This window comes from Quercus lobata, chromosome 10 (assembly GCF_001633185.2).
Source record: "Quercus lobata isolate SW786 chromosome 10, ValleyOak3.0 Primary Assembly, whole genome shotgun sequence".
Taxonomy (NCBI): Eukaryota; Viridiplantae; Streptophyta; class Magnoliopsida; order Fagales; family Fagaceae; genus Quercus; species Quercus lobata.
The window spans coordinates 1,364,475-1,436,563 of NC_044913.1; the positions used below are offsets into that span (position 1 = coordinate 1,364,475).

The following is a 72,089-nucleotide window of genomic DNA, read 5'->3' on the forward strand; positions in this document are numbered from 1 at the left end:
TGTGGGTAATGAGGGTATATATAGTATGGGTGAAGGGTAAAAAAGTTACACTTAAAATCTTTCAGGCAGAAAGTTTCACGGGTACCTCGTGGGTTGGTCCCATTCACGAGACAGTCGTGAAATTGACAACCTAGCATGACTCTTCAGCTTCCAGCATGTGCTTCTCACATGGCCTTTTCGAGAGAACCTTTACTCATGAGCTTCTTGCAAGTTAGTAGCAAAATTGCACTGATTCTTTATTTCATGCTCGATTCTTCACCAACTTAATACTAAACCCAATACAATAAAATTCCACAAAATACAAGGAAATAATTTAACGTACTTACAACACTTTTTGTCATGGAATAAAGCCAACACAAAACATAGTTGTAAATTACAACTTTACATAACTCATCCCCCTCCCCCCCACCCCCCCACCCAAAAAAAAGGAAAAAAGAAGAAGTTATGATGCTATTTATGTTAGCAAACCTAAATAGTGCTATGTCATTGTTTGTTAATGTTTCAAAGAAAGTCTAGGACATAACAAAATATCATAACATTTTCACAACACTCTTGTTTTTAGTTATTGTGCAGGTTCGGATAAAATCTTATTATATTTTGACCTGATTAGATTCAATGCATAAGCTTGTTGTGAAAATGTAGTGAATTTTTTTGTGCCCATAGAAGACCTCAATGTTTAAACAGTTGACTTTAGTAACCTTTGTTTAATTTTTGAGTAAAAGGAGGAAATTAACACTCAATATGACTAACCTATGTGTTTGTATCATAGCATTCTAATTAATTGACATGATTTTTGTTCCTAATGTTGTAATACGCTTTTATAATGTTGAATTTTGGTTGACAGAATGCTGAAGATAATGATTACTCAGATGGGGTTGATCCATTCCTTGAGTTTGTCATAACTACTGAGGACATTACATACACAAGGGCTCCAGCAAAATTGCTGATTTTCAACAATGAGAAAGGCTTCTCATAAAAAAATATAGACTCTATTTGCAGTGTTGGTCGGTCCACCAAGAAAGGCAACAAAAAACGTGGTTATATTGGAGATAAAGGTACTTCACAAAGTCCGGTAGTAGTTTATATTATGCACTCTCGTTATCCATTGTTTACTAAATTTTATATTTTTTTACTCAAAATGATAGTCTGTCAATAGAAAAATTAATTTTTGGGTTGATTTGGAAAGAAGTTAGAACAAGCATAGAATTGTTGAGTTATAAGTTTAAGTTGCACAAAAGGAACGACCTGATATATCCTTATAATTATAAATGCTTACTTGAAAGTTAGTATGTTTTGAAAATAGTAATGTTCACTTGAAAGTCATATTAAAGATAGATTATTGATAGTTTTTAGACCCCTTAAAACCACAATCGGATTAACTTAGGTAATTAGCCAAGTTGTTACTTAGTCCAACTTCCAAATCTAGGTTATCATAAACAAACAATCATATCATGTAAAGCAGCGGAAAGATAAATAACATAATGATATGATTACCTAGGAAACCAAACTGGTAAAAATCTAGGGAGGATTTAACCTAGCTATCCTCAAGGTAAACCTGAATCCACTATGAAAGAATCGAAGTTGTTCAACAGGACTTAGACCACTAACATCCTATTGTTGCCCACTAGTAGAAACTTATTGACACGACCACATGCAAGCTCCGAGACTACAGACTCCTTCTTTCTTGGATTCTCCAGCAAGTACAAGCACACCCACTTGTGTTTCTTTAAGTTCTTATGGCAACAACTGAATGATCATCAAGCTCTTGAAGAAATCTCTTTCTTGATAATCCTAGGCTTGTGTAAAGGAAAGCTCCTCACAGATCTCACAAGAGATTTACACAAACAGCAATATGAACCACACTAAAATGTGGCTAGGGTTTGCCTTATATACCTAGGGCAAAAACACAAAACCTTAAACGTTTTAAATAAACTAGGGCTGAGTTGGAATTCTGCAGAAAACACATTCTGCCCGAATTTCGATCGATTGAGCTAAGCTTCGATAGATTGAACTAGGCCGAGAAGCAATATTAATTTCCGCATCAACTTGTTCCAACTTTACATAAATGAACTAACTTTGAGCAAGTCTAAACACGACCAAAAATCTTGTTTTGATCATGGTTTGCCAACAATACACATTAGAGTTCTAAATACATAAGATCCTAAATCTTTAGAACCTAACAATTATGATAGTTTCTTAAATAAACAATGGAATACCTTTGCAAAACACAAGTTGTAACAAAATTATTGAAAGTGTAGATTAATAGTTATGATTTGAATTAATAGGAAACAAACTTTTATTTTAATCTCTATTTATTTGTTTGAGAAAGCTTGAAAATTTCTTGATTGTAAGATAGGGATTCTAAAAAATTTCTCAAGTTGGAAAACCCATGGTGTTCTTTTAGAAATAACCATGAAAAGATGTAGAAATAAGTTGAACTTCTTTTTTCCTTTTAGATTACAACTTAGTAATACAATCAACGTTCCATAAGAGCTCTCTCCCTCTCTAAATGCTTGTGAAATCACTTCTATGCCAACCTTACCATGGCTATATGCTCAATTTTAATGATGATAAAAGTTAATAATACTCAAGTAAAGCTGTCGGAAGTTTATGAACCTATTAAAATTTAGATAAAGCTGATCCTTTTGTTTTCCTTTATGCTATTGGTTTGGCAGGATAATTTATGTGTGATGTTGTTGCTCTAATTAGATTATTTTACACTTTATATAGGAATTGGATTCAAGAGTGTTTTTTTGGTTAGTGCTCAACCATGCATATTCAATAATGGATATTAAATAAGGTTTAATGAAGAGCCCTGCCCACACTACAATCTTGGGTACGTAGTTCCTAAATAGGTTAAGGAGAACTCAACTCTTTTAGGCATAAAAGAAATATATGGTTCTGGAACTAATCTTCCAATGACAATAATAGTCTTACCTTTGAAGCTTGATAAGGTTAATCCCGTGAAGTAGCAACTCTCAACTGTTCATCTTGAACTTCTTTTGTTCCTATCAAAGATTAAGCAGCTTTCAGTTAGGGAACATAATAAGGTTCCTGGGCTCAATGTTGTAAGTGCAATAGCTATTACAAGTGAGACTAACTTGGAGGTGAGGAAGAACATTGATGCTATGTCCTACACAATTCATCTCTCTGCCGATGAAGAGGGTAAGGCATCTAATGGACAATGCAACTACTATATGTGGAAGCAAAAGTTTCCTGTCAGGTAGGAAAACAAACTGGAAAGGAAAATGGAAGTTGAAGAGTGGGTGATCACGTTGGCTTTTCCGTTTGAAGAGCACATCAACAGGGGGATGAGCTCGCCTGGGATCTATGCATTTCTTCCCACAGAGATGATTACCAACTTTCCCTTCATAATTCTGGCAGATTTTCTTCTTGCCTCATTAATGGAAACAATTCTTATGGACAATAAGTGGAACAAAGGGATTCTTGAATGTGTGTCCTCTGCTTTTATCAATGCTTTTGTCCCACTAGTTAAATATTGTAAAAGTGCACCAGTGTCTAGTTTGGCTCCCATGTTCAGGTTCATTCCCATCAACAGCTCTTTTTATCAAGAGTTGAATGTTGTCAGAGAGTCCATCAAATCAAGGCTTCTTGAAGAAAATATTCTTCCAAGTTCCCAGTGAGTCTTACACATGGTAGAAGATCTTTCATCAACCTAGTGAAGTTGGTAGGCTTATGCCTGCTTTCTAGACCATTCTGGAAAAGACAAGGGGGCAAGAGGTGAGCTTGTTTCATTTGTTATCACATGGAAAGTACATTTTGGATATCAATAAGGTAGTACATTTTGGATATCAATAAGTACATTTTGTGTCATCTTTCATTACATGGAAAGTACACTAGTAACTAATAAGGTATATTTGATTCGCAGCCACCAAGCTGAGCTGTGCAATTCAAAAGCAGAGACTGATCTTTTGGATATTATCCCCACAAAGGTATGCTTTTGTTTTTGGGAAAAATGTCAGTTCTTTGATTTGTTTTTGTTTTGTGTAAATATTTAATATATTGATTCTAGGCATAACATGAGTGATCTGAGATTTTGGAATCTCGCTTCTCAATTAAAAAAAATGTTGGCCATGGCATATGGGTTGCATCAAATGTTGTATTTCCTTTTAGTATCATGTACATTGCAAGTACAATATCTAATTCTTGTCTATATCTATATATTAATAAAAGCTAAAGCGTAGCATTTATTGTTGTTACACTCCAGTTAAGCCACATTAGCGTCACATCATCAATTATTTTCTTTTTTTATTTTTTACTTTTAGATTTACCAGTTGACATTTATTAAGCATATCCTTAAATTCGGATGTTACTCTTATCTTCAACTTTATCATGTGTCCCTCCATTAATCAAGACTCTTCAAATGCCACTATTATATGGAATTCTGACAGTCACCAATAGGTTACAACCTCCTCACATCCTTTATTTGTTGTAACTTCTTCCATTTATTGGGTATGATATGACAATTCTATATATATATACACACACACACAAATTTCAGCCAAGTGGCTATATAAATTTCAGCCATGTTAACATTTAAAAACACCAAACATTATGACTTTTTAGGATTTTACTTTTTTAACTAACCATTTAATTCAATACTTTTTAAATACACCTTTTAAAAATTAACTATAAACAGGTGCCTTTTCGTTTGGTTGTTGATGTGAAACGTTTTGATTTCTAAATTCTACAAATAATATCACGACTAAAAAAAAATTAGCAAACTAACGTAACATTTATCCTGGCTCTTGATAGTTTTAATTTTTACAGGTTTCATAGCAGTTCTTCTTTCCAAAAAAAACCACAAACACTTCTCTCGTCCCTATCTTTGTACGTACATCTCCTTTTCTCCGCCTCCCGTTGTACTTTATTTCCTACAATAATTTTGAGACTATAACTTCATAAAAGTTTTGCTCATTTTGTAGAAATCCTCAAAATCAAGCAAATTGTCAAAGCAAGCCCAAAAACCAAAGGTCAAATCCTTTCTCTCATTCTATAATTTAGTAATCTAATTTTACCTATCTTAAACCAAAACCAATAGATACAATGAATGGATAGAACTGCTTTTAGCCTTCTTACCTTTCTGATTCTTTGAATGACACAATAAGTTTTTCCAATTCATCTTACACGCATGTGAAGGATATGGGAGAGTAAGTGGTTGATGAGGAAAACAAAGAGTCAAAGTCGAAGTTTCCATTCTTTCTAAACTTTGAAGTCCTCAGTCTCCACTCCACTCTCTTCCTCAACAACGAAATTGCTCAAAACACCAACTCCTTCAAGATGGTCACTCTCTTTCTCTCTCTCTGGCTAAATCCATTTTAGTACGAATGATATCAAATATCTGTGAACTATTTTAATTTTTATTTAGTTTTACTAATTCATGAATGTGTGAATTGCTTTTAGTTTGAGTATTGTTGGTTTCAAAAGCAAATTTGGATTATAAGAGTCTATTATAAACCTAAGAATTTTTTAAATCGATTGGGTTTCTTAGTTCGTTTACTCATTAATTTTTTAATGTAATTCCTTACTATGATTTTGTAGCCAATAAAGCACATCTCAAGGTCCATAAAAATTGAAACTTCTATTGCAGTTCTTGTGAATTAAATCTGAGTTTTTGGAAAAAAGTTTGATTTCTTGACTAAATATTACTTAGTATTGGATTTGCATTTTAAATTTATGTATGGTAGTTATTTTTATAGGTTGGTAGAATGGTAGGCGAGTAAGTGAAATCAAAATTAGAGCCATTACAGAGGAGGTTGCACCTTTGGATTTCACAAAGCATGGGTATGTGCCATTTAATATGCGGATTCTCTTTGGTTTCTTTTATTTTTCTTTTAATTTTGTTCGTTAGCCCACCATGAAGCTTAAATATAATTCAAATTATTGATATTGAACCATACTTTTATTTTGTTGTTTTGTTGTGATTGTTTAATACCTAGAACATGCTGCTTCTTTTTTGACTGCTATCCCATTTGGTTATACAAGTTGAACATCTGATATCTATGTTTTGATTATATCATATAGATACAAATCAGTGGAAACAAAAGATGATATCATATCCTTTTTATGTTTTGCTAATACAATGCATGCATATTCTTCAAAAAATTAGGTTCCAGTCTTCTCTTTACAAGCCATGACCTACCAGTTTAAAGTCTTTGTTGTGTGTTATTGTGATTAACTCAGGTGAGCAACGATGAAATGAAGACATTATGGTTGTTGATTGTAATATCTATTGTAAGGTTGAATTTAATCAACCATGTGTTGGCTTTATTCCATGACAAATTTGCTTGTAATATAGCACTTAGAAACCTTGTATTTAGGTGAGAATCATGTAAGGGTAGCGTGTGAGAGAGTGTGAAGAAATGCTCAAGACAGTGCAGTGAAGCAGAGACTCGCGGCTAGGGCTCGCAGGTGGCTCGCGGCTTGCAAGCCGCCAAAAGTTGCTCACGTGCAGAGCATGCAGGGGAGCTGAACAGTCACGCCACCTGGAGCACTACACGACAAAAATCCAGACTGGCCATTAAGTTAGCTCGCGACTTAAACTCGCGACTCAGTCAAGTCGCGAGGTCAAGTCGCCAGCCAGCCCTGTTTTTGGAAAAACTGACTCTTCGTATTTCATTCTCACACCAGTATAAATACCCCTCATTCCCACAAGATATGTGTGGCTATTCAGAAAGAAAAACCCTAAGAGAGGTTTCTTCAAAACACCCACCCAATTAGAGAGAGCTACTCATTCTTAGAGAGAAATCTTTGTAGTCTCTTCTCATTCCCTCTCTCATTGTCATATGTATTGAGAGGAGATTTCTATCCAAACACTACCCACACCCATTTAGAGTGTTGAGTGTTCTTGGAGTTTTGGGAAGCATTGGAAGATGCCAAGGATGGCGGATGCTATGGTTTAGTAGCGGAATCCGGTAAGCTAGAAAAGAAAAAGGTTCGGCGCAACCTCGTTGGAGCAAGAAGCTTGGAGGGCTTAGGTGCACTGGGTAGATTAGGCTTGGAGGGTCTATTGCTGTCCTTGTATCCCAACTATATTTTCTAGTGGATTGATTACCGCTTGGAGGGCGGCGGAGAGGTTTTTCGCCGAGGACTTCGGTTTCCTCTTCGATAACACATCGCGTGTTGTCTTTGTGCTTGCATCTTCCTTCCTCTATCTTTGCCTTTAAATTATCTGCTGTGGATTTTATTTTGTTATGGCTTAGATAGTATTTAATCAATTTCGTATGATAGCATATGTTAAGTTTCCGCACACTAGTTGTTTGACATATTGCTTGAATTGATTAAGTTGTTATTTGGGGGTCTAAACGTTCAAAGGTGTTTTTACACATTTTTGAACTTTCATCTATTTATTTTCCTTTTCAAGTGTTATGGAAACTAAGAATTAATTTTGCCAATGAAGCTTACAATTGTTTACCATAAACAATCCATCTTGGCAAAGCTAATAACTTCCAAGTAATAAGGTCTAGCTTTGATTGCTATTGGACTCACATTGAAATTCTCTCAACCTGTTCTTTTTAATTATGTGGAATCACAAAAACAACAGAGCTTATACATTGATTGTTTAATCTATTGAGTTTTTTGTATGCTTTTTGGTCAAAACTTAGTTTACTTTTGCCTTTTTTAAATGCATCAATATATGCATGACTTCCAGAATCTTTATTGCTTTATCCTAGAATTTGTTCTAGGTTATAGAGCCTGGATATGACTTTTTATTTCTATATTGCATTTTGATTTACTAGATATGCCTGTTGTGGGGAAATAACTTTTTGAAAAGATTTAAACAGAGAGAAATTCTCGTGTCATCGACGATGGAACTTATATAGTAATTGATTTTTTTGAAGGTAAAGATTGCAATATCTATGTTATTTAGGAAAGAAAAAAAAAGGATTATAATATCTATGATTTGAATTTAAAAAAAACCTGCGGCTACTCATTCCATCATTGGTACTTTATTCTTAGTCTTTTTACATTCATAAATGTGGTATTTACAAATTATTTGATTCCAAATAAATTTGTTAGTGACAAACATTTAATAATCGACAGTTAATGACTGTTAGCTTATTTGGTTATTTGCATATGTACAACTTTGAACAATTTTTAAGACTCACTCACAACTGTACTTTTGTCAACTTTCAACAAATAAAATTTTCTTAATTAAATTCATTAAAACCATTGTTCAAATTTTCTTTATATGTTTGTATGGTGTTTTCTATCAGAGTGCGGCTTGGGTTTTGAAAAAGGTTTTCAAATTGGTTTTTTTATTGAAATGGTAGAATTCAAATTGGTTTTTAGTGAGTGAATAGTTTTGTATTACTAAAATAATTTCATTTTCTATTTAATCATAGATTTTTTTTTTTTGGAGGTTTGTTCAATGAATTGTATTTCTTCCTAATGTATCATATAATATTATGTATTGTGGTACATGTTATATACTCAGTAGCTTCCCTATGCATTGCATGCGTTAGCGACTAGTTATTTATAAATTTGAAATCAATTCGCAGAAGGCTTATATTAGTTGTATATAAGAAGTTAACAGATGAGAAAATGAACTCTTGTCCAATGTGCAATATGGATTTAGGCTGTGGCTCACTAGAGAAAATAAGGTATTTAATCATCATTACTATTGCTTTATGAATATATTAACTCTTTGCATGCCAAGGTGATACTTCTTTTTCATTCCAACATATTATATATGCAATACACGTCAAAGGTTCAATTTGGGGAGTAATTGCATCCTACGTAGGAAGCTCAAAAGAACCAAAAGACTGATAATTTATCATGGTTTTAGGCTCACAAACAATTTCAAAACTTTTTCTGTCACAATTCTTACGTGATAAGTTGAGTAGTTGCCTACTAAATACACATAAACTTACAATTTTTTCTCCACGATTTACGTTCTGCACCATCACAATTGGGATAAAGAAATAGTAAAATATTTCAAGGTTCTGTATTTTTTTCTAAGACAATATTATGGAAAAAGTGAAAAGGAGACCAATTGAAGTCCAAAAGTCTTGGTCGTCCACTATGATTCCACACTCTCTACTCTCTAGTCAAAGTCACCTTAGGAAAAATGAAAAAGAGAACAACGGTCTCTAAACATTTTGGCCCAAGAGGTCGAATCAGTATGTAAAGCTCCACTTTCAGTACGACCCTTAACTTTTCTCTCTCAGCTTTGTTATTTCCTCAAGAAGTAAGCTAAACTAATAAGTAAACTTCGTCACCACCTTCTATATATAGAGTTCTATATATGTGTTTACATTTCATACTCGCTCACTCTGCTCTTTGTGTGTGTGTGTGTAAGCAAAAGCAGAAATCTCTGGTTTTTCAGTTTTCTGTGTTTGTGTTTTGTTAGTTACTGATATGGAGGCTGCAGCAAGAGAACACATTGAAGAGATACGTAGAACAAAATTCTCCATTGGAGAGGAACGACAGAACCCATTAACGGAGGATCTTCATCAGGCTGTCAAGAACCTCTCTGCTGAGCTTTATGCCGAGGATGCACATTTTCTCACGGAACTCATTCAGGTTACTTTCTCAACTTCATTCATTCTTTTTTAGTAGTATATGTTTGTGTGTGTGTGTGTGTGTGTTTTTTCTTTTTTTTCTTTTTTTGGTTATTGGTTCTCAATGATGTTTACGTTTGTGAATATCAAAATGCCGATGTCATGGTTCTTCAAATTATATTTTTAAATGTTTGAGTAATGATTACCACATGCTTACTGTTGCAATAGTGTTTTTTAAAAATACTATTTCTCTTCTTCCAAATTAACATCCAAGCAAAGTGGAGTACTCTTTTACTTAATTTTTGAAACATTTAAATGAGGGAAAATGCATTCACCTGGCCTTTTTCTCTCCTTCACCTCTATGAAAAAAAAGAGTTTTGTAAATGAACTTAAGGTCCATTTGGTAGGGGTGAAACAAAGAGTATAGAAAATAAAGGAGAGAAAATGGATTTTGGAGTTGTTTGGTCGGAGTTGAGAAGTTGGAAGGATTTTGGTGAGACCCAAATATTTTTCTCCGATCCCACCAAAATATTCTCTCCAATTTAAGAGAAGACATAGGTAAAAAATCTGAGTTGAGTGTGTAACATATTTGCCCCTCTTTTCTAACGTTGGACAACGTCATCTCTCTCTTTATTTATTCTTTTTCTCTTGTTTTTTGTCACTTTCTTTTCTTCTTTTTGTTCATTTCCAGTTTCATTGTTCTCTCTCTTCTTTTCTTTTTCTAATGCTTTTTTATTGTGTCTTTTTTTGTTATGTTGTAGCCTTTTTTTTTTTTTTTTTTTTTTTCCATTTTTTAATAAAAAATGTAATAAATATAAGAGAAAAAAATATTTAATTTTTTTAATTCTTATAAAATTTTAATATATTAAAATTGATAAATAAGTAATATTTTATTACAAAGAAAAGTATTTCTTATATATATAATGAAATAAGGACATATGAGTAAATTTAGACAAACTATATTTTCTATTCTCCCATTTCCCTCCACTCGTTCACCCCAACCAAACAAAAATGAAGGAAAGTAAAATCTCTTCTATCCTCCATTTTTTTAATCCCCTTTCAATTTTCTATCTTTCTACTTTTCTATCCTCAACCAAACAAACCCACCCTTAGGCTTCGTTTTGGAGTTCATAAGGGAATGGAATGAAATAAAATGTATTTAAGTAAGGGAAAGGAATGTAAAAAGAAATGAATGGAATGGAATTTAGTAACTTTGTTTAGATGTTTTAAAATAAAAGAATGCAAATGAATGAAATGTAACTAATCTTGTTTGGGAGTAACATAGAGGGGAAGGAATGAAATCATTTTATAACGATATTACTATTAGATCTTTATTTTAAAATAAAGGGTTGAATATATAGGGGTATTTTGGGAGTTTTCGTAAAAAGAAATTCATTAAATCTAATTCCATTCCCTCCAATCCTCCCAATTTTAGGGGGAGTGAAAATTTGAGATTTTAAGAGAATAAAGAAGAATGCATGTTCCTTCCTACCAATTCCATTCCCTCTCACTTAAACTCCCAAACAAGGGAATAGACTTTCCATTTTCTCCATTAAAACTCCCAAATAAGGGATGGGAAAAATATTCTAAAATTATTCTCTTCATTAATTTCTATTCCATTCCATTCTCTCCTCCCAAGTGAGGGCTTAGACTTTGATTAAGAGTTCATAAGGGAATATAATGTAATGGAATAAAATGATTATAAGGAAATGGAAAGGAATGAAATAGAATGAAATGTAGTTAAGCAATGAAAAGGAATGGAATTAAGTAACCTTGATTGGATGTTTTAAAATAAAGGAATGAAAATGAATAGAATGTAAGTAATCTTGTTTGGAAATAACAAAGTTGGAAATGGAATAGAATCATTTTATGACAATATACTATTAGACTCCTATTTTAAAATGAAGGGTTGAATATATAAGGGTATTTTGGGAGTTTTAGTAAAAAAATTCATTAAATCTAATTCTATTCCTCCCAATTTCGGGGGGAATAAAAATTTGAGGTTTTAAGGGAATAGAGAGAAATGAGTGTTCCCTCCTACCTATTTCATTCCCTCCCACTTAAAATCTCAAATAAGGGAACAAGCTTCCATTCTCTCCATTAAAACTCCCAAACAAGGGAATGGAAGAATATTATAAAATTATTCATTTACATTTCATTCCATTCCCTCCTCCCAAATGAGGGCTTAGTGTTAGATGTATTTATGGAGTAGAAGAATAGGGTTGACTTTTATTGACTATTGAATATGTTGAATTTTATTTTTTGGTTAGAATGCTGAAGATAATGATTACTTGGAGGCAGTGGATCCATCTCTTGAGTTTGTCATAACTTCTGAGGACATTGCAAACACAGGGGCTCCAGCAACGTTGCTGATATTCAACAATGAGAAAGGTTTCTCATCGAAAAACAAATTGACTCTATTTGCAGTGTTGGTCAGTCCACCAAGAAAGGCAACAGGATATGTGGTTATATTGGAGAGAAAGATACTTTATTGAGTTTCCTAGAATTATAGCTTATACTAGCCACTATACTGTTGGTATTGTTATGAGAACTAGTAACGCCAAATTTTCTTATATATGGTTTACTCAAAATGCTATTTTGTCAAGAAAACTATTAATAATATTAATTGGGTTGACTTGGAAAGAAGTTAGAACAAGCATGATATTGTTGACTTATTTGTTTAAGTCAAACATCAAAATTCCTTGATCCACAAAAGGAGCAACTTTCACATATTATTCTCTAAAGTGATAAATGCTAACTTAAGAGTTTTGAAAGTTAGTAATGCTCACTTAAAAGTCATATGTAACATAGGTTACAATAGTTGCTTGAATCAGGAATGAAATATTGTTGCCTTGGAAAGAGAGTTCAAAGCATAAAATCTATAAATAAATCTTCTTGCATGATGAAATTTTGTAGCGTCAAAGTACAGCTTATAAAAAACATTAACAAACAAGTCAAGGTATGAGGGAATGTTAATATTTGACAATCAATTTTGATAAAGATAAGCCAATGTATATTCTTAGTCACCAATAACCTCTAGTTCAATCCTCTTGTAAAATTGGGTGAAAGATAGTATCTAGGTTTAAACAACCCCCCCCCCCCCCCCCCCCCCCCCCCCCTCCAGTAGCCACCCCCAAAAAAAAAAAAATTGTGTTATTAAGTTAGGCTCTATTCATTTCCGCACAAAATGTTTTTATCTAAAACTATTTTGGCTAAATTACAAATTGCACCTTCTAAATGCTTAAAATTCAATTCGGTCCTCTAACTTTTAACTTTGTTTAATTTAGACTTTTTGTTAGTCTTTTTTAGAATTTAGCTATTAAGGATTCCCCAAAACAACCTAATTTTGTATTAAACAAAGTTTTATTTATTTATTTTTTTTAGAAACTAACAAAGTTGAAAGTTAATGGCACAATTTGGACAAAGATTAACTGGAGGACTATATTGAATTGAACATAAGTGAAGTTAGATGATTAAATTGAATTTTAGGCAAAGTTAGAGGGTGCAATTTGTAATTTAGCCAATTATTTTCAAGGAAAATTGTTTGTTTTTCAGTGTTTGGCTGTGTTTTCGAAAACTCTTTATTATATTTTTATAAAGATATTAAATAAAAACTTTAAATCAATACTTTAAAATATTAACCAGAACAACTAAAATCAAACTAAAAAAAGCATGAACAAAATAAAAATATTGAAAATTACACTAAAAACACTTGAAACCTCCAAACTGACACTTTAAAGTTGATTTTGTACAACTTTTAAATTTTTTTGGCATTTCTCAAAATTTTGAGCCCTATTGTGGTCATTTTGAGGATTCTTGAGATATCTTTGTCATTTCAAAGGTTTAGCGATATTTTTTTTTTTTGTGGTCATTTTGGTGGTTTTAGGGGGTATTTTAGTCACTAAGAGCATTGTAACTTAATTGGAACCCCCTGGTGTTTCTAATGGAGAGGATTAAAATCCTCTCTCCCCCAATTAGATGGTATAAAAAAAAAATAAAAAGTGAAAAAGAGAGAGGGCTTTTTAGTCATAGTGGTTGTTTTAAAGGTATTTGGGTTATTTTGTAGGTATAGGGGTATTTTGGTTATTATGTTAGTTTTGAGAGTAATTTGGTCGTATTGGAAATTTTGAGGTTTTTTCTATCATTTTAGAGGTTAGAGTTTATTTTTATCATTTTATGGTTATCCAGGTTATTTTTGTCATTTTGTAGTTTCCAAGGCATTTTAAAAATTGTGAGGTTTGTTTGGCCATTTTGGAGTTTATGGGTATTTCTATCAATGCAGATGATTCTAAGATGTGTTTTGGCCAAAGAATGTGTTTTTCCTGTTTAACAAAAAAATTATTTTAGTTTGACCAATTTTTTCAGTTGTCCCAAACCCTTGAAAATGAGGAAAACATTTTTTGAGAAATGTTTTATGTCAGAACAAACAAGGTGTTAGCCAAGGACATACAGACAAAGTAAAATGATTAGAGCCAAAATTTGTTATAATTAAATGCAAATCCTTGAGACCATAAATGATTCTTCGAATCTAAAATGAAAATCCAGGGCTGTTTGGTCTACCATTTTTAAAATATGTATTCAAAATGGCTAAAAACAGGTTTTGAAAATATTTTCCAGACATGTTTTTGTATATGTTTTAAATGTAGAAGAAGAAATAAATAATATATATATATAGGGAAATTATTGTGTACTCCCGGAGTACCATAAATGCGTATTCTCTCCTCTCACATGAATGGTGAATCTCACTAATTAAATTCATGGTGAGACCCACCATTCATGTGAGAGGAGGGAGTACGCATTTATGGTACTCCGGGAGTATCTAATAATTTTCCATATATATATATATATATATATATCTGTTTGCCATCTTTATTTTGATTTTTTTACTCATTTCTTTACTCTTTTGATTGAAAAATCCCCACTTAATGGCTTAAGTATAAGATATGCGTTCCAAAACATTGCTGTACTGTACTGGTGATGTTCTTGTAGAAACTACAATGAACAAATGTCGTCAAAAGTTGGAACCTTTTTTAAAAAATAAATTTAAAAAACCAAAGGAATTGACAGCCCCTATGCTCTTTCTCTCTCTCTCTCTCTCTCTCTCTCTCTCTCTCTCTCTCTCTCAATGCTTATGAATTGACTTCTTTTCTAATCTTAAGATGTCAATGCAAAGTATTGTGTGTTATATACTCAATTATAGTGAAAGAAAAGGATAAAACCATAATGATATTGATAATTACCGGACATGATAATTTAGTTGTTCTCTTATTGCTCTAATTAGCTTATTCTATGGTTAACAGGCAGGAATTGGATTTAAGAGTATCTTTCTGGTTAGTTCTCAGCCATACATATTCAGCAATGGATATCAGATACTATTTAAAGAAGAGCCTTTCCCACATTGCAATCTCGGGTACATAGTTCCTGAATGGGTCAAAGAGAACCCAACTCTTTCTAACATCAAAAAAATATATGGTTTTGGGACTACTCTTCCAACAACAACAATAGCCTTACCTCTGACGTTTGATAAGGTCACACCTGTGAAGCAGCAGCTCTCAAATGTTCATCCTGAAGTTCTATTGTTCCTATCAAAGATTAGGTGGCTTTCAGTCAAGGAACATAAAAAGGATCCTAGGCTCAATACTGTAAGTGCAATAGCTATTACAAGAGAGACTGGATTGATGGTGAGGAAGAACAAGAACATCGATGCTGTGTCCTACACACTCCATCTCTCTGCCGATGAAAAGGATAAGGGGTACAAGGGAGAATGCAGCTACTTTATGTGGAAGCAAAATTTTCCTGTTAAGCAGGAAAACAAAGTGGAAAGGAGAATGGAAGTTGAAGAGTTGGAGATCAAATTGGCTTTTCCTTTGAAAGAGCGCCTCCACAGGGGGATGAGCTCACCTGGGATCTATGCATTTCTTCCCACAGAGATGTTTACCAACTTTCCCTTCATAGTTCAGGCAGATTTTCTTCTTGCCTCATCAAGGGAAACAATTCTCTTGGACAACAAGTGGAACCAAGGGATTCTTGACTGCGTGCCCTCTGCTTTTATTAATGCGTTTGTTTCACTAGTTAAAAATTCTGAAAATGCTCCAGTGTCAAGTTTGGTTTCCACGTTCAGGTTCATTCCCATCAACACCTCTTCCTATCAAACGTTGAACATTGTCAGGAAGTCCATCAAATCAAAGTTTCTTGAAAAAAGTATTCTTCCAAGTGAGTCATACACGGAGCAGAAGTCCTTTCATCAACCTCGTGAAGTTGGTAGGCTTATGCCTGATTTCTGGACCATTCTGGAAAAGGCAAGGGAGCAAAAGGTGAGCTTGGTTCATCTTTCATCAAATGGAAAGCACATTTTGAGCTCTTCATTTGATAGAAAGGAATATGATCGCATATTGAATTTCTTGGGTGTGGAACAAGTCAGCAACGAATGGTACGCAAAGTGCATCCAAAGTTCTAAACTTATTGACGAAGTGTCAGAGGACGTGTACTTGGATCTTTTACTGTTTATTTCTTATAACTGGAGGTCCAAATTTGACTCTACCGACATCAAGTACATACCACTAATAAAATATGTGGGTCTTTATGGCAATGTGTCTTTGTGCAGCATAAATGAATCCAAGCAATTAACCAAAAAAGAAAAGAAAAAAAGAATCCAAGCAGTTGAGTCGTGACAGAGTGGTGTCCTTATCCAGTCATCCTGATCATATCTCATGGCTGATTGATTGGAACAAGGAATTCAATTGTCCAGCCAATTACTTTTTTTTGCCGAAAAGCACACAAGAAGCTATTTGGATCTTCTCTGAGAGGGCTATGGTGTTGCAGTGGCTACGAGATCATGTGGAGGTTGATCATATGAACGTCTATGAATATGCACATCACCTAAATAATCATCTCAATACTCATGTTATTGCCCTTGTTCACTTCTTGTACCACTCGCTTCAAAAGTCTTTTCCTTCCCAACAGGAGGTTAGTGATTTATGTCGCTCTATGCCACTTGTGGATAACAATAGAAATATAAAGACTCACAGGAAAGGGGTTCTTGTGCCTGCCAAGGGAAGCAAATGGGTGAGATTGATTGGTTCAAATCCATGGAAAAATGAAGACTACGTTGAGTTAGCAAAAGACTACTTGCAACCACGCTGTTTTGCTAATGAATTTGCTTCTGGAGAAAGACTCTTGGATTTCCTTAAAACTCATGTTGTAGCTTCAGATATATCTCCTCCTGATGCTGCGATTCCTACAGTATCATTATCACTCACCAAGGAAAATGCATTCTTGCTGTTGGGTTGGATTAGAAAGATGAAACGTGAAGAAATTAACATTCCCAAGATGTTCTTGAAATGCATAAGGGAAGGTAGCTGGCTGAAAATTACTACTATTGGCTGTCATGGTTACCGGCCACCTTCAGAGTCAATCATGCTTTCCTCTTCATTGGGATACATTTTGCAGAACGGATCGGTGCCTTTTGATATTCCGTTGCTTGATCTAAGTTTTTATGGTGATGAAATAAATGAGTATGAGGACGAGCTCAAGAAAATTGGTGTCATGTCTGAGTATGGAGAAGCATGTGAATTTATTGGAAAGCGTCTGTACTAAAGTTCATTAGGTTTTTGAGGGAAAATTTTCTTCCTCAGTAAAAGTTCATCAACAGTATCAAGGATAAGAGATGGTTAAAGACATGGTGCGGTGTCAGGTCTCCAGTTGAATCTGTTTTGTTTGATGAGGAATGGAAAATTGCGTCACAAATCAGTAGCATCCCCTTCGTCGATCGAGATTACTTTGGAGAGGAAATTCTTTCTTATAGAGAGGAACTCAAGTCACTTGGTATGGTAATTGGCTTCATTGATCCTTATAAGCTTGTTGTAGACAACTTAAAATTACCTCCAAGCTCATCTCTGACAGCTGAGGCAGGTCTTTTGATACTGGAATGTATGCGACGTCTAGGATCATCTGACAAATCTGACAAACTTGTTCAGGCGTTGAGAGGTGTGAAATGCTTCAAGACGAATCTTGGGTACAAGCCTTCGGGAGAATGTTTCTTGTTTGACCCTCAATGGGTTTGCATTCTATAGGTTTTTGAAGGTTTTGCATTGATTGATAATGATTTCCATGGAAGCGGTATCTTCTCTTACAGAAATGAGTTGAAGCAAACTGGGGTGAAGGTGGATTTTGGGAAGGCGGTCAAAGCATTTGCTAAAAGATTCAAGCAGGAGGCATCTTCAATGACTAAAGAAATTGTTCTCTCTATTCTTTCATGTTGTAGAAAGCTAAAAAATAACAATTATGTGTTAGTTAATACAAAATTCATCCTTGACCTTAAGTGGTTGCAGACTAGGCCTGGTGATAAAAGATCTCCAAGAGATTGCATTCTGTTTGGGCCAGATTGGCAGTCAATTTTACCAATTACTGTCGACCTCCCTTTCTTAGATGATAGTGACAATTATTATGGCAAGGACATTCATAAATACAAGGAAGAGCTGAAGAACATGGGGATTGTTGTTGAATTCAAAGATGGTGTGAAGTTTGTAGCAGATGGCCTTCACTTTCCCATGGATCCTGCTCGCATAATTAATGAAAATGTGTTTTCATTGCTGCAATCCATACGGATTTTAAATGGATCCTTTCCAGATCCTTTCCGAAAACAAATTTCTCAGAAATGGTTGAAGACCACTAAAGGTTATAGGCCTCCAGAAAAGTGCTTATTATTCGATCCTAGGTGGTGCTTTTATTTGGAGCGGACAGATGGAACTTTTATTGATGAAGATTTTTATGGTTCTAATATTACACTGTACAAAGAAGAGCTCAAGGCAATAGGAGCCATCCTTGATGTTGAAGGCGGATGCTCATTGATTGCCAGCCACCTTGATTTCCAAGTTCAGTTGCCTACTATAGTTCGAATATACAATTACTTGAGTCTATTTAATTGGGATCCAGACACTGAAGTTGCAAAAGGGATATGGATCCCAGATGGAAGTCAGAATGGAGAGTGGGTCAGCCCCTGTGAATGTGTTCTGCATGACAAGGATGGTCTCTTCAGTTCGCAGCTGAAAGTTCTTGACAAATATTTTGAACTTGAGTTACTTGACTTTTTCTCCAATGGTTTTGGTGTCGGAAAATATCCGTCAGTGGACAATTACTGTAATCTTTGGAAGGTTTGGGAAAGTTCAGGACATCGATTGTCATATGCTGACTGTTGTAAGTTCTGGTCTTTTGTTTCAAAGCACGGGAGTGCAAAGACTCTGGCTGACAGGTTGGTGAAATTACCCGTTGGTACTTCTGACTCAGATGGAATTTTGTTGTCCAACAAGCATGATGTTTTTATTGCTGATGATCCTCAACTGAAGGATTTTTTGAGCAGCATTCTTCTCGACCAATATTTGTCTGGTGTCCTCAGCCAAGCATTCCTTCTTTATCTCAGACAAAGTTGCTTGAAATTTACAAGAAAATAGGTGTTCGCACTATATCTGAATCTGTAGAGAAGGAAGAAACATCCTCAGCGGATGTTGCTTAACTCAGTCAAGTGAATCCAAAGGAGATTTTGATTACAAAAGGTCTGGTTATGCTAATCCTTGGTTATCTTACAAATCCTGTGATGAAAATTGGAGCAAAAAGGAGGCATGAAACTATTCAAGGGCTTCTGAATACAACTTTCTTTGAGACAGTTGAACCGATCACTGTAAACTACAGCTTATCACTTTCTTCAGGGGAGATTATGAATGCAAGAGCAAGCAGAATTATACGCTGGGATAGAAAGGCTTCAACTTTGTTCGCAGAGAAGTTGGATAGATCTAGTGGATATAAGAATCTTGAAAGTTCAATTATGTGTAAAAATACCCTTGAACGTTTAGACCCCTAAATTACAACTTAACCAATTCAAGTATTATGTCAAACAACTAGTGTGCGGAAAATTAACATAAGCTATAATATGGAATTGGTAAAACTATCTAAGCTAAATTAAAATCACAACCCACAGCAGATAATAAAAAGGCAAAGATAGAGAGGAAGGAAGATGCAAATACAAAGACAACACGCGATGTGTTATCGAAAAGGAAACCGAAACTCTCGGCGTAAAACCTCTCCGCCGCCCTCCAAGCGGTAAACAATCCACTAGAAAATGTAGTTGGGATACAAGGACAGCAATAGACCCTCCAAGCCTAATCTACCCAATGCACCTAAGCCTTCCAAGCTTCTTGCTCCAACGAGGTTGCGCCGAACTTTTTTCTTTTCTAGCTTCCCAGATTCCGCTACTAGACCGTAGCATCAACCAATGAAGATTGGTTCCTTCCTAACTGCTTACCAAAAATCCAAACAGCTCTCTCATAGTGATGATAATGGTGAGAACAAGGTTTGGTAAAATGCCTCTCAAGGATTTGACAATGGAGAGGAAGAGAGTTGAGGAATTTGAAGAGACTCTAATGTATAGATTGTTGGTGAATCAATCTTGTTTTTCTTTAGGGTTTCTCTCTCAAAAATCTCTCTGGAAGCTCTCTTACATTTGTGGGTAAAAGGGGTATTTATACTGGAGTGGGAGAGGAATGTGAAACGTCAGGATTTACAAAACAGGGGTGGCTCGCGGCTTGAACTCGCGGCTTGACTAAGTCGTGAGATCCAGTCGCGAGATAACCGTATGGCCAGTTGTCCTATTTTGTCCTGTAGTGCTCCAGTTAGCATGACTGTTCACCTTCCGGCATGCTTGGCACATGCGCTGTGTCTGGCGGCTTGCAGCCGCGAGTCACCTGCGAGGCCAAGCCGTGAGTCTCTGTTTTCTTGCACACTCTTGAGCAAACTTCACTCTATCTCACTCACTACCCTTACAACAAACCCACCTAAATACAGGATTACTAAATGCTGAATTATAAGAAAATTTGGCACGGAATAAAGCCAATTAGATGGTTGAATAAATTCAACCTTACAATCTCCCCCTTTGGCTATTCCATGACAAAACCCTAAAACAGACTCTAGACATAACATGTGAGTTGGGAACAGTTGAACAAAACTCACTCACACCTAACTCTAGAAGCTGTGAAGCACTTGAATCATATGAACATAAGACTCCTGAAACACAACAATACACCATGATCATTGTTAAGCAAAAAATCGTGAAATGCATATGAAATAGGCAATATGTGATCAAGCAAAGATGAAGTTAAGAAACAAACCATGGCTTGATCAACCAAGTGAACACCACAAGGTAGTGACCACAGTGCTCATTCACACTTGGAATGAACACAAGGATATACAAGTTAACAAGCACAAGGCAAGATACTTGTATGCTCAATACTCAACCAATGCATAATACACTAAGTATATGCATCTAGGAACAATCCTACAAGGGCACAAGAGTGACAGTACATAAATCAAAATGCAAGATATTTAGATTAAAGTACTGATTTCAACATAGCATAAAGGCTGCATTAAGCAAGGTACATACTATAAAGCCTACAAATTATGCATCAAAACATTAACCCTAAAAGCTTACATAAGCACATGGGTACAAACCACGATATAACAGTTTACAAAACACAATATATCAACTTAAACTGAAGAAGAATGCAAAGACACTCCCCCTTAGGTAATATCCTCCCCCTCTGATCAGGCCTATCACTCCCCCTTTTTGTCATGGAATAGGCTATTCATCCTCTTCCAACTTTCTCTGAATTTGATCCAATTGAGTTTGAAGAGATGTAAACTTCATATCCCATCGAGTGCTGTGATGGTGTAGAGTAGCTGTGAGTCCGGACATCTTTGTATTCAACTCGTGTACAGAGGATACAATGTGATCAAGTTTCTCATCAAGGGAGAGAGTGCTGAAATGAGAGCCACTGTGAGATGCAGAAGTTTCTGGTTTGGCTCTCTTCCGACTATGTCCAATGCTTGCATTGAATGTACGCATGTTGATTGGACTCGGTTTTGAGAGAGGAGATTCATCTGCCGTTGGATAAATTCCCTTGAGCTTCAAGATCCTTCAAGCCTTAGCACATCATCAATGACATGTGCATCCAAAATGAATTCTTTACCTCTAACCCAGCAGCTTAAATCATTCTCCCTTATCACAGCATTTGAATAAAACTCCCTAATCAGAGGTTCATACACTACAGGAAGATCACTCAGAAGTTTTTCCCATCCTCTCCCTTCAAAGCAGCTGGGGATAAAGGAGTTTCTTAAATCCTCCAAATCTACAAATCTTTCTTGAATAATTCCTGCTTTCAAGAAGAAATCCTTGTATCTCTCAAAGTGTTGAACTGACCTAAACAGATTAGAATCCATTTTTAGTCGTTTGTCAGCCTTCTTTGCTGGAGTTTTCTTTTTTCGAGGTGAGGGAGCCATCTGTGAGCAATCAGAAGAGGCCACAACAGCATATAACAATACATGTGTAGAACTAGTCAGTACCATGTAATTAACAAAGAGATTTGCAGCCACACAGATGAACTAGAGCACTTAAACATTATGCTACTCAGATTAACCACATGGATACACAAGCTTAAAAGAGGAAACATAAGAACAACAGGGAGAATGCAGGGGATAATCAGCAGAGATAGAAGACATCCTAAAGACAAATATATGTCAATGAGACATACAATGGAATGAAAATGACATGACTCATAATCAGCATAGTGAAACTCATAGATGCTCCCAATAGATTCACACAATAGAACATACACATTCAGCACAGTTAACTACACATCCACAATGGGAACATTTAGAAACAACTCATCAGCACAAGTTTAGATAAAATGAGAAAAAAAATTTAGCTAAGCACATGATGAGGACCAAAAACAACAGCTAAAATAATTTCACACTCAAGCAGCAGCAATCACAAGCCTAGCAAGAACATAGAGCAATAGCCGTAACACAAACCCATCTCAAAAACATAAACAAATGCAAAAAATCAAGGGGGAAAAACACAAAAACAAGTAGAAAGAAGTTCAAGAATGAAAACCCATACCTGTTGCTTGAGGATTTTGAGCTGAAAAGGAGCAACAATGGAGTTTGGAAATGGGAGCACGGAGTGTTTGGGAAGGAGACAGTTGAGAGAGAAGATGAACAGTCACAAAAAGTTCGAGGGAAAAACTGAACAAGATTTAAAAACTGCTCCTATTTTTGCCAAACACGCGTTTTTCGCGACTGAAGAGAGTCGCCACAAAGTCGCCAGTTCAAGCCGCCAAAAACACTCAAGGACAAAAATTTGAAAAAATTTTCTAAGTGTTTTTCGTGACTAGAAGGTCTACCCGCGAGTGAGTCACGAGCTGAGCCGCGAAAATCTCTAAGTAAACCTCGCGACTGGACCTTCCACTCGCGAACAAGTCGCCAAAAATGACCCGCGAAGAAGCGACTGAGGCCCGCGACTTGACATACCCGCAACTGAGTCGCCAAAACAGGGCAAAACTGGGTTTTTAAAATTTTGAGATTTTTTAAACAAAATACTTTCCAAAAACACCTAAAACACTCAAAAATCTTTTTGTGTTTGAATTAACAAAGATTGAGTATGTGAAAACACATTTCATCAAGTACAATCACACAAATGAATATGGCATTTATTGAACATAAACTTGTGTGTTGTGTGTGGATATCAATAATGAGATAGTCCTTAGTCTAGTGTGAAGTTTCAATGATCAATTCAACCAAGGCATACACAATTAGCACTAGATCAAGTGATCCATATCAATTATAGAAATATGTATATATGACCTCCCACAAAACTTGATAACATAACTTGGAGCTTTACATTTGACTCCACTTTCAATCATAACATTTGATCATTTTGATCTTTTGAGGCAATCACCTTTTATTGTGAGAGAGATATTTGATATTTCACTTAAATGAACAAGTCTTTGGCTTTTTGAATAAACATTCTCTTTAATATAAGGTCGCTTACCCTTTTTCCTAGTCGAATACTAGAATGTACGACAGGCTTTTGCAGCTCAATATCTCTTTTCATTTAGAGATTTACATTTGGTGAGCTCTTTTTAGCAAAAACAAAAATAAAGAGTGGGAAGATATATAGACACAAGTCTATGCATGTCTCAAGATCATCATAACCATTCACTAATCATTCATGACAAGTTTGAAGATCTATTTACAACAATCACATAGATTTCAAGATTTCTCCCACAGTGATATGAGTGCAAAGAAACAAGCAATGCTCGAAAATGCACAAAGCCATTAGCACAAAGGTACAAGGCAAAACAGGTTTTGAGACAAAAACTCAACAAAGTCAATCAAACTTTTTGATTTTCTAATTTTTATGTGATTTTTGGATTTTTGACACTAGAGGAAAAAAAATCAAAAGTATTCATAAGAAGACAAGCAAACAACCATCAGCAAAAACAACAATCAAACAAACAATCATCGTCACAAAGCATAGGAAGTATTAATGCATGGACATGTTATAATGCTTATGTATGAGTACCCTTTTTCACCCACACGTCACTTGCGTTTGGGGTGATTTCCTTATAGAATTGGGTACGGGAGTTAGGGCTTTCAAACCTTCGTGAGAAGCTTTCCAAGCAGTTGGTGAATGCACCAATCATCTTCATCACATTCATCATTCCGGGATCACCATTCTGATCTCTAGATTGTTCACCTGCCCAATCTCTTCTATCATTTCTAGGTCCTCATGACCTTTGAGGAGTTGCACTAATTTTTGCTCTCAGCTTTTGGCAATTTGGTCGAGTATGCCCTTGAAGTCCACAATGATGACACACATAGGTTGTTCTAGGACCTCTTTGTGGTCATGGACGAGACTTGGCATGAGATTCAGACCTGCCCCCATACTGATTGCGGGGATTCAACACCCATTGGTTCTCCACATTCTTCTTCTCCTCCATCTTGAGCTTCTCAGCAGCAAGGTCAACTACAACTGGATCTTTAGCCTTTACAAACTTCACTTCTTTAGTGACAGTTTCAGATGAGCTACTTCCTTCGGTATATCCCAATCCGGATTTGTCTGAAAAATTCTTTTGAGATGAAATAACATCATCTAGCTTCTTGGTGATGACCCTCTCTATTTTAGCATTTGCTTGCACAACCTCCTGCTCAAGAAATCTCACTTTTATGTAAGCTTCAGACAGCTCACCATTCAGTATTTCTATCTCACATTTGGCCTCCCTATATCGGATTAGGAGAATTTTGTAATCCTCCTCTGCCTTCTTCATTTTTTTCAGAACAGCCTTGGCCACCCTTGTGTAATCACCCGACTTTTCTAGGAGTGAGTTATAATTCTCTTGAAGATTGGTTGTGCTCTTATCTTCTTCAACATCAGAATCTTCAACAATTCCCAGTGATTCTTCATCGCTATGTTCTCCAAGGTCTTGTACAAGTAGATTCAACTCGTCTGAATACTCAACATGAGTAATAGTCATAAAAGCTGAATAGTTCCCCTCTCCATCACAGCTTTCTTCAGATTCTAAGTCACATGAATCCGAGTCACTCAATGTCGTGGCATACACTTTGCCTTTCGATTTCAAATAATTCGGACATTCCTTCTTAAAATGTCCATGCCCGTTACATTCGAAACAAGTGACACATTGTGTAGGTTGGGATTCTTTTCCATCTTTCCTTTTGAATTCCTTTTTCTCCCTTCCTGAACTTTGGAATTTTCCTTTATCACAAAATTTGCCATTATTTTTGAATTTCAAGAATTTTCTGAAATTTTTGACAAGGTATGCAACATCTTTGTCAACCACATCTTCTCCCGATGAGTCTTGATCTTCCACCTTCTCATTAATGGTCTTAAGAGCAAGAGATTTACTCTTCCGTTGATTGGGCAACGACATCTCATAAGTCTGAAGAGAACCAACCAGCTCCTGGACTTTGATGTCATCAAGGTCCTTGCTCTCTTCAATCGCTGTCACTTTAGCACGAAAACTTTCCGGCAATGATCGGAGGATCTTCCTTACAATCTTAGAATCCTCCGTTTTCTCCCCCAAATTGAACTTGCTAACAACCACCTCATTTAACTTCCCATAGAAAGAGTCAAAGGATACATCCTCACTCATTTTGAGCTCCTCAAACCGAGTGGTCAGCATTTGCAACTTGGTATCTTTCACTTTCTTCGTGCCTTCGTAGGTGGTTTCTAATATCTCCCATACTTCTTTGGCAACGGTAATGTGAGAAATCCTGTGAAATTCATCTGGAGACACACCACAGAAAATAGCATTGAGTGCTTTACTATTAGCATTAGATGCAGCAAGTGCTGCCTTATCCCATGTGGATTTGGCTGCCTCAGGTCTGGTCCAACCAGTCTCAACAGCATCCCAAACAGATTCATCAATAGAACACAGAAAAGCTCTCATGCGAACCTTCCAAAAAGCATAATTACTACCATCAAAATATGGAGGTGCATTTAGGGATTGAGACCGATCCATCTCAAAAGGGAGTCAAGGATCACACAATGGTATTGAAACCAATAAGAGTGTACCCGCTCTGATACCAATTGAAAGTTCAATTATGTGTAAAAACACTCTTGAACGTTTAGACCCCCAAATTACAACTTAACCAATTCAAGCATTATGTCAAATAACTAGTGTGCGGAAAATTAACATAAGCTATAATATGGAATTGGTAAAACTATCTAAGCTAAATTAAAATCACAACCCACAGCAGATAATAAAAAGGCAAAGATAGAGAGGAAGGAAGATGCAAACACAAAGACAACACGCGATGTGTTATCGAAGAGGAAATCGAAACCCTCGGCGTAAAACCTCTCTGCCGCCCTCCAAGCGGTAAACAATCCACTAGAAAATGTAGTTGGGATACAAGGACAGCAATAGACCCTCCAAGCCTAATCTACCCAATGCACCTAAACCCTCCAAGCTTCTTGCTCCAACGAGGTTGCACCGAACCTTTTTTTTTTCTAGCTTCCCGGATTCCGCTACTAGACCGTAGCATCAACCAATGAAGATTGGTTCCTTCCTAACTGCTTCCCAAAAATCCAAACAGCTCTCTCACAGTGATGATAATGGTGAGAACAAGGTTTGGTAAAATGCCTCTCAAGGATTTGACAATGGAGAGGAAGAGAGTTGAGGAATTTGAAGAGACTCTAATGTATAGATTGTTGGTGAATCAATCTTGTTTTTCTTTAGGGTTTCTCTCTCAAAAATCTCTCTGGAAGCTCTCTTACATTTGTGGGTAAAAGGGGTATTTATACTGGAGTGGGAGAGGAATGTGAAACGTCAGGATTTACAAAACAGGGGTGGCTCCGGCTTGAACTCGCGGCTTGAACTCGCGGCTTGACTAAGTCGTGAGATCCAGTCGCGAGATAACCGTATGGCCAGTTGTCCTATTTTGTCCTGTAGTGCTCCAGCTAGCATGACTGTTCACCTTCCGGCATGCTTAGCACGTGTGCTGCGTCTAGCGGTTTGCAGCCGCGAGTCACCCGCGAGGCCAAGCCGCGAGTCTCTGTTTTCTTGCACACTCTTGAGCAAACTTCACTCTATCTCACTCACTACCCTTACAACAAACCCACCTAAATACAGAGTTACTAAATGCTAAATTACAAGCAAATTTGGCACGGAATAAAGCCAATTAGATGGTTGAATAAATTCAACCTTACAAATCTCATTAGATATGCTACACATTTTTCTGAGGCAATATCCGTGGGTGTGTTATGGGGGAAAAGGGACCATGTTGGTGCACTCTCTGAGCTGATCAAGTTGGCCTTTTTGCTGGAATTTAATGAGGAAGCGGTCATGTTTTTAATGAAGTCCAAGAATTTGCAAGTTATCAAGGACAAAATGTTCCTTGCTTCTGCCTTCCCGTCTGACTAATTATATGCCATAAGCTGTTAATGTTTGTAAGTGTTTGTGTCATTGAATTCCTGTGTATTTCTAGTAGTTTTTCTGGCATAAATATAAAAAAAATGAATCAGTTTCTGCATTGCTAAATTTATTGGTCAGTCGTAAGTTCAAACTTCATTTTGTTTTGTCCTGGGCTTATTTTCTTTTCTTTTTTTACTTATGTGTTGCGGTGCTTCTATGTTCCTTTTTTTTCTCTAATTTTGAACTAAATGATAATGTGTGGCGTTGCCATGTATATTTTTTGGAATGGAGTAGTTGCTATATTTCTATTCTTGATGGTCTATTAATATATTTGTGGTTCTGCATTTCCATTTGAGTTGTTGGGAATTTTTATATTTTTGATTCAGCTGAAACTGAAAGATAGTTTTTATGCATGACTAATGCATATAATCAACACATCCCATTACTTTCCTACTCTTTGGACTTCTCTCTCTCTCTCTCTCATCAATTTTTTTTAATCCCCAAAGATATGCAATTTCTGATTCATTTCATGCTCCATTTTTTTTTTTCTTTTCTTTTATAGTGACTGTTCTATTTCTATTTTTCTTTTGCTCGCAGGACATAACAACAAAGACTAAGACTTCCATGGAGGTTTGGTATGTTGGACCACCAAATCTTGCTGTTGGTGTAAGAAGGGTGCAATTGAAGGAGAGACTTTTTCTAAAGGTATTATAGGTTTGGTTTTTTTTTTTTTTTTTCTAATATATATTTAATTTAAGTCATTTAACTTAAATTTGTTTTCAATTTTTTTGTCCAATCTCACCAATAGTTTTGTTAAATTACGGGTTGTTCCAAAAGCTTAAGCTATTAGATAATGATGAATTTAATCATTTAACCATAATTCTAAAAAGTTTTAGTATTTTTCACTTTTCAAAACAACGTCATTTTGGTAGATTAATATTTCGCACTAGACGGAAGGACTACATTAAAAATGAGTTGAAATTAAAAGAATAAATTGAGAGGAAAAAAAAAATAAAACTTAAATGAATGAATTGAGAACATGTTAAAGTTAAAGGATGTAATTTATAATTTAGACTAATTAATTTAATGCTTATGTCATTTATTTTTTCACATATATTAGTGGATTGTCAATTGCACATATTTTCTTTGTTAATGGCTAAAAAATGGTAAACTAAAGAATTTACGTTCACCTCTCTAAATGTTCCTTTAAGTTTATAGGACTCTTCAGAGTTCTTATTAGACCTCTATTTGATGTTTTTGGACTTATTAACGAGGCTAGTAGGGGAGCTATTTATAGTGGAATTCAACTAGGTTTCTCTTTATATAAAGGTTGAGCAGTATTTTTAAAATCCATGTTTTGGCCCTATTTTTGGTAGAGGTGCATACACTAAGATATGCAACAAGCTGTCATTGTACTATGTTCGACAATGCATTAAATGCACGTGGTTAGAGTAATAAGTATGTTTTTTTTTTTTTTTTTTTTTTTTTTTGCTGTTTATAAAATTTAAAAAAAAAAAAAAAAAAGTATGTTTTTTTGCTGTGTATCAGGAGTAATACCTAGCTTAGTGCAATATAGGTATAGCTGAGATTGAAAGTTAAAAGGGTATTGAACAATTGCATGAAGTGCAATATTTAGGGTATGTTTGACAATGCATTAAATGCACGTGATTAGAAGTAATAAGTATGTCTTTTTGCTATGTATACACTGGCAATTGCCATGGTTATCAAATGTTTTTAACTTCTATGCTTATGTTAGAAGGTTAAATTTGGGCAAAATGGCAAACTTGTTGTGCATACAATATATGTGTGGCTAGTTTTGTTTCTTTGAAAAGCTAGGTTGCATTGGTCATTGACCTCTTGGCTATGCGACAGTGCGTACACTGTATGCACGGTTGCAAAGGTCCAACTTTCAGGTTTTGGGGCCTCTGGTTTGGGCTTTTTGGATTTGCTGTGCGGGGGATCAAAACCTAGTTTTTCACATATATGACCTTTAAATAATTTTAAGGATATTATCGTACTTTTAATCTTTCTAAGTTAATTGTATTTTTCAGTTGACTTTAAGCAATTAAATGACTTGTTGTGACATATATGTAATTAAGAGTTCTTAATTGTAACTTTATTAGTCTGTTTGGAATATAGTGTAGATATGGCTATTGTTTTCCTCAAGTCATAACAAATAATATTAGGCAACTCAATTGTGTGGCTTGGGAGCACTGTAATGCAACACAATCCTTGTCATCGACGTCAATAATATTATAATAAGTGGAGAAACCCGATACTTGTCATGGACGTCAATAATATTATAATAAGTGGAGAAAATTGTAATACTCGAGATTCGATGGATTGGATTGTATGATTATTTCGTATGAGCATATATTGAATCCTATATAAGATAGATTTGAAAGATGTAAACAATCACAATGAGCCTTAATTTGACTGCATCTATATCTATATATATATATATATATATATAAAAGTAGAAGCTGAGAGAAAATGAGTTCCTAGAATTAAGGAGATAATGACAAATAGGAAAAGTGCCTACCTAAAATTCAAACAAGTGTACAATTTAATCTTAAAAGTTGTACGGTACATCGTTTGGAGAGGCATCCTATCATAGTCTGATGGTCTCATGATTATAGATACAACACTAACTGCTTAAATGGGTAAACTACATTCAAAAGACTTGACCGTGTACGGAGAAAGAGAGAGAACGACAAAAAGAGGCAGAGTTCGTAAGGCCCAAGAGAAAAAGAGAAATATCCAAGGCTGGCAATTGTTCGTTCCCTGGCCAGACTTAGACCATTGGAATAGCAAGCACAGAAAGACACTGTTAGGCCATATATCAATCACTCGAATCGTCGAAATCGGCACCAGTAAATTTTTTTTTTTTCCATTTTTTAGATCTGGGTATGAAATTTTACTTTTAATTGAGTTTTTTTGTTAGATAGGTTTAGATTTGATTCATTTTTGTTTTGCGTTTTAGGGTTTTCTATCAAAATGTTTGTAGATATTTGCTTTTGTATTGAGAAAAAAGGGAATCATTTCCAGTTCCTTTCAAAAATTCTTCCTTCTTCTTTTGACTTTTTAATTAACAATGCCTCCAACGAATCCCTATTCTTTCTCTGACTTTTTTTCCACTTATACTATCATAGTTAGATTTTTGTTCGAATGTAAGGTTGAATTTATTCAACCATCTAATTGGCTTTATTCCGTGCCAAATTTGCTTGTATTTCAGCATTTAGTAACCCTGTATTTAGGTGGGCTTGTTGTAAAGGTAGTGAGTGAGATAGAGTGAAGTTTGCTCAAGAATGTGCAAGAAAACAGAGACTCGCTGCTTGGCCTCGCGGGTGACTCACGACTGCAAGCCGCCAGACGTAGCACACGTGCCAAGCATGCCAGAAGGTGAACAGTCATGCTAGCTAGAGCACTACAGGACAAAACAGGACAACTGGTCATACGGTTATCTCGCGACTGGATCTCGCAACTCAGTCAAGTCGCGAGGCCAAGCTGCAAGCCAGCCCTGTTTTGAAAAACCTGACGTTTCACATTCCTCTCTCACCCTAGCATATATACCCCTTATACCCACAAAAGTAAGAGAGCTTCCAGAGAGAATTTTGAGAGAGAAACCCTAGAGTAAAACAAGATTGATTTATCTACAATCTTTACATAAGTGCCTCTTTAAATTCATCAACTCTCTTCCTTTCCATTGCCAAATCCTTAAGAGGCTTTTTATCAAAACCTTGTTCTCACCATATCCATTACTGTGAGAAGGCTGTTTGGTGTTTTAGGAAGCAGTTAGGAAGGAACCAATCTTCATTGGTTGATGCTATGGTCTAGCAGCGGAATCCGGGAAGTTAGAAAAGAAAAAGGTTCGGCGCAACCTCATTGGAGTAAGAAGGTTAGAGGGCTTAGGTGCACTGGGTAGATTAGGCTTGGAGGGTCTATTGCTGTCCATGTATCCCAACTACATTTTCTAGTGGATTGTTTACCGCTTGGAGGGCGGCGGAGAGGTTTTACGCCGAGGGCTTCGGTTTCCTCTTCGATAACACATCGCGTGTTGTCTTTGTGTTTGCATCTGCCTTCCCTTTTATCTTGCCTTTTATTATCTGCTGTATGTTGTGATTTTAATTTGGCTTAGATAGTTTTTCCAATTCCATATTATAGCTTATGTTAATTTTCCACACACTAGTTGTTTGACATAATGCTTGAATTGGTTAAGTTGTAATTTGGGGGTCTAAACGTTCAAGGGTGTTCTTACACTATTTGAACTTTCATTTGGTATCAGAACGGGTACACTTTTATTGGTTTCAATACCATTGTGTGATCCTTGACTCCCTATTGAGATGGATCGGTCTCAATCCCTAAATGCACCTCCATATTTTGATGGTAGTAATTATGCTTTTTGGAAGGTTCGCATGAGAGCATTTATTTACTCAATTGATGAATCTGTTTGGGATGCTGTTGAGATTGGTTGGACCAGACCTGAGGCAGCCAAATCCACATGAGATAAGGCAGCACTCGCTGCATCTAATGCTAACAGTAAAGCACTCGATGCTATTTTCTGTGGTGTGTCTCCAGATGAATTTCACAGGATCTCTCACATTACCGTTGCCAAAGAAGCATGGGAGATATTGGAAACCACCTATGAAGGCACGAAGAAAGTGAAAGACACCAAGTTGCAAATGCTGACCACTCGGTTTGAGGAGCTCAAAATGAGTGAGGATGAGTCCTTTGACTCTTTCTATGGGAAGCTAAATAAGGTGGTTGTCAACAAGTTCAATTTAGGGGATAAAACGGAGGATTCTAAAATTGTAAGGAAGATCCTTCGATCATTGCTAGAGACAGCGATTGAAGAGAGCAAGGACCTTGATGACATCAAAGTCCAGGAGCTGGTCGGTTCTCTTCAGACTTCTGAGATGTCGTTGCCCAATCAACGGAAGAGTAAATCTCTTGCTCTTAAGACCATTAATGAGAAGGTGGAAGATCAAGACTCATCGGGAGAAGATGTGGTTGACAAAGATGTTGCATACCTTGTTAAAAATTTCAGAAAGTTCTTGAAATTCAAAAATAATGGCAAATTTAGTGATAAAAGAAAATTCCAAAGTTCAGGAAGGGAGAAAAGGGAATTCAAAAAGAAAGATGGAAAAGAATCCCAACCTACACAAGCTGTCACTTGTTTCGAATGTAACGGGTATGGACACTTTAAGAAAGAATGTCCGAATTATTTGAAATCGAAAGGCAAAGTGTATGCCACAACATTGAGTGACTCAGATTCATCCGACTCAGAATCTAAAGAAAGCTGTAATGGAGAGGGGAACTACTCAACTTTTATGACTATTGCTCATGTTGAGTCTTCAGATGAGTTGAATCTGCTTTTACGAGACCTTGGAGAACATAGTGATGAAGAATCACTAGGAAATGTTGAAGAATCAGATGCTGAAGAAGATGAAAGCACAGCCAATCTTCAAGAGAATTATAACTCACTCCTAGAGAAGTTGGGTGAGTACACAAGGGTGGCCAAGGCTGCTGTGAGAAAAATGAAGAAGGCAGAGGAGGACTATAAAAGTCTCCTAATCCGATATAGGGAGGCCAAATGTGAGATAGAGACACTAAATGGTGAGCTGTCAGAAGCTTACACAAAAGTAAGATTTCTTGAGCAAGAGGTTGTGCAAGCAAATGCTAAAATAGAGAGGGTCACCACCAAGAAGCTAGATGATGTTATTTCATCTCAAAAGAGTTTTTCAGACAAATCCAGATTGAGATATATCAGAGGAAGTAGCTCATATGGAACTGTCACTAAAGAAGTGAAGTTTGTAAAGGCTAAAGATCTAGTTGAAGTTGACCTTACTGCTGAAAAGCTCAAGATGGAGGAGAAGAAGAATGTGGAGAACCAACGGTTGTTGAATCCCTGCAATCAGTATGTGGGCAGGTCTGAATCTCGTGCCAAGTCTCGTCCACGACCACAAAGAGGTCCTAGATCAACTTATGTGTGTCATCATTGCGGACTTCAAGGGCATACTCGACCAAATTGCCAAAAGCTGAGAGCAAAGAATAGTGCAACTCCTCAAAGGTCACGAGGACCTAGAAATGATAGAAGAAATTGGGCAGGTGAACAATCTATAGATCAAAATGATGATCCCAGAATGATGAACGTGATGAAGATGATTGGTGCATTCACCAACTGCTTGGAAAGCTTCTCACGAAGGTTTGAAAGCCCTAACTCCCGTACCCAATCCTATCAGGTGAAAGTTCAAAAACGTGTATAAACACCTTTGAACGTTTAGACCCCCAAATTACAACTTAACCAATTCAAGCAATATGTCAAACAACTAGTGTGTGGAAACTTAACATATGCTATAATATGGAATTGGTAAAAACTATCTAAGCCAAAACAAAATATAATCCACAGCAGATAATAAAAAGGCAAAGATAGAGAGGAAGGAAGATGCAAACACAAAGACAACACGCGATGTGTTATCGAAGAGGAAACCGAAGCCCTCGGCGTAAAACCTCTCTGCCGCCCTCCAAGCGGTAAACAATCCACTAGAAAATACAGTTGGGATACATGGACAGCAATAGACCCTCCAAGCCTAATCTACCCAGTGCACCTAAGCCCTCCAAGCTTCTTGTTCCAACGAGGTTGCGCCGAACCTTTTTCTTTTCTAACTTCCCGAATTCCGCTACTAGACCGTAGCATCAACCAATGAAGATTGGTTTCTTCCTAACTGCTTCCCAGAAATCCAAACAGCTCTCTCACAGTAATGATAATGGTGAGAATCAGGTTTGGTATAATGCCTCTCAAGGATTTGACAATGGAGAGGAAGAGAGTTGAGGAATTTGAAGAGACTCTAATGTATAGATTGTGGGTGAATCAATCTTGTTTTTCTTTAGGGTTTCTCTCTCAAAATTCTCTCTAGAAGCTCTCTTACAATCGTGGGTAAAAGGGGTATTTATACTGGAGTGGAAGAGGAATGTGAAACGTCAGGTTTTACAAAACAGGGGTGGCTCGCGGCTTGACCTCGCGGCTTGACTAAGTCGCGAGATCCAGTAGCGAGATAACCGTATGGCCAGTTGTCCTGTTTTGTCCTGTAGTGCTCCAGCTTGCATGACTGTTCACCTTCCAGCATGCTTGGCACGTGTGCTGCGTCTGGCGGCTTGCAGCCGCGAGTCTCTGTTTTCTTGCACACTCTTGAGCAATCTTCACTCAATCTCACTCACTACCCTTACATCAAACCCACCTAAATACAGGGTTACTAAATGCTGAATTACAAGCAAATTTGGCATGGAATAAAGCCTATTAGATGGTTGAATAAATTCAACCTTACAATCTCCCCCTTTGGCTATTCCGTGACAAAACCCTAAAACAGACTCTAGACTTAACATGTGAGTTGGGAACAGTTGAACAAAACTCACTCACACCTAACTCTAGAAGCTGTGAAGCACTTGAATCATATGAACATAATACTCCTGAAACACAAGAATACACCATGATCATTGTAAGCAGAAAATTATAAAATGCATATGAAACAGGCAATATATGATCAAGCAAAGATGGAGTTAAGAAACAAACCATGGCTTGATCAACCAAGTGAACACCACAAGGTAGTGATCACAGTGCTCATTCACACTTGGAATGAACACAAGAACATACAAGTTAACAAGCACAAGGCAAGACACTTGTATGCTCAACACTCAACCAATGCATAATACACAAGGTATATGCATCTAGGAACAATCCTACAAGGGCACAAGAGTGACAGTACATAAACCAAAATGCAAGACATTTAGATTAAAGTATTGATTTCAACATAGTATAAAGGCTGCAATAAGCAAGGTACAAACCATAAAGCCTACAAAACTATGCATAAAACATTAACCCTAAAAGCTTACAAAAGCACATGGGTACAAACACTACAAAACACAAAACATCCTGAATAACAGTTTACAAAACACAATATATCAACTTAAAGTGAAAACTTAAACTGAAGGAGAATGTAAAGACACTCCCCCTTAGGTAATATCCTCCCCCTCTGATCATGCCTATCACTCCCCCTTTTTGTCATGGAATAGGCTATTCATCCTCTTCCAGCTTTCTCTGAATTTGATCCAATTGAGTTTGAAGAGAAGTAAACTTCATATCCCATCGAGTGCTTTGATGGTGTAGAGACGCTGTGAGTCCAGACATCTTTGTATTCAACTCGTGGATAGAGGATACAATGCGATCAAGTTTCTCATCTAGGGAGAGAGTGCTGAAATGAGAGCCACTGTGAGATGCAGAAGTTTCTGGTTTGGCTCTCTTCCGACTATGTCCAATGCTTGCATTGAATGTACGCATGTTGATTGGACTTGGTTTTGAGATAGGAGATTCATCTGCCGTTGGATAAATTCCCTTGAGCTTCAAGATCCGTGAAATGAGACTGCAGAAAGGAACGCATATCCGAGACTCAGTTCGAAGAACCGTTTTGCGCAGAACATGAAAGATATAAGCACAGATGTCTATTTCCACATCAGAGATTAGATCATGAAGAAACAAAGCACGTCCGAGGTTCATATACCCAGTGCTTGATAAAGGATACAAATTGTGAAACATCACAATTGTAAGCACTCTCAGTTTTGGAGAAAGAGAGGAAACACTGATGGATTTCCCATTGGGTGAGAACTCCAAGTCTTGAACAAGACTTTCTTTGAGAAGCTCCTCATCAGGACAGAGATCATCATAAACCGGTGAATGTCGGAAAATTGGTCTGTTGATGTGAAGAATTTTTGCCAGATATGCAGGAGAGACAGAAAAGCTCTTTTTCCGAACCCAGCACTTAAGTTCATCTCCTTCCACAATTGTGTTAGCATAAAATTCTTTTACCAAATCTTCATACGCGTCATCCAGATCAGAGAGAAGGTAATTCCAATCCTTGTAAGCAAACCATTTCGAAATGTCAGTGTCATGAAGTGAGGGCTGATCCACAGCTCTTTCTAGTAATGGTGTGGCATGTAGAAAGTAATTCTCATAAGACTGATAGGCTGCATATGATCTGAACTTGTTGGGATCGATCTCTTTGATGAAGAGCGAGTCCCTTTTGTTTGAGGTGGGTAATCATCAACATCAATTACTGGTTCCTTCCCTTTGGAACTACCTCCTTTCACAGCAGCTTTCTTGAATGGTGACATGACAAGTTTGTATTATGAACAAGGGAAATGGCAGAACACAATCCAACAGACTTTATTAGCAGTGGGTTAGTGAAAATTTAGGGATAATGAAGAAACCCTAATAGCTGGATGAAAATGGCCAGACAATAGCAATGAGGGACACAAATGGCCCAAATTGAACTACACAGTAGAGGGAGTCAAAATAAAACCACACAATCAGCTGAAAAAGGACCCATATTCAACAACACATCAACAGGATACCACACAGGATCATTTTGAAACACCACATCAATAGCAGATCAGACAAAAATAGCTAACCCTAGCTAAGCACATGATGAAGAACAAAACCAACAATATAAAATAGCTCAAAACAGAAACAAAAGCTTCCATAAGCTAAGCATGGACAAAGAGTAATAGCTGAGCTAAAAAACCCATCTCAAAAACACAATCAGATGCGAATAATCCAGAGGGAAAACCATAACAACAAGTAGAATAGAGTTCAAGACAGAAAAAACCATACCTGTTACTCGATGATTTTGAGCTAAAAAGAGGCAAACAATGGAGATCGAAAATGGAGGCACGGTGTGGATGGGTAAGAGCAGATGAGAAAGACAATGAACAGCCACAAAAAGATCGAGGGAAAAACAAAAAGTTTAAAAACTGCTCCTGTATTTCCAAAACACGAGATTTTCGCGACTGAAACTAGTCGCCAAAAAGTCGCCAGATCAAGCCGCCAAAACACTCAAGAACAAAAATTTGAAAAAAAATTTCTAAGTGTTTTTCGCGACTGGAAGATCTACCCGCGAGTGAGTCGCGAGCTGAGCCACGAAAATCTCTGAGTAACCCTCGCGACTGGACCTTCCACTCGCGAACAAGTCGCCAAAAATGACCCGCGAAGACGCGACTGAGGCTCGCGACTTGACATACCCGCGACTTAGCCGCCAAAACAGGGCAAAACTGGATTTTTGAAATTTTCAGATTTTTCAAACAAAATACTTTCCAAAAACACCTAAAACACTCAAAAATATTTTTGTGCTTGAATTAACAAAGATTGAGCATGTGAAAACACATTTCATCAAGTACAATCACACAAATGAATCTGGCATTTATTGAACATAAACTTGTGTGTTGTGTGTGGATATCAACAATGAGATAGTCCTTAGTCTAATGTGAAGCTTCAATGATCAATTCAACCAAGACATACACAATTAGCACTAGATCATGTGACCCATCTCAATTATAGAAATATGTATATATGACCTCCCACAAAACTTGATAACTTAACTTGGAGCTTTACATTTGACTCCACTTTTAATCATAACATTTGATCTTTTTGATCTTTTGAGGCAATCACCTCTCATTGTGAGAGTGATATATGACATTTCACTTTAAAGAACAAACCTTTGGCTTTTTGAATAAACATTCACTTTAATATAAGGTCGCTTACCCTTTTTCCTAGTCAAATACTAGAATGTGCGACAGGCTTTTGCAGCTCAATATCTCTTTTCATTTGGAGATTTACATTTGGTGAGCTCTTTTTAGCAAAACAAAAATAAAGAGTGGGAAGATATATAGATACAAGTCTATGCATGTCTCAAGATCAACAAAACCATTCACTAATCATTCATGACAAGTTTGAAGATCTATTTACAACAATCACAAAGATTTCAAGATTTCTCCCACAGAGATATGAGTGCAAAGAAACAAGCAATGCTCGAAAATGCACAAAGCCATTAGTACAAAGGTACAAGGCAAAACAAGTTTTGAGACAAAAGCTCAACAATGTCAATCAAGCTTTTTGATTTTCTAATTTTTATGTGATTTTTGGATTTTTTGACATAAAAGAAGAAAAATATTGAACAAACATAGAAAGAAGCAACAGTATTTACAAATGGACAAACAAACAATAAACATGTTGCACAAAGAGCTAACAAAGAAGTGTGTGCCCCAACACAAACAAACTTATCATATTATAAATATGTGAAGCACACAATACACAAGAGAGTCAAGGAATTGTACCAACACCAATGGTCTTACGGAGTGATTCAAACCGTGGACCATCGAGAGGCTTGGTGAAGATGTCCGCCTTTTGATTGTCAGTGTGTATGAACTCAAGACACACAACTCTTTCCTCTACCAAATCCCGAATGAAATGGTAACGTATCTCTATGTGTTTAGATTTTGAATGCTGGACAGGATTATTGGAAAGATTGATGGCACTGGTGTTGTCACAGAAGACACACATCGTTTCTTGAGGAATTCCATAGTCATGAAGTAATTTCTTCATCCAAAGAAGCTGAGTGCAGCAACTTCCAGCAGCGATGTATTCTGCTTCAGCAGTAGATAGAGACATGGAATTCTGCTTCTTGCTCATCCACGAGACAAGATTGTTACCAAGGTAGAAACAGCCACCTGAAGTACTTTTCCGATCGTCTATACTGCCAGCCCAATCAGCATCTGAATATCCAGCAAGACAAGCATTTGAGTCTTTTGAATACCACAGAACATAGTTTGAAGTACCATTCATATACCAAATGATTCGCTTAGCAGCAGTCAGGTGAGATTCCTTCGGATTAGCTTGGTACCTGGCACAAACACCAACACTGAAAGTAATGTCCGGTCTACTAGCTGTAAGATAGAGCAAACTCCCTATGATGCTCCTATACAATGTAGGACTTACTTCGACTCCAGACGAATCAACATTCAGTTTAGTGGATGAGCTCATGGGAGTGGAGGCATGTTTTTTGGAGTCTAGTCCAAACTTCTTGACAATGTTTCTGGCATACTTCTCTTGAGATACAAATATACCCTCCTTTTGTTGTTTGACTTGAAGACCTAAGAAAAATGTGAGTTCCCCCACCATACTCATCTCAAACTCCTTCTTCATCTCCTCAGAAAATTCAGTAGCACGATCTTCGATGGTTGCCCTAAACACTATGTCATCAACATAGACTTGTGCCACAAGGAGATAATCTTCATCATTTTTGACAAACAGAGTTCGGTCGGCATACCCTCTTTTGAAACCTCTATCTAGAAGATAATGTGTAAGACGATCGTACCAGGCTCTAGGCGCTTGTTTTAAGCCATAAAGGGCTTTCTTCAATCTTAATACATGATCTGGAAAATGAGGATCCTCAAATCCTTTTGGTTGCTCAACAAATACTTCTTCATTTAGATATCCATTCAGAAATGCGCACTTTACATCCATTTGATAAAGTTTGAAATTCAAAGTGCATGCAATGGACATGAGGATTCGAATGGATTCGAGTCTTGCCACCGGAGCGAAAGATTCATCAAAATCTACTCCTTCTACTTAAGTGTATCCTTGAGCTACTAACCGAGATTTGTTTCGAATTATCTCTCCATCTTCATCAGTTTTGTTTTTAAAAATCCATTTTGTGCCTATAACATGAACGTTCTCAGGCCTTGGAGCAAGTTCCCACACATCATTCTTCACAAACTGATTCAGCTCTTCATGCATTGACTCGACCCAATTCTCATCTTGAAGAACCTCTTCAACCCTTTTTGGTTCAAACTGTGCAAGATAGCAGTGATATGTTACATGATTGGCTAGCAGAATGTTTCCTTTCCTGAGGCGAAGACCGTCATCAAGAGATCCTATGATGTTACTTTCCGGATGATTCTTGATAACTCTTGAAGATGGCCTTTTTGAAGTGGAAACTTCATCACTTCGAGAGATAGGAGGATGAATTTCCGGAGGAGTAAGAGGACTTGATGTTCTAGACATCGATCTCGTTTCCATTCTTGGGTTGATGGGAGTCGATTCTACTTCTGGTATAGGTTCTTCACCTTCTATATCCAAAGCTTCTACCTCAACATCGGGCTCTTTGGTGCTCGGCCCTTCTACATCATCAATCATTTCCACCTTAGATAAGGCATCATCAATCTTGACATTTATGGACTCCATCACAGTCTTTGTTCTCTTGTTAAACACTCTATACGCTCGACTTGTAGTAGAGTACCCAAGAAAAATACCCTCATCACTTCTCGCATCAAACTTCCCAAGATTCTCCCGATCATTTAGGATATAGCATTTACTTCCAAACACCCGGAAATACTTCACTTTAGGCTTCTTCCCATTCCATATCTCATAGGCAGTCTTCTTTGTACCAACTCGAAAGAAAATCCTATTGCCAATGTGACACGAGGTGTTAACAGCTTCTCCCCAAAATTTTTGAGGTATTTGCTTGTTAAGCAACATGACTCCTGCCATCTCCTAAATCACACGATTTTTTCTCTCTACCACTCCATTTTGTTGTGGAGTTTTGAGAGCTGAAAATTCTCTTTTAATTCCATTCTTCTCACAGAAGGACTCGAATCTTGCATTCTCAAATTCCCTCCCATGATCACTTCTAATTTTGGCAATCGAAATCCCTTTTTCGTTTTGTAGTTTCTTGCACAGAATCTCCAACCTCTCACATGCTTTTGATTTTTCTCTAAGGAATTCAACCCAAGTGTATCTTGAGTAGTCGTCCACAATGACCATAATGTATCTCTTCCCCCCTAGGCTTTCAGTTCTGGTAGGCCCCATTAGATCAACATGAAGTAACTCCAAGCACCGAGAAGTGGCAATCACATTCACCTTGTGATGACTTGCCTTAGTTTGCTTCCCCATTTGACACGCATCACAAATGGTCTTCTTCACTTTTCCAAACTTAGGAAGTCCCTCGACTGCTTCAAGTTTGGAGACTTTTGCTACTTGTTTGAAGTTGGCATGCCCAAATCTGTGATGCCACAGCTCCAACATATCCACACGAGCACTTCTACACGATATGGGTGCCGTGGGAACTATTCCATAACAGTTATCTGTAGTCCGATTTCCCTCCAAAACCTGAATCCCCTCTTCATTGATGATCAAGCATCCCTTCTTAGAGAATTGTACCAGGAAATCATCATCACAAATTTAAGTGATGCTCAGCAAATTCGCCTTCAGCCCTTTTATGTACAGCACATCTTTCAACAGCGGCAAACCAGGTATCTCAATGGTTCCTTTGCCTAGGACTTGAGCATGACTTCCATCACCAAAGGTCACATAGTCACCAACCTTTTCTTTGAGTGTCTTAAACAGTGACTTATCCCTTGTCATATGGCAAGAACACCCACTGTCAAGATACCACAAACACGCATTAAACACCTTCAATGAGGTATGCACAAATAGGTTCACATGGGACAAACATTCTTGACCTTCAAACACAAACTCATCATCAGTTTTCATGCTTCTTTCAGATTGATTTTTCATTTTCAGATTCTCAATCATCTCACACAACATTCTATTCTTTCTTTTATATTTTTTAATCAATGATTTAGATTCAGATATGCTACTGTGTAAGACATGATTCTGATTTTCAAGATATTCCAGCATGTGAACAAAAACTCTGGCATGTTTCTTAGTTTTTAACAACTCTACGAGATCATTAGTAAAACACCTTTCAAACATATGCATAGAGTCATTTTCACAAACACTTAAGCTACAATTCAGCATGGTATTTTCCTTAACAACAACCACAACACAGGGGTCTAGGATCACACTTAGGTAATAAAACCACAACAAGTGTACCCGCTCTGATACCAATTGAAAGTTCAAAAACGTGTATAAACACCTTTGAACGTTTAGACCCCCAAATTACAACTTAACCAATTCAAGCAATATGTCAAACAACTAGTGTGCGGAAACTTAACATATGCTATAATATGGAATTGGTAAAAACTATCTAAGCCAAAACAAAATATAATCCACAACAGATAATAAAAAGGCAAAGATAGAGAGGAAGGAAGATGCAAACACAAAGACAACACGCGATGTGTTATCGAAGAGGAAACCGAAGCCCTCGGCGTAAAACCTCTCCGCCGCCCTCCAAGCGGTAAACAATCCACTAGAAAATACAGTTGGGATACATGGACAGCAATAGACCCTCCAAGCCTAATCTACCCAGTGCACCTAAGCCCTCCAAGCTTCTTGCTCCAACGAGGTTGCGCCGAACCTTTTTCTTTTCTAGCTTCCCGGATTCCGCTACTAGACCGTAGCATCAACCAATGAAGATTGGTTCCTTCCTAACTGCTTCCCAGAAATCCAAACAGCTCTCTCACAGTAATGATAATGGTGAGAATCAGGTTTGGTATAATGCCTCTCAAGGATTTGACATTGGAGAGGAAGAGAGTTGAGGAATTTGAAGAGACTCTAATGTATAGATTGTGGGTGAATCAATCTTGTTTTTCTTTAGGGTTTCTCTCTCAAAATTCTCTCTGGAATCTCTCTCACAATCGTGGGTAAAAGGGGTATTTATACTGGAGTGGAAGAAGAATGTGAAACGTCAGGTTTTACAAAACAGGGGTGGCTCGCGGCTTGACCTCGCGGCTTGACTAAGTCGCGAGATCCAGTCGCGAGATAACCGTATGGCCAGTTGTCCTGTAGTGCTCCAGCTTGCATGACTGTTCACTTTCCAGCATGCTTGGCACGTGTGCTGCGTCTGGCGGCTTGCAGCCGCGAGTCACCCGCGAGTCTCTGTTTTCTTGCACACTCTTGAGCAATCTTCACTCTATCTCACTCACTACCCTTACATCAAACCCACCTAAATACAGGGTTACTAAATGCTGAATTACAAGCAAATTTGGCACGGAATAAAGCCAATTAGATGGTTGAATAAATTCAACCTTACATAAGGAAATCATCCCAAATGCAAGTGACGTGTGGGTGAAAAAGGGTACTCATGCATAAATATTACAACATGTCCATGCATTAATACTTCCTATGCTTTGTGACGATGTTTGATTGATTGCTTGTTGTTTATGTTGATGGTTGTTTGTTTGTCTACTTGTGCATATTTTTGTTTTTGTTTTTGTTTTTGATCAATCTTTTTCTTCTTATGTCAAAAATCCAAAAATTTACATAAAAATCAGAAAATCAAAAAGTTTGATTGACATTGTTGGGTTTTTGTCTCAAAACTTGTTTTGCCTTGTACGTTTGTGCTAATGGCTTTGTGCATTTTCGAGCATTGCTTGTTTCTTTGCATTCATATCACTGTGGGAGAAATCTTGAAATCTATGTGATTGTTGTAAATAGATCTTCAAACTTGTCATGAATGATTAGTGAATGGTTATGATGATCTTGAGACATGCATAAATTTGTGTCTATATATCTCCCCACTCTTTATTTTTATTTTTGCTAAAAAGAGCTCACCAAATGTAAATCTCCAAATGAAAAGAGATATTGAGCTGCAAAAGCCTGTCGCACATTCTAGTATTCGACTAGGAAAAAGGGTAAGCGACCTAAAATTAAAGTTAGTGTTTATTCAAAAAGCCAAAGGCTAGTTCATTAAAGTGAAATATCAAATATCACTCTCACAATGAGAGGTAATTGTCTCAAAAAGGATCAAAAAGATCAAATGGTATGATTGAAAGTGGAGTCAAATGTAAAGCTCCAAGATATCTTATCAAGTTTTGTGGGAGGTCATATATACATATTTCTATAATTGAGATGGATCACATGATCTAGGGCTAATTGTGTATGCCTTGGTTGAATTGATCATTGAAGCTTCACATTAGACTAAGGACTATCTCATTGTTGATATCCACACACAGCACACAAGTTTATGTTCAAAAAATGTCATATTCATTTGTGTGATTGTACTTGATGAAATGTGTTTTCACATGCTCAATCTTTGTTAATTCAAGCACAAAAAGATTTTTGAGTGTTTTAGGTGTTTTTGGAAAGTATTTTGTTAGAAAAATATGAAAATTTTCAAAAATCCATTTTTGCCCTATTTTGGCAACCTAGTCGCGGGTAAGTCAAGTCGCGTGCCTCAGTCGCATGTTCGCGGGTCATATTTGGCGACTTGTTCGCGAGTGGAAGGTCCAGTCGCGAGGGTTACTCAAAGATTTTCACGGCTCAGCTCGCGACTCTCTCGCGGGTAGACCTTCCAGTCGCAAAAAACACTTAGAAAATATTTTTCAAAATTCTGTCTTTTAGTGTTTTGGCGGCTTGACCTGGCGTCTTGTTGGTGACTCACTTAAGTCGCGAAAAATGCATGTTTGGTAAAAATAGGGGCAGTTTTTAAATCTTTTTCAGTTTTTCCCTCGAACTTCTGTGACTATTCATCTTCTCTCTCAACTGTCTCCTTCCCAAATACTCTGTGTACCCATTTTCAAACTCCATTGTTGCTTCATTTCTTCTCAAAATCATCAAGAAAAGGTATGGGTCTCGTTTTCCTCATCTCATTTTCCCTGCTTAATGAATGTTTTTCTTGCCATTTGGATAGATATTGTGCTCGAAACATTCCACTCTTTGTTTGATGGGTATGGCTAGTTGTGTTTGTTGTTGATTTCATCCGTTTTCATGTTGATTGGTTACAATGTGTTTAATCTTTGGTCTGATATTTGCCTGTTGTTGATTCTCAAACTCTTTTGTTAGATGGGTTTGGTATTTTTGTGACTTGCTCCTTTCACTTGTTTGTGTGTTGTAGTTGGCTTACGGCATGGTTTACTATGTTTTTATGATAACATAATGTGTGGATGATGGCATCTTGAAAGTATTCCTTTAAAACAACTTCTTTTTCTGAATGTTGTGTCTCACAGCCATGTGCTCTATTTTGGGTGCTCTGATCATTCATTTTGAAATTTTATGTGGTCTGTTTTATGGTATCCATTCTTAATGTTCAAATGCTGTCTTTGTATGCATATCATGGTCATGGTAGACTATCTAATTGACAGTTATTTTAGAATTTGTGTCTCTCTATGCTCTATTATTCTTTCACCATTTTGCTACACCTGTCGTTTTGTGCACTTTAGTATTGATAGTGGTTTGTTTGGGTCTGAACTGTCATAAGTTAGCATTTGTGTATTAATTTCTCTGGTTTTCACTCTTATTTGCATCGAATCATGTTGATATTTATCTTGTGTGGTGCTGTTTTTGGTTCTTTGCTGTGGGCCTATTCTCTTGCAGATGTCTCGTCGATCCTCTAAGGGTAAAGACATTGTTGCTGACGATCTAGCAACCCTAGTTGCTAAAAGGACTTGACTCTCATCACAGTCATCTCAAGACTCCAATGAGGAGAGGTTTAGAACCCCGCTTACCTCTCACATCTACTCAAACATCTTTGACAAGTCAACTCCTATAGTGGAACGGGTGGTGGAGTTTAACACCTTAGGGACCACTTTTATCCCTCGAATCTTTGAGCCATGAGATTGGGCAAACTTGTTTGGGAACTTTGTCGATCCAATGGATGAACTGGTTAAAGAATGCTTCTCCAATGCAAGTGATCTTGGAGTTGAACTTATTTTCTAGGTCAGAGGAAAAGAGTTTGGCATTTCCCCAAACTCCATCGCAGATGTTCTCGGCATCACTAGACCTCATAATGTGGATCTAACTCCGTACGATGATCGAACTCCAGAGATTCAAGACATTCTACAAATCCTAGGATCCGATCATGAAGTATCCAATACAGGAACATCCATCAGCACCGCAAAGTTTGCACCAGAGCTGACCACATTGAAGTTGATCATGTTCACTAATCTCTACCCACTATCCAACACTACATTCATAAATCTTGGGAGAGCTCTATTTCTTTGTGATCTTATTACAGGAGCCCCCATTGATATATGTGCTCATATCTTTTACACCATGAGGAAGACCGCGGTTCGAACTGCAGCTCAAGGAATTATTCCATTTTGTAGTCTCATCATGAAGCTCATTCTTCGTGAAGGCATTGTTCCTCTCGCAGATGGAAAAATGTTGACCCGTCAGCGTCCTATTTCCATGTACACTCTTCAAACTAACAGAAGTCACTCCTCTAAAACACCAAAGAGTGCACACATCTCTCCAGTTACTCCATCTGCCCCTGAGTCAGAGACACCTACACATACCACACCTACTTCGCATGCTATTCCTGAAATTCCACAAGCTAACATTCCGTATGCACAAACTGATCCTCAAACTGATAGAGTGGGTAGTTTACTTGAAAATATTCAGAAACGCATTGATGAGATGGTCACACTTCTCTACTCTACAAACAACCATGTTCAAATGCGTCTCGAAACTATGGAGAATCAACTAGACGCTATTCAACAAAAGTTGGACAACAGCCTTTAGCTATTCGTGCCAAAAAGGGGGAGAGCATTCAGTAAGGGTGAGAAAGCTCGAAGGGAAGTGTGCATAGTGATAGGGGGAGTACACACATACTCTTGTTTTAAGTCTTAACCTTTAAACTTATAGGTTTATATTTTTTTGTGTTTATATGAGTTGATACATTGTGGTTTTGGTGTATTCTTGTTTCTAACTCATAACTTACAATTTTGGTTTAATCTTTTATATATATTGTTGATGTTTTTCAGGATATATTGTTCTTGTACCCATGTTGCTTTTGTAAGCTTTTAGGGTTATGTTTTATGCATAGTTTGTAGGCTTTATGGTTTGTACCGTGCTTTATGCAGCCTTTTATACTTTGTTTAAATCAGTACTTCTATATAAATGTATTGCATTTTCTTTTAAGTACTACCACTCTTGTGCCCTTGTAGGATTGTTCCTAAATGCATATACTTAGTGTATTATGCATTGGTTGAGTGTTTGGCATGCAAGAGACTTGCATTGAGCTTGTTAGCTTGTATGTCCTAGTGTTCATTCCAAGTGTGAATGAGCATTGTGGTCACTACCTTGTAGTGATTACTTGGTTGATCAAGCCATGGTTTGTTTCTTAACTTCATCTTTGCTTGATCACATATTGCCTGTTTCATATGCATTTCACGATTTTCTGCTTACAATGATCATGGTGTATTGCTGTGTTTCAGGAGTCTTATGTTCATATGATTCAAGTGCTTCACAGCTTCTAGAGTTAGGTGTGAGTGAGTTTTGCTCAACTGATCCCAACTCACATGTTAAGTCTAGAGTCTGTTTTAGAGTTTTGTCACGGAATAGCCAAAGGGGGAGATTGTAAGGTTGAATTTATTCAACCATCTAATTGGCTTTATTTCGTGTCAAATTTGCTTGTATTTCAGCATTTAGTAACCCTGTATTTAGGTGGGCTTGTTGTAAGGGTAGTGAGTGAGATAGAGTGAAGTTTGCTCAAGAGTGTGCAAGAAAACAGAGACTCGAGGCTTCGCCTCGCAGGTGACTCGCGGCTACAAGTCGCCAGACGCAGCACACGTGCCAAGCATGCCAAAAGGTGAACAGTCATGCAAGCTGGAGCACTACAGGACAAAACAAGACAACTAGCCATATGGTTATCTCACGACTGGATCTCGCGACTCAGTCAAGTCGCGAGGCCAAGCCGCGAGCCAGCCCTGTTTTGAAAAACCTGACGTTTCACATTCCTCTCTCACCCTAGTATATATACCCCTTATACCCACAAAAGTAAAAGAGCTTCTAGAGAGAATTTTGAGAGAGAAACCCTAGAGTAAAACAAGATTGATTCATCTACAATCTTTACATAAGTGCCTCTTCAAATTCCTCAACTCTCTTCCTCTCCATTGTCAAATCCTTGAGAGGCTTTTTACCAAAACCTTGTTCTCACCATATCCATTACTGTGAGAGGGCTGTTTGGTGTTCTGGGAAGCAGTTAGGAAGGAACCAATCTTCATTGGTTGATGCTATGGTCTAGTAGCGGAATCCGGGAAGCTAGAAAAGAAAAGGTTCGGTGCAACCTCGTTGGAGCAAGAAGCTTGGAGGGCTTAGGTGCACTGGGTAGATTAGGCTTGGAGGGTCTATTACTGTCTATGTATCCCAACTACATTTTCTAGTGGATTGTTTACCGCTTGGAGGGCGACGGATAGGTTTTACGCCGAGGGCTTCGATTTCCTCTTCGATAACACATCGCATGTTGTCTTTGTGTTTGCATCTGCCTTCCCTTTTATCTTTGCCTTTTATTATCTGCTGTGTGTTGTGATTTTAATTTGGCTTAGATAGTTTTTCCAATTCCATATTATAGCTTATGTTAATTTTCCGCATACTAGTTGTTTGACATAATGCTTGAATTGGTTAAGTTATAATTTGGGGGTCTAAACGTTTAAGGGTGTTTTTACACTATTTGAACTTTCATCCAAGAATTAGGGTTACGGAAATCAGAATTATGATATATGACTATTTTTTGTTAAATATTTTCGGTAATGGGTTTGTTTGAATTCTTCTCTTTTGGATTTAAATCATTCAATTTCTTTCTCTGTAGAAATGAAGTGGAGTCTTTCTACAATCTAGAGTATCTAATTTAATCAAAGCAAATTGTTCGATTAAGGTTTGTTAGAACTGCAAGCACAGAGAGACATGCTGTTTAGCCATAGCCGGTAAAGTTTTTGTTTTTGTTTTTTTGTTTTTTTTTTCATTTAATAAATCTGGGGATTGAATATGATTTAGGTTTGAATTTCTTGGTTGGATTGGTTTAGATTTAGATTTAGTTATCTGCCATGTAGGAAAAAGACCTGCTTAAAAAACAAACACGCTTAAAACAAACTTGAAACGCCACACTCAAAGGAAAATGATGCATTTATATTTTCTGCATAATCTGTGCTTAGGGGGGTTGAGTGTAATATTCGTTGCTATTTCTGTGATGTATATCTGTGGCTATATTTCTGCTACTGCATATTCTGTTTTCTACAGAATAGGTTCAGGATTTTCTGCATAATCTGTGCTTACAGGGGGGTTGAGTGTAATATCTGTTGTTGTTTCTGTTATGTATGTCCATGGGTTGTATTTCTATTGCTGCATATTTTGTTTTCTACAGAACAGGTTCAGGATTATCTGCATAATTTGTGCTTATAGGGGGTAATTGTAATATCTGTTGCTGTTTTTGTATTCTACAAAGATAGATATTTTGTTTTCGACAGAATAGGTCTTTGTTCCCCTGTATTTATGCTTACAGGGTTGTTGTGTTTGTACATGTATTTCCCTTTTATCAAATAAAATTTCTATCTTTATCTCAAAAAAAAAAAAAAAAAAACTTCGTAAGTACTGCCAACTGCAACTTGTTGGCATCGTTTGGTTTTGTTGAATGCCTCATGGGTAGTTAGCATATCTTCTCAAACTTTCAAATATCATTTATCTCAATTGTTAATTTAATTTTTTTCCCTACTAGAAAAGTTACTGGGTTCTCTAACAGAAGAATTACCGTTAGGTTCTCTACAATAAAATGAAAGGTATGATAGCTTAAATTTTCCTCTTTGTTTCATTGTTCAATGAAATCTTTTTTCCATTTGCAATTGCTTTGATTTAGAACAAAGATTTCCTTAACAGCAACACAAATAAGACTATGAGTGCAAAAGTTTTATGGGAAAATAAAATCTTAAAAAAAGAGATTTTAAGAACTTAATTGGAACTTAAAATAGATGGGTACATTCAAGGTTTTACTTTTAAGTTAGAAAACATTGGAGGAACTATTTTCGGGAGAGAGGAAGGAATTGAACAAATGGGGAGTAAAACCAAACTTCAAAACATAGATTTATGACAAAGTTTATTAAGCATATGGGCCAACATCAAAATGAAGATTATCTATTATGTGACTAATTAGTGAAGGTGAGGGAAGAGTACAAAAAATTAAAATGAAAACTCACTAGGAAATGAAAGAGGAGCCAGTTGTTGGCATTTAAGGGCCTTGACAGCCCTTCTCTTAAATTTATAGCAATTTTTTTTTTTTTTGGCTAAATTTTAGTTGACTGTAGATTTAATTTTAATTCTTTTGCTCAATGTTTTCTAACTGCATATTTTTTTTTTCTTTTCTGGATAGGATCTAACCGTAGATTGGTCATGAATAAATGTGCCATTTTATTGTGTTTAAGCTGGAATATAATCTGTTAGGAATTGACATGTCATGTATATATCTATTTTATAGAAAGGATTTTATAGTCTTATATAAGGTGAGTTTTTCTCTATTTATTATTATTATTTCAAACATTTTCCAATGAATTTATGTTGGTTTGTGGTTGGTAAACTTTGGGTAGTTGTGGATTTGTGTTTGGGTGATGAGACATTTGTTTGTTGCAGATGATATGACCATTTTGGGGATTTGGTTGGTGTTTCAGTTTACTAAGAAATTATATATGATTGTGCATTCTATTCATTTGAAAAAAAGTTTTGGAAATCAGTTACATCAATATAGGCTAACTGCATGATTTCAACATTTTTTGTAACAAAAAATTTGTTTATTGCATTTTTGTAACTATGGGGCATTTGCATCTCATAAATAGTTAAAAGAGTAGTCAAACTTTACATATGTTGTAGCCTGTAAATAACAACGAAGCATAAATTTAGTTTCTGCCTATTAGAGGAACTTCCATTCATATTTCCCACACACACACCCAAACTTCCAAGCCTTGACTTCACATTTTCATCATTTTTGTTTCTCTTTTCTTTTTTCTTTTTTCGATCTTATAAAATTTGGAGAATTTAAAATGTGATAATTTACTATTTGTCATTAAATTATTTGTCAGATTGGAGACAATGAAGGTTTTTATTTTAATTTTTTCATTAGACTTCCAGTTCTATGTATTTTTTTGATATGTCTTTCAATTACCTCCTTTTACTAGGCAAGAAAACGAGTACAAACTACATTTAATGCTTACCATAAAAATGATTGTTTTTTTTTTCTTAAGCTCATGATGCAAGTTACAATAGTATGAATGCCCAAATGAATTCTCCAATTGACATTGGCTGAATTTTCTCTTAGATTGTAGATTGATACTGAAATTGTTGAAGTCATTTAATTCTCCTTTGCATTACATCACTACCACAAATGATTTACAATTTCTTTTTATTATTAATTTTTTTTTATGATAGCAGGTAGACGCCTTACAATTGGTAAACAGCTAAAAATACATATACATTACCTTTATCAATTTTAGTATCTTCTACTTGGGTTTTTGTCAAAATTTTCTTTTTTTTACTCTCTAATCTTCCATGGAAATTTGGCAACACCTTATTAAAAGATAAGAGAAATATGATTATATTCTAATAGATACTTTCCTATATTTTTTTTTATTGGATTTTGTTTTATAAGTAAAATTTTGATTTAGAATTTTGATTAAACATGTTTAAAGGAAAAAGAAATGATAAGAGCTATCTAACACTCATTCCATGTGATCTAGATTTTAGTGGGTAGAACTAATTTCACATTTGTATGTGATCTTCATTTGGAATCAAATTAACATTAACATTTTGTTCTGAATCTTTTGATATGTCCAAGTATGCAAAAGATCCTCAATGGCTTGTGAAAGTTCAAATATGTGTATAAACACCCTTGAACGTTTAGACCCCCAATTTACAAATTAACCAATTCAAGCTTTATGTCAAACAACTAGTGTGCGGAAAATGAACATAAGCTATAATATGGAATTGGATAAACTATCTAAGCCAAATTAAAATCACAACCCACAGCAGATAATAAAGGCAAAGATAAAAGGGAAGGAAGATGCAAACACAAAGATAACGCACGATGTGTTATCGAAGAGGAAACCAAAGCTCTCAGCGTAAAACCTCTCCGCCGCCCTCCAAGCGGTAAACAATCCACTAGAAAATGTAGTTGGGATACAAGAACAGCAATAAACCCTCCAAGCCTAATCTACCCAGTGCACTTAAGCCCTCCAAGCTTCTTGCTCCAACGAGGTTGCGCCGAATCTTTTTCTTTTCTAACTTCCTGGATTCCGCTACTAGACCATAGCATCAACCAATGTAGATTGGCTCTTTCATAACTACTTCCCAGCAAACCAAACAACCCTCTCACAGTGATGACTATGGTGAGAACAAGGTTTTGGTAAAATGCCTCTCAAGGATTTGACAATGGAGAGGAAGAGAGTTGAGTAATTTGAAGAGACTATAATGTATAGATTGTTGGTGAATCAATCTTGTTTTTCTTTAGAGTTTCTCTCTCAAAATTCTCTCTGGAAGTTCTCATACATTTGTGGGTAGAAGGGGTATTTATACTGGAGTGAGTGAGGAATGTGAAACGTCAGGTTTTACAAAATAGGGGTGGCTCACGGCTTGGCCTCGCGGCTTGACTAAGTCGCGAGATAACCGTATGCCCAGTTGTCCTGTTTTGTCCTGTAGTGCTCCAGCTACATGACTGTTCACCTTCTGGCATGCTTGGCACATGTGCTGCGTTTGGTGGCTTGAAGTCGCAAGCTACCCACGAGAGCAAGCCGCGAGTCTCTATTTTATTGCACACTCTTGAGCAATCAACACTCTATCTCACTCACTACCCTTACAACAAACCCACATAAATACAGGGTTACTAAATGCTGAAATACAAGCAAATTTGGCACGAAATAAAGCCAATAAAATGGTTGATTAAATTCAACCTTACAATCTCCCCCTTTGGCTATTCCATGGCAAAACCCTAAAACAGACTCTAGACTTAACCTGTGAGTTGGGAACAATTGAACAAAACTCACTCACACCTAACTCTAGAAGTTGTGTAGCACTTGAAACATAAGATCATGAAACTCCTGAAACACAACAATACACCATGGTCATTGTTTGCAGAAAAGCATGAAATGCATATGAAACAAGCTTAAAGTGATCAAGCAAAGATGAAGTGAAGATTCAAATCATGGCTTGATCAACCAAGTGAACACCACAAGGTAGTGATCACAGTGCTCATTCACACTTGGAATGAACACTTGAACATACAAGTTAACAAGGACAAAGCAAGATACTTGTATGCTCGACACTCAACCAATGCATAATACACTAAGTATATGCATCTAGGAACAATCCTACAAGGGCACAAGAGTGACAGTACTTAAAACAAAATGCAAGGCATTTAGATTAAAGTACTGATTTCAACATAGCATAAAAGGCTGCAATAAGCAAGGTACAAACCATAAAGCCTACAAATTATGCATAAAAACAAAACCCTAAAAGCTTACATAAGCACATGGGTACAAACCAGGTACAAAACACAATATATCCTAAATAACATCAACAATGTATATAAAAGATTAAACCAAGATAATAAGTTATGAGTTAGAAACAAGAATACACCAAAAACCACAGTGTATCAAACCCATATAAACATTAAATACCCAAAACATAAGCATATATAAACAATGTCTCTGATTTTGACAATTCCCCCTCAACACATTACTCCTCCTTAAGAGCTGCTTTTCTGCTTCTCATCAACAAACTTATCAACAACAGAAAGAACATCTCTCCCTTTTTGACTGGAATGGCCAAAGGGTCACTGTCCATGTTGGGTGGTGAAGTTGTCAAGTTTTGCAGACAAAATATCAATCTGGTCCTACATGGCTCTCATCCTCTCAGAGTGCTCAGTCTGGACTCCTCTGATCCCATCAAGTCGTTCCAGAATGACTTGAAAAGCATCTGGAGGTGTATCTGAAGAAGTGGATGCTCTAGTCTTTTTGCCACTCCTCTTAGGTGTTGAGGTTGATGCATGCCCTGCTGCCTCTGTCTCAGTCTTCATAGGGACACCCTCTCCTTCATCACCTTCATCTTCTTCACCTGGAAGCTGAACACTTATCCTTTTGTAGGTAAGCTTGTTAATTGCAGAGGGTGTGGACATGGGACTTATGTCTTGAGGGATTGGAACACCCTTCTTTCTAAATATCCTCATCAGCAAACTAGGAAAGATCAGTTTTGGCCTAGAAGTTGTTCTAGTCTCATCCACAATAGTGTCATATATGTGGGAACTAATGTCAATGAATGTCTTTTCTTTGAGATCCATCAGAAAGATTGCTCTTGCACAGTTGATTGTAGTCAACTTCTTTATGGGATATAGGTTAAACATCATGATTATGGTTAAACACCTCATGTCCACTGGAAAAGCTGTGGTATTCAGACATTTCCCTTCTCTCTGTCCACCTATCCTTTGTTGAACAGTTTCAATAGACACAATCCTATCTTTGTAATTGACAAACTCCTGATCTTCTAATCCTTCAAGCCCTAGCACATCATCAATGTCATGTGCATCCAAAGTGAATTCTTTACCTCTAACCCAGCAGCTTAAATCATCCTCCCTTATCACAGCATTTGAATAAAACTCCCTAATCAGGGGTTCATACACTACAGAGAGATCACTCAGAAGCTTTTCCCATCATCTCCCTTCAAAACAGCTGGGGATAAAGGTGTTCCTTAAATCCTCCAAATCTACAAATCTTTCTTGAATAATTCCTGCTTTCAAGAAGAAGTCCTTGTATCTCTCAAAGTGAGAAACAGACCTGAACAATTTAGGGTCCATTTTCATTCTCTTATCTGCCTTCTTTGTAGGTGTTTTCTTCTTTGGGGATGAAGGTGCCATCTGTGAGCAATCAAAAAAGGCCACAACAACGTAGAACAATATATGTGTAGAACTAATCTGTACCATGTAATTAACAAAGAAATTGCAGCCACACAGATGAACTTGAACACTTAAACATTATGCTACTTAGATCAACCACATGGATGAACAAGCCTAAAAGAGGAAACACAAAAACAACAGGGAGAATGCATGGGAGAATTAAAGCAGCATAGATAGGAAATATCCTAAAGACATATATATGTCAATGAGACAAAGAATGTGATGAGAATGGCATGACTCATAAACAGCATAGTAAAACTCACAGATGCTCCCAATAAATGCACACAATAGAACTGGCACATTCAGTACAGTGAACCACACATTCAAAATAGGAGCATTATAAAACAATATAACAACATAAGATCAGACTAAATGAGTTACCAATAAACAAACCCTAGTGTAGTACATGATGAAGAACAAAACCAACACCAAAATTAAGCTCAAACTAAATCAATAGTTTTCACAAACTAAGCATGGACAAAGAATAACTGACGAAACACAAACCCATCTCAAAATCATAAACAAATGCGAACAATCCAGAGGGAAAACCACAAAATCAAGAAAAATAGAGTTCAAGAAAGAAAACCCATACCTATTACTTGAAGATTTTGAGCTGAGATGAAGCAACAATGGAGTTTGAAAGTGGGTGCACGGATTGTTTGAGAAAGAGACAGTTGAGGAAGAAGATGAGCAGTCACAAAAGTTCGAGGAAAAGCTGAAAAAGATTTAAAAACTGCCCCTATTTTTGCCAAACATGCGTTTTTTGCGACTTAAGTGAGTCACCACAAAGTCGCCAGTTCAAGCCGCCAAAACACTCAAAGACAAAAATTTGAAAAAAATTTTTAAGTGTTTTTCGTGACTGGAATGTCTATCCGCGAGAGAGTCGCGATCTGAGCTGCGAAAATCTCTGAGTAACCCTCACGACTGGACCTTCCACTTGCGAACAAGTTGCCAAAAGTGACCCGCGAGCATGCAACTGAGTCTCGCGACTTGACTAACCCGCGACTGAGTCGCCAAAATAGGGCAAAACTGAATTTCTGAAATTTTCAAATTTTGAGAACAAAATACTTTTCAAAAACACCTAAAACACTCAAAAATATTTTTGTGATTGAATTAACAAAGATCGAGCATGTGAAAACACATTTCATCAGGTACAATCACACAAATGATTATGACATTTATCAAACATAAACTTGTGTGTTGTGTGTGGATATCAACAATGAGATAATCCTTAGTCTAATGTGAAGCTTCAATGATCAATTCAACCAAGGCATACACAATTAGCACTAGATCATGTGATCTATCTCAATTATAGAAATATGTATATATGACCTCCCACAAAACTTCATAACGTATTTTGGAGCTTTACATTTGACTCCACTTACAATCAAAACATTTGATCTTTTTGATCCTTTCTGAGACAATCACCTCTCATTGTGAGAGTGATATTAGATATTTCACCTTGATGAGATAGCCTTTGGCTTTTTGAATAAACAATCACTTGAATTTTAGGTCGCTTACCCTTTTTCCTAGTCAAATACTAGAATGTGCGACAGGCTTTTGCAGCTTAATATCTCTTTTCATTTGGAGATTTACATTTGGTGAGCTCTTTTTAGCAAAAAAAATAAAGAGTGGAAAGATATATAGACACAAGTCTATGCATGTCTCAAGATCAATAAAACCATTCACTAATCATTCATGAAAAGTTTGAAGATCTATTTACAATAATCACATAGATTTCAAGATTTCTCCCACAGTGATATGAGTGCAATGAAACAAGCTATGCTCGAAAATGCACAAAGTCATTAGCACAAAGGTACAAGGCAAAACAAGTTTTAAGACAAAAACTCAACAATGTCAATCAAACTTTTTGATTTTTTGATTTTTATGTAATTTTTGGATTTTTGACACAAGAAGAAAAGGATTGATCAAAAACAAAAGAAAACCAAGAGTATGCATAAGTAAACAAACACACAACCATCAACATAAACAACAAGCAATCAAATAAACATTGTCACAAAGCATATGAAGTATTAATGCATGGACATGTTGTAATGCTTATGCATGAGTACCCTTTTTCAACCACACGTTACTTGTGTTTGGGGTGATTTCCTTATAGGATTAGGTATGGGAGTTAGGGCTTTCAAACCTTCGTGAGAAGCTTTCTAAGCAATTGGTGAATGCACCAATCATCTTCATCACGTTCATCATTTCGAGATCACCATTTTGATCTCTCGATTGTCCACCTGCCCAATTTCTTCTATCATTTCTAGGTCCTCGTGACCTTTGAGGAGTTGCACTATTCTTTGCTCTCAGCTTTTGGCAATTTGGTCGAGTATGCCCTTGAAGTCCACAATGATAACACACATAAGTTGATCTAGGACCTCTTTGTGGTCGTGGACGAGACTTGGCACGACATTCAGACTTACCCACAGATTGATTATGGGAATTCAACAACCGTTCGTTCCCCACATTTCTCTTCTACTCTATCTTGGGCTTCTCAGCAGTAGGACCAACATTAGCTGATTCTTTGGCCTTTATAAACTTCACTTCTTTAGTGACATTTCCAGATGAGCTACTTCCTTCGGTATATCCCAACCCCAATTTGTCTGAAAAGCACTTTTGCAATGAAATAACATCATCTAGTTTCATGGTAGTGACCCTCTCAATTTTGACATTTGCTTGCACAACCTCTTACTCAAGAAATCTCACTTTTGTGTAAGCTTCTGACAGCTCACCATTCAGTATTTCTATCTCACATTTGGCCTCCCTATATCGGATTAGGAGACTTTTATAATCCTCCTCTGCCTTCTTCATTTTTCTCACAGCTGCCTTGGCCACCCTTGTGTACTCACTCGACTTCTCCAGGAGTGAGTTATAATTCTCTTGAAGGTTGGTTGTGCTTTCATCTTCTTCAGCATCCGATTCTTCAACAGTTCCCATTGATTCTTCATCACTATGTTCTCCAAGGTCTCGTACAAGTAGATTCAACTCATCTGAAGACTCAATATGAGCAATAGTCATAAAAGTTAAGTAGTTCCCCTCTCCATCACAGCATTCTTCAGATTCTGAGTCGGATGAATCCGAGTCACTCAGTGTCGTGGCATACACTTTGCCTTTCGATTTCAAATAATTTGGACATTCTTTCTTAAAGTATCCATACCCGTTACATTCTAAACAAGTGACACCTTGTGTAGGTTGGGATTCTTTTCCATCTTTTCTTTTGAATTCCTTTTTCTCCCTTCCTGACCAAATTTGCCATTATTTTTTAATTTCAATAATTTTCTGAAATTTTTCACAAGGTAAGCAACATCTTTGTCAACCACATCTTCTCCCGATGAGTCATGATCCTCCACCTTCTCACTAATGGTATTAAGAGCAAGGGATTTACTCTTTTGTTGATTGGGCAGCGACATCTCATAGGTCTGAAGAGAACCAACCAGCTCCTAGACTTTGATGTCATCAAGGTCCTTGCTCTCTTCAATCGCTGTCACTTTAGCACGAAAACTTTCAGGCAATGATCGAAGGATCTTCCTTACAATTTTAGAGTCCTCCGTTTTCTCTCCCAAATTGAACTTGCTTACAATCACCTCATTCAGCTTGCTATAGAAAGAGTCAAAGGACTCATCCTCACTCATTTTCAACTCCTCAAATCGAGTAGTTAGCATCTGCAGCTTGGTGTCTTTTACCTTCTTCGTGCCTTCGTAAGTGGTCTCTAATACCTCTCATGCTTCTTTAGCAACGGTAATGTGAGAGATCCTGTGAAATTCATCTAGGGACACACCACAGAAAATAGCATTGAGTACTTTACTGTTAGCATTAGATGTAGCAAGTGCTGCCTTATCCCATGTGGATTTGGCTTCCTCAGGCCTCGTCCAACTTATCTCAATAGCATCCCAAACAGATTCATCAATAGAACACAGAAAAGCTCTCATGCGAACCTTCCAAAAAGCATAATTACTGCCATCAAAATATGGAGGTGCATTTAGAGATTGAGACCGATCCATCTCAAAAGGGAGTCAAGGATCACACAATGGTAATGAAACCACTAGAGGTGTACCCGCTCTGATACCAATTGAAAGTTCAAATTTGTGTATAAACACCCTTGAACGTTTAGACCCCCAATTTACAAATTAACCAATTCAAGCTTTATGTCAAACAACTAGTATACGGAAAATGAACATAAGCTATAATATGGAATTGGATAAACTATCTAAACCAAATTAAAATCACAACCCACAGCAGATAATAAAGGCAAAGATAAAAGGGAAGGAAGATGCAAACACAAAGATAACACGGGATGTGTTATCGAAGAGGAAACCGAAACCCTCGGCGTAAAACCTCTCTGCCGCCCTCCAAGCGGTAAACAATCCGCTAGAAAATGTAGTTGGGATACAAGGACAACAATAGACCCTCCAAGCCTAATCTATCTAGTACATCTAAGCCCTCCAAGCTTCTTACTCCAATGAGGTTGTGCTGAACCTTTTTCTTTTCTAACTTCCCAGATTCCACTACTAGACCATAGCATCAACCAATGTAGATTGGTTCCTCATAACTACTTCCCAGCAAACAAAACAACCCTCTCACAGTGATGAATATGGTGAGAACAAGGTTTTAGTAAAATGCCTCTCAAGGATTTGACAATGGAGAGGAAGAGAGTTGAGGAATTTAAAGAGACTCTAATGTATAGATTGTTGGTGAATCAATCTTGTTTTTCTTTAGAGTTTCTCTCTCAAAATTCTCTCTGGAAGCTCTCATACATTTGTGGGTATAAGGGGTATTTATACTGGAGTGAGTGAGGAATGTGAAACGTCAGGTTTTACAAAATAGGGGTGGCTCGCGGCTTGGCCTCGCGGCTTGACTAAGTCGCGAGATAACCGTATGCCCAATTGTCCTGTTTTGTCCTTTAGTGCTCCAGCTAGCATGACTGTTCACATTCTGGCATGCTTGGCACGTGTGCTGCGTTTGGCGGCTTGAAGCCGCGAGCTACCCGTGAGAGCAAGCCGCGAGTCTCTGTTTTCTTGCACACTCTTAAGCAATCAACACTCTATCTCACTCACTACCCTTACAACAAACCCACCTAAATACAGGGTTACTAAATGCTGAAATACAAGCAAATTTGGCACGGAATAAACCCAATAAAATGGTTGATTAAATTCAACCTTGCAGCTTGGTTGCTTACAACATTAGACCCATAAAGACTTTTAACAGAGAAAGCATGAAGTCCATAAGCAAAGGATTAAACTATTTGACTTTTGGTTTATTTTAAGATTAGAAATGTTGTTTTGAGCTATGAATCTAAATTTTTATGATGTTATGAAGAAAGGTTTCTATTTTTCTTCTACTGTAAGTTTAATTTTTTTCCCGTTATTCAAATTATGTTAATATATATTATTATGATGGAGTATTATTTACTTTTGATGTTATTATATAAAAATCCCGTGCATTTGCACGGGTTAGAAGCTAGTTTTGAGTAACGCACAAATATGCCTAATGTCATGGGTCATGACATTAGTTTTGGCTTATTTCCATTTTCTTTTTAATGTTATATGCTGGACAGAAATATTTAATTTTCTGTTCTTTTTATTTATTTATTTTCTGCACATAATTTTTTAAGTTTGCTAAGTTCGTATCACTTCATTGAGCATGTTAATCTCACTAGTTACCATTACCAAATTCATTATTTGTTAATGCTGGATCAATTGACCTCGTTTTAAAAGTACTTCAAATAGTCTTTCTAGAACCTTAAACATCTAGTTCAATTGTTATTAGGGCTTCTAAGCCTCAGTAACATTAACAGAGGACACTAAGAAAAAAAACACATACATTGCATGACATCAAACCTCAAGGACTAAGAGGTCAAAGACCTTTACGGCAAGATATCAGGCTTTTCTAACAAGTTAACAGTCAAAAGAATACCACCAATGCCGAATGTTTACAAATGGTTCTTAATACCAACCTTTCCATCAGAAGGTCTAAACCTGTTGAGCACATAATCTGCACAAACGTGTTGGATATGTTCATCTGGATTTTGTTGAGCGGGTCCGTGGTTCTCTTTTTACATGTGTAATTCAGGGATATTTTTTTATTGGTGGGTTATACTCAGCCAAGGCCAACACCATTGACATCAATGGACAGTACTATATGACATTGTTCCTCTAAGCCTCAGTAGCATTAGCAGATAATACTGGGAAAGAAAAAACATGCTACATTGCACTACATCAGACCGCAAGGCCTAATGAGATCCAACAAGCTAACAGTCAAAAGAATATCATCCAAAGCTGAATACTACACATGGTTGTTAAATCCTTCCTTTCTTAAAGGTATTCCTTGCTGAATACTACACTTTGAGCACCTGACTATTCTCTCGGATATATATAGTCTCATGTTCCACACATATCAAACTGTTACAAGAAGAAATCTCTTGGGCGTGATACCAAGACATTGGCTAAAGATTTCAAATCCAAGACCTCATGACTAAGCCAACTCTTTGTGGTCCCGACTTCCGTGCATTATATTTTTGAAAGAACCAACTTGAGCATTATAGCCCACATTCCAGTAGCACAACGAAATTTTTAGTCTTAAATACTTGGGCAGCTAAACTTTCTCAAGTCTCTTTCTTGAAGTTCAAGATGGACACAATTCCCTGCTTCATTACATCAGATACAACTGAGAAAAAAAAATATAATAAAAAACCCCCTCACTTTTAGCTTGATTAACAACCAAACCAAAGATGTGTTTGAATTGCAAGAGAACTCTCTGAACTGCAAGGCCGATGGTTTCATCTGCTGCAACAAAAAGCATTAGGTCATTCACAAAACAAAGATGATAGAGAGCCACCTTTTTGGATGTTATTTGAAGTTATCTTTCATACCAGCTAGCCAGCTAATTAGCTTGGAGAAAACTTCCTTAGCTATGACAAACAAATAAGACGAAAAAGGGCTTCTTGTCTAAGACCCCCTTCCACCTTTAAAAATAATCCATTAAAGATCCATTTATGTGCCAAAATGGTGCTTGACGTTTCGAATGTGTTAATTTAGTTCATAACCATTTGATATTAACTGTACATTCCATATAAATTATTCAACTTTTGGTCTTAACTTGATAACTTTAACATGCCTCACGTTATACAACTTGCCCCATCTCCTAGTATGATGCCTCCTCCTTATGTGAGCATTATTTGTATCAAAGCTCTAGAATCCCAAATGTCACTGTACATGAAATGCAGTCGCCCGGAGTACTTGGCACTTTTGAGGGTCTTTCCACTCAAGTTACTGATGATTCAAAATAATCCAAAAAAAATTATACCTAGGATAGGAATATTGATGAGACCAACAAGCAATATCCAACAGATCTCTTCAATCTAGAAAATTCAATAGTGGAAACTGCCCAACAAATGATGTAGATTTTTCAAATGAATAGCACAATGCGGAAAAAAGAGTCCTCAACAGATCCATTTGCCTCCCCTCAAAACACAGCCATGAAATTCAGATATTCTTTATATTAGAACTTCAAGTATCACTGGAGAAAGAGTCCTCAACAGACCCATTTGCCTCCCCTCAAAAGCCAGTGTTTTCAATAGCCAGCAACTGGTAAACATAATTCTTGCCATTGGCTGAATATTTCACTTTTTTTTTTTTTTTTTTTTTTTTTTTTTTTTTGGGGGATAGGAATCAATGTAGTTGCTCGGTGATAAATGATAATGCATGAATAAATAGTAATTGACAGGAACAGCTTCTGCATTTTTTGACAAGAGGTTTCAAAAATATAACTTTGCATTTAATTCTTCCCCCCCCCCCCCCCCCCAAAAAAAAAAAAAAAAAATCAGATAGAAAGTTTGCAAACAAGTAATTGAAAATTTAAGACAATCCAACAAATTAGAAATGAGGCACAACAAAGGGAAGACAATCAACCCTATACTATGCATAAACACCAACCTCTGTATCTCCCACATTACTTCTATCCTATTATTAGATTTTAATTGAGGTGGAAAATTTTAGATTCTAGATTTAATTCAAATTGATACTGACCATAAAATGGACATTCCCCGTTTGTGAAATGGAGAGGATCCATGTCCCAAAAGTCTTGGTCGTTCGCTACGGTTCCACACTCTCAAGTCTCTAGTCTTCTCTGGAAATATGAAAAAGCGACCAAAAGTCTAATCAGTGTGTAAAGCTTCATGCAAAGCTCCAATTTCCGTACAATCCTAGGAACCTTTACCCCTCTCTCTCTCCTTTATTATACTTACTAGAGAGGTTTACCCTCTTCATTAAGCTTCCTCAGCACATATATGTATGTTTACATTTCACATTTTGTCTCTCACTCTATTCTCTCTCTCCCCGTCTTTAAGCTAAAGAAGAAAGCTCTAGTTCTTCAACTTTGTGCGTGTGTGTTTTACCAATTTGTTGTTACGTACGAATATGGAGGCTGCAGTGAGAGAACACATTGAAGAGATACACAGAAGAATGTTCTCCATTGGAGGGGAACAAAACCTATTAGGTTCTAAGTACTTAGGAACTAATATATTAGAACTCTAATTTGTATTGTTGGCAAACCATGATCAAAACAGGTTTTTAGTCTTGTTTTAGACTTGCTCAAAGTATGTGTTTTATGTAAAGTTAGAATCGAGCTGCTACAGAATTCATTGTGCAATTCGGTCTGGCTTGATCGATCGAGAATTAGACTCGACTGATTTAAACTCGAGTAGAATGTTTTTCTGTAGAATTTTCCAACTCAGCTCAAGCTCGTTTGACGTGTAGGGTTTTATGTTTTGTTTTAAGTATAAAAAAGAAAACCCTAGTCACGTTTTGTGGTTGCTTCTTATGTTGTGTGTGTAAATCTTTTGTGAGATCACGAGATGGTTGCCTTTACACATATTTAGGGTTTTCAAGATTCAAGATTATGTCAAGAACTTGGTGATCGATTCAGTCTGCATTAAGAGCTTAAAGATATACAAGTGAGAGTGCTTGTACTTGCTAGAGAATCCAAGAAAGAAGGAATTTGTGGTCTCGGAACTTACACGTGATCGTGTTAGTAAGTTTTTTACTGGTGGGTAGTAATAGGATGTTAGTGGTCTAAGTCGCTATTGTAAAACTTCGATTCTTTCATAGTTGATTCAAGTTTACCTTGAGGATAGTTAAGTTAAATCCTCCCCAGGTTTTTACTGGTTTGGTTTCCTGGTTCCTGGGTCATCATATCATTGTGTTCTTTATATTCCACACTTTACATTGATATGATTATATGATTGTGTTAAGCTAGATTTGAAATTTGGACTAAGTAGTCACTTGGCTAATTAACTAGGTTAATACAATTGTGTTTTAAGGGTCTAAAAACAAACAAGTGGTATCAGAATAGGTAGCTCTTTTGTTTTGGATCTTTTGATCTAAGAGCTGATCCTTGACCCTTGTTGTCATGGATAATTTGAAGTGTCTTCTGTTCATGCTTTTGTTGATTTTATTGATGCCTGTGAAGCTCTTTGTAAGGAATTATTGAAATCTATGAAAATTGCTAAGAAATTCAAGGAAGAGTTAAAATTGGCTAATCTTGAAAAAGATGAATTGGTTGTTAGATTAGATGAATCTAATAAAAAGAATGAATTTTTGAGAAATCAAATTTCCTCTCAAGATGAGAAGATGAAAAGCTTGCAACAAGAGTTAGTTGAATCTAAAGCTAAAATTAAAAATTTGACTAGTATCAAGCCTGCTATTGATAACAAAAGTGTTTCTGTTTCTCTTAAGCCTAAAACTGAGAAAGTTTATATCCCTCCTTTTAAGAGGAATAATAAAAAAAATACTTATTTTGCTAGGTTAAACAAAGGTAAAAGTTCTGATCTAGACGCTGAAGTTTCTAAACCTATGTCTTAACCTACTGTTAAAGAGTATAGTAAATATGTTTTTGTGCCTACTTGTCACCTTTGTGGTGCTATTGGTCATATTAGACCAAATTGTTCTTTGTTGAGGCAAAAACCAAAATCTGAGACTAGATTTGTTGTTAGGAATACTGATTTTCCTAAATTTGTTCCTGTTTGTCACTTTTGTGGAGTCTTTAGTCACATTCATCTTAATTGTCATAAATTGAAATTTAAGCATTTTGTATTTTAATATAGGATATGTGATGATATTTCTCCTACCATAAGTCCATATAAATTGTTTCATATTCTTTTGAAAAATTTGAGCTTGTTGGCTTGTGAAAGGAATTTGCAGGATTTTAATATTTCTCAGAAGATTGGTGTAATCCCTCAAATACACTCTGCTTCTCATGGATTTTCACCTACAAAGCCAAAGACTCGTGCTATATGGGTAAGAAAAGATTCTCTAAGGTGAGTATTGCTGACTTGTCCCTAATTTAATTCTTTTAATTTTTTGTGAACATGTTTTGTTTATGCTTTTGGTTGTTTTTGTTTTTTAGGATTTTTTTATTTAAAAAAATTCAAAAACATTGAAAATTTTCAAAAAGACAAAAATATTTTATTTTGTGTCTAGTTTTATTTTTCTTGAGGATTACATGAATTATGACATCTCTCTCTTGATTTTGAACATGCTTGACATTGTGAAGAAACTTGAATAGTATGTATTGCATAAGTGCTAAGCTATTTCTAATTTTGTGTGAGTATGTACTAGTTTGTACATGTACTCGTGGGTTAATTAAGAAATTGATATTTCTTATTTGTGTACCCTCTATAGCATAGTTAAGCACTGTCATGCATTGCATTTGCATTGTTCATTTAGCATAATGTGTGCTTTTAGTTTTGATCATAAATTTTTTTTAAACCAAAAAGATTTTTGTGTTTTGCATTATTTTTCTTGGATTTGAAATCAAGTTTGGTCATATTATCTTCACATAACATGTTTATGTACCTTGTTTAGCTTGGATGAACTTATTTTTATTACACTTTACTAGTTTGAGCTTTATAGTGCATGTTGTGTGTGAGATGTTAATAGTTTTTGATCACTTGTTCTTGATCTTGAAGTCACATGCCTTTGATTGTCAGACTTGAACTTTTTGAGAAAGGAATAAATAACCATCTCGCCACTATTTACTAGCCAATCATGAACACCTTAGTGCATATCATAAGAATTTGTACTCGAGAAAGTGTAGCACATGCACAAAAAGAACATAAGGTGTAGTCTCAGTTTAAATATTAAAATTGGTGTTAACATTATTGGACTTAATGTTAAATCAAACAAATAAAATTGGTGTATACATCATCCGGGCTATTTTAATAAGTTTCTAATCAAATAAAAATTGGTGTATACAATATGAGGCAAATCAAGAAACTTACATAATTGCAAGCTTGTTTTCTAGGAGATGTGGGAGTTATATGATGTAACTCTTTAGGTGATAGTCTCTTTCAAATTGATATGATGAACTTTGTAGAAATTGTGCTTGATTTCTATTTACATATCACCTTACATGTATTTCAAGATTTTACTAATAACATCTCATTAAACTCACAATCAAATTGGATTTTCAAATGGATATTAGAATTGATTGAGTATAGTTGCATCTATTCTATAATATGTAATATAATGATGTGGCATGTTGAGATTGAAAGGGTAAAACTTGAATTTTACATCACATTCTTATAGAATTTAATCTCTAATTACATTATTATAATTTAATCAAAAAAAAAAAAAAAAAACAAAACTTTTTGATATAAGAAACACATCAAATATTAATTTTAGGGAGTCACTGCATCCTATGTTAGGAAGTACAAATGAACCACAAGACTCGTAAGTAATTTTTAGGTACTCAGACCATGTGCACTTTTAACATGATGATCACTTTATAAGTATATGTTTTTGTGGGGTGGAGGGGCAAGAGTCAAACTTCAAGTTTTCAAGAATGAGCTTCACACGTATTGTTTGTTTGCTTAGACTCCTTGAAAACATATTAGTTTAACCTAAAGAAATAGCCAAGTATTTACTTAGGTTAATTATGAGATCCAGATTAAACACATGCAAACATATTACTTGGTACGAAAAAGTAAAAAAGATAGTAATATGATGACTTAGGAAAACCAATGAAACCAACCGTTTCAAGGTAAAAATCTGGGGACGATTTAACCTAGTTATCCTCAAGGCAAACTAATCCACTATGATAGAATGAACGATTACAATAAATTTAAACCCTAAATATAAAACTATTTGATGTAGAACTTACTAACATGACCATGTGCAACTCCGACTCCACAGACTCTTCTATCTTAGATTTGTTGAACAGAAACTCCTCGTTTGTGACTTTGAGATCTCACTCAAAGGTTTCAAATCATCATCAGTAATAGATCTTTATGCAGCAACTTGTTTCCACCAGTTCTTAATTATAGATCTTGTTCTAGTAGATGCTTATAGAGTTAGAAGGTTACAGAATCCTCACAGATCTCACAGGAGTAACTCAAAAGACTTCCAAGAACTTCTAAAACGTAATTAGGGTTTTTCTTTTATACCTTGTAGTGTTGGACTAAAACCTAAATGTTTTACGGGCTTGGGGTTGATTTAAAATTTGCAGAACACGATTTTTGATTAGTTGAACCTATCTTTCGATCGATCAAGCTTCACAGAAACTGAACTCTTCATTTGCAGCTTGCATGTTCTTAAATCTTGACTTGAACCATCATGAGCATTGCCTAACACCTAATTTAGACATGTTTTTGTTCTCGGTTTGCCAACATACATAAATTTAGAAATCTAAACATTTAATTTTAAATATTTTGAACCTAACACATATATACACTTAGATTAAACTATAATATAATTCTATTTTAGATCAAAAAAAAAATTATTAGGTACTTAGAATATAGTGATAGGGTGCTCTTTTCTCTTACATTTATAATCGACTCATTAATTAAATTATTATTCCACCATGAATATCACAGGAACGTAGTATCATTTACATGTGAAAAAGTTTAGGAATACAAAATTTTTTACAACTCTTGCCACAACTATGATGTGGCAAAGTATGATTGGTGAAGAGAAAATGATAATGGGTTCACATGTAAGTACTAAGTAATAGTTAACTACTTAACCTTAACCACTTACAATTTGCTAGGTTAAAGTTGTTGTAAAAAAATTACAAAATAGTTTTTAGTCCTAAAACTACTCTTCACATGCTCCAAAAATATTTTCTTTTTTAAAGATTCATAAATCATAATCATAAATAAATGACAATATTCTCGGAAAAGTGAAAATGCAACCAATCAAAGTCCAAACCAAGTCTTGGTCGTCCACCATGATTCCAAACTCTCTGTAGTCTCTTTTGGGAAAAATGAAAAAGCAACAAAAGCTCTGAACAATTTAACCCAGGCTGTCGAATCAGTTCCACTTTCCATACAATCCTAGAACCCTTTACTTTTGTTTTATCACTTTCAGTCTCTCTCAGCTTTCTTCTACTTCCTCGAGAAGTAAGCTTCGTCAGCACATTAGGTAGAGTGAACCTTCCACACACTCACACTCCGTTCTATTTTGTTTTATCACATTAGCAAATGTTTTTTGTCCATGAAAAACGTAAAAAGTTTAAAAATAATTTCAATCTGAATAAGTTTTTTAGTCGTCCCAAATGCTCGAAAATGAAGAAAACATTTTTTGAGAAATGTTTTATGCCCAAACAAACATGGTGTTAGTCAAGGACATAGAGACAAAGTCAAATAATTAAAGAAAATTGATTATAATTAAATGCAAAACTTCAAAACCGTAAATGGTTCTTGGAAATTGTTGAGATACAAATTTTCAGGCCTCAATTTCATTAGCCCACTCACAAAAGATATCCACACAAGCACATAAATTATTCTAAGCCCACCTAAATATTTCCCACATATTACTCAAATATTCTCCATGATATTGGGCTCCCACAAATATTTTCTATATAAAGCCCTCTCACAGATATTACCCATATTATTCAACTTAGATTTTCCACAAATAATACTTATCACATTACTACCAAAATCGGGCCACAAAATTACACTATCTCCCAAAAAAACCCAAAATCATTTTACTTGTGGGCGAAGCCCAAAAGGGCCCAACAATACCATTTACTAAGCACGTTGCTACACAGCACCTCTAAATTCCAGTACAATCCGGCACCTTTAAAGCCCATTGCTACATAGCACCTCTAAAACCCAGTACAATTCGGCACCTCTAAACCCCGGTACAATCCGGCACCTTTAAAGCCCGTTGCTACACGGCACCTCCAAAGCTTGATATGATCTGGTACCTTTAAAGCCCAATACGATCCAACACCTCTAAAGCCTGATACGATCCAGCACCTCTAAAGCACGTTGCTACACGGCACCTCTAAAGCCCGGTACGATCCGACACCTCTAAAGTCCGCTACAATGCAGCATCTCTAAAACCCGTTGCTACACGGCACTCTTACTAAGCCCGTTACGATATGACACTTCTACTAAGTCCGTTGTTACACGGCAATGTTTTTACAAAATCTCAAATCCTTTTACAAAGCCCAAATACTAATTTGGCACCTATTTTATAAAGCCCAAATACTAATTTGGCACTTATTTTACAAAACCCAAATACTAATTTGACACTATTTTCATAAAGCTCAATTACTAATTTGACACTATTTCATAAAGCCCAAATGCTATTTTGGCACATATTTACAAAATTAAATATTATTTCGACACCTATTTTACATATGCTAAAGTCTCTAACTCATGGGAAATACAAATTACTCATCTCTCAAAAAAATATTTCTTCACAAAATTTTATGGGAAGTATGCCTACTTTTACATAATCAACTAACTACAAAAGTCCATGTATGTTACCCATGGCAAAATCATTCATTTTTGTAGGGATAACCAAGCCCAAAGGAAGCTTGACTACAAAGCCCAGTTGGACCAGCCCAACCCACACACAGAATCCAGCAGCTAAAAGCTTATGTGAAGTGACTAGCCAAATCTCAACACAAACAGCTAAAACCTTTCCCATCAAGTCCCAACTTATCTAAATCAAATTAGAAGAGAACACGTGTCCCCCAAGGGTTGAATCCTTTCTTCACAAGCTGAAATCCCATCATTTCTCATTTGACATAAAGCTGAGATGGATGTAATAGAAAGCCGAAAAGCTTTAGTCAACTGTCCCTTCTTTTTTCTCCAACCCATCTGATCAAAAATCAAGAGCAGCCATTATCAAGCCATTAAAGCTCCTAAAACAACATGGAATCAGCTCATTTTCATATTAAAAATGTGTATTCTTTGGTTCATGGACCAAGCACATGAATCTCAAATGGGGAAACTTAGGGAAATGTGGTTTGGAGGGCACCAAAGGGATCCCAACAAAGTTCCCAGTAAGGGCTCCAAGGTTGACACCTGGCATGGGGTGACACAACCTGCCCTAGGGAGCTCTGATTCTAGCAGCAGCATAACCAAGATCATTAGCCTTGGCTGACTTTTTTTAAAGTTCCAACGACAATGGCTGGCTTTTTTGAGTTTTGGGTTTCTGAATCCACAAGTTTATAATTTTTTTTAATCATTTTTTACTCTCCCAACATGACCATCATTACCATTATTTAATGTTTTCTTGTCTTGTCTCATGGTCTTTTCTTTCCCTTTATTTATTTATAATTATATATATAACTTATAACTTATAAGTTCATTGAGTTAGATATAAACTAATTAGTTATTTTTTGTTGAATATAAACTAACTAGTTACTATTATCATTTATAAAGATGCATAACATATGATATGGACTTTCACCAAAAATTAAATTTTATAAACATTCAAGTAATATATATATAAATATATATATTAGATTCAATCCACTACTCCATGGTTAACTTTTATATTCAATTATTCTTTCAATTATTAGTAGTTAATGAATTATAGAGCATTATAGTTTACAAAGCACTTTAGTTTACATGTGTATTCATAAATTATTAATTAGTTTTAGTATAAAAATTTATTATTTATTTATATAATTTAAAAAATTATTAATTAAATTATTTATGACGTCATCGGTTCGACCATCGGTGAGACCCCGGTTCGATAAGAAAACCGGTAATTAGTCTCTTTTCCAGTTCTTTCACAATACCGGTTTTTAAAACCATGGTTATTACCCAAAATAGCAAGAACCTTCTAAAGTTGAGCTTACTACTCTAGTTAAAATCCTAAGAACGATTCTCTAAAGATTTTCTAAAGATTGAGAAAGATTTAGCAAGGATTATTTGCTAATCACCCCCTAAAAACCCATCTATAAATGGAACTCTCTATTAATGCTTCAACACACACTAAGACACCAAGGGAAACACACTAAGCTACACACCAAGACTTTTCCTTGACCTCTTTGTAAAAAGGCCATCTCTAAGCTCTGAAAAAGCATTGAGTTCTTAGTTTCAAGCCTAGAAACTAAGTTCCTCGGCTCATAGCTCTACTCATAAACACTCAGCTATCCCCAGCAGAAAGCCCCAGCAGTCTTACTATACACTCCCATTACTCATACTACTCACAAATGACTCTCATTACTCATACTATCTGAAATATCCCTCATTACTCACTATATATTCATGAGCATGTCTTGGCACCATAATGATCTTGCTACACTAGTTGGGATCTCTCTCTCTCCCTTCATCTCACACTAAGCTTTTCTCATTATTGGTTATAATGGAACCCATAATATTTACTTATTCATTTACTATTGATGGCTATGATGTAACTGTTACTATAGCATTTTTCCCTCATGTTATTGTATTGGAAGACTCTTCTCCAAAAATTACTGATGATGAGTCTGAAAATGTAGACATTTTCCTTAATCTGTGAAACAGCTAACAGCTTGAGATTTACACCGTTTTATCATACTTTATTGCTGGGACATTTTACCGCTGGGCTGTGTCTTGCAGAAATATTTTACCGCTGGGCTGTTTTCTGCAGAAACATTTTACCGTTGGGCTATGTTTTGCAAAAACACTTTATTGCTGGGTTATTTCTTACAGTATGTTTTTTTAATCGTACTGACGTGTCTGTTGTAGGGATTGTTCATGGGCTACTTTTGTCAGACCCAATCTGGGCCCATGGCATAAAATATAGTGGATTCCTTGGATCTTCACCAACAGCCTTTGAGCCGTGCATCAAGCCTATCATCGAGTTCTGGTTTAGACCCTCCGACCCAACATAAATCTCATTTGTCAGAAAGGAAACTTTTTCGCCTCCAACATTTTAGCGACTCCACTAGGGAGTCTACTGAAGCTAAGAGATTCACCATGCCTCCTGGATTGCGAAACAACCGGCAAGAGGGGACTAGAAACACCAATCTCCCAGCAGCACAAAGCCATCATAGTTAAGCTCCATAAGAAGAACAAGCCGACCAACATGAGGTCAACCAAGAAGATTCTGACCGTCGATTTTCTTTCCTCTTGGAGACATTACAAG

The 72,089-nt window shown here is 36.4% G+C and overlaps 1 pseudogene; it reads left to right on the forward strand.

Annotated features, from left to right (window-relative positions):
• Positions 1 to 3,248: 3,248 nt before the first annotated feature.
• Positions 3,249 to 27,292, forward strand: LOC115963469 (annotated as a pseudogene).
• The last annotated feature ends 44,797 nt before the right edge of the window (positions 27,293 to 72,089 follow it).